Source organism: Physella acuta, unplaced genomic scaffold (genome assembly GCF_028476545.2).
Source record: "Physella acuta isolate Inbredline_101_S28 unplaced genomic scaffold, ASM2847654v3 ptg000258l, whole genome shotgun sequence".
NCBI classification, from domain to species: Eukaryota; Metazoa; Mollusca; class Gastropoda; family Physidae; genus Physella; species Physella acuta.
Window position 1 is genome coordinate 103,515 of NW_026731777.1, and position 72,089 is coordinate 175,603.

The following is a 72,089-nucleotide window of genomic DNA, read 5'->3' on the forward strand; positions in this document are numbered from 1 at the left end:
AAAAAGAAAAGCAGGTTGAAATCGGAGTCAATGGCCCCAATGGCGTATAACCAGTTGACACGTATCCTAAATTGTGTTTGAGGCGCGGTCGAGTCGGCAAAAAAGCTCATGGTTGAAACATTCGAAAAAAGTTCAAACCCTCTAGCAGATAAGGCTCGATCCATTCCAATACTAAACATTAAGAACGAAGAAGAAAAAGTAGACTTCCTTACACAACTGGTGTAGCATTGTTGAAATTTGGACTAGTTGAACTTTATTAGGTAGTTATTAAAAGCTTTGTTCATTATATAATTTTATCGGTAATTATTCACATTTAAATTATCGTTTAAGAGTTTAGCCACGATATTTTAAGTAGTTTCATTCAAGCAAATAATTTCTCTGTATTAAATTTCCAGTAAGTCAATGGATCACCTCCAATGATTGCTGAAATTACAATTAATTAACCTTGCATCGCTAGGTTTGATAATCGGTACTTTGGTTAATATAATTACTATTTCTATTTTCACAAATGGAAAATTATTATTTTTTTAACAAAAGACGACAATACAAAATGTATCGGTATTTAGTCTAAACGATTCCCGAGGATTCGAAGTCGATAACATATCGATAAAGTAATTGATATATTTTCCCGCCATTTGTAAGATGTGCAAAATGTACATAAATAAAAAACACTTTATTTTGATTAGAGTTCCATTAAATAAAACTTAAATTCAAGTTTATATATCAGTAATAAAATCTTCCATAGTGGTGTGTGCTGTCTGATGTCAAGTGGGGAGTTCAAAGGTCAGTCAATCTATCTTACATGTTGGTCTAAGAATGTATTTAACCATAATCTTCTAAATCTGACCCTCATGCTGAATTCTGTCTGCCAAATCATTGACCAGTGGCTATTGTTATGTAGTTTGTAAAGAAACACTGGTTGATGACTAGTCAAACTACCATATAAACTTCTTTCTTTATGTAAGCCCTGCAAGGGGGGGGGGGATACCTAAAATCTACCCTTCTAGGCTTATCTAACTAACTACTGTCCGGTCAGTGCAAGCCCGGATAAACCCAGACTGGTTAATAACCTAACCTTAGTCTAAATTAAAAACAACAAAACTTTTAACAATTTAATATAAAATTTATTTAACAAAATAATAAAATATGGAACCAAAAATTATTATAAAAAAACAGAATCTAGATCTGAACAAAACAAAACACTCAAGACATACAATACAAGCAGAACTCAACGAAACAAAACAAAACAAATGTATACTTCATGGAAAGAGGAACGCCTTCGCCCTCACCTCATAGCTTCAGTACGCACAAAAGACATTACGTAGAAAACAATATATACCAAACAGGTGCCTTATGATGTCTAGGATGGTCCAGGCCCTGACCCACAGAAACCTCCCTTCATCCATTCTCGACATCCAAAAGTCCACACCAAACAAAACACTACGTACAACTACTACGTACGATACATTACGTAGACAACCTTACGTACAAAACAATCTTTTTACACCAAACAAAACAATTCATATATAACAAAACACCCAGCCAAGTTGCCCAAGCAACCTCACTGGAAGGGGGGGGGGGAGAGAAAAAGAAAAGGAAAACATAAGAAAAAATGCATGGAAATATATACATCAATATATACATGTTTAAAATGCTACCTACTACTACTATCTAGCTAAAGCCTCGAGTAAAACTAATCCTTACTCTTACAATTCTAAAAGCAATTCTCAAAAACACAACTAACCACTGTCTAACCAAGAACTAGCAACTTAAAAATAACGTGTAAACAAATTCATTGTAGAACCAATCTTTCCTACACAAGGAAGCCCGAAGCCATTGGCCTACCTAAACAACATCTATATTGATAACATTAAGTTAACACACTCCGCTAAGGCCCCAATGAAGGCAGACACAAAGCAAGCGATACTCAACATGACGTTGCACGAAACAGCACACACATTAATTCTAAACAACCTAAAACTCGAGGCCACTAAAATATAGTAATCTAATTACTGTCTAAAACAACCGACTATTGACTAAGCCAATCCTAGTCATCGTGGGGAACCCACAATAACAACATCATAATAAAGTAAAAAGTAAATGCACACACGCATTCGCACAAGTTTAGGGAACATTCCTAAACACACTGACCTAAACCACGTGGTACGAAAACACACGCCAAGGGTTTAGAAAACATCAAAAATACATTTGCTGAAGCAAGTAAACACGTATTGATATTTACTCACGTAAGTATTCGGAATATTAACCATTTAATTTACGTATTTAAACAATAAAAAAGTTAATAAAAAGTCTAGTGACAATTTAAGCGCAATTTCCTTATGTTATCTAAAAATAGATAGTGATCACAAAGACGTATAATGCTGGGATGCGTTCAAGCTAGGAGAACGATCGGTTTATAGGTGTTTATGTAATTTTTTAAAAAAAATTGTGACCGAACGAAAGGACATTTTTGAAAACTTTCTTCGGCAATATTGTTCTAAATTATGGCAGAATTATGGTCTGGTTTCCGAGATATGGGCCAAAACTGCATTTTTTCGAGGTTTTTTGGCTTTTCCGGGAAATCCAGGAGTGAATTCCGGGTATTTTTTTAGCCCACAGTCATCCTTGGAACTTGCTTAACATATTTGCTTTTGAAACTAGTCCTCGATATTGCTTCGTTGAGGAGGAGATACGACTTTAAGCTGCGGACACACATCCATACATCCAGAAATTTCGAGGTTTTTTGGCTTTTCCGGGAAATCCAGGAAGGAATTCCGGGAATTGTTTTGGCCCACAATCATCCTCGAAACTTGCTTAACATATTTGCTTTTGGAACTAGTCCTCGATATTGCTTCGTTGAGGAGGAGATACGACTTAAAGCTGCGGTAAAGCTGCGGACACACATCCATTCATTCATCCATCCAGAAATAACGAATTAATAATCGCAATTCCAGTAAGGAAATTGCGCTAAAAAGGTAATATACATTGAATGAAAAGCGCGGCTGTATGTCGTTTAAAAACATCATTATATATTTAAGAGTATACAAAATAAAAATGCTTCAAAATTAACAAGATAATAACTTGAGATTATTTATAAGTGTGAAATCTCTAGACGCACCAAACAAGATTAATTACACCTTTGACGTGTTTGACTTTCCATAAAATATTTATTATTTACTAATGTCGTAAACGTAAGTTATTTCAAATGTCAAAGTCCAGATCGTGATGAAATAACATACGACGTACTTAAGCTGCAATTACGTCGAATATGTGTTTATGGTCTACGTCATATGTAAAATGACACGTAAGATGCATATGTTTACACTTAAAAACTGCCAATAAACTAAATAAAAAGCTGCTCAAATCCTTCAGTACAGAGATCTAATATGTTCACGTGATCTCCAATAAACAACTGTTGTTTGTTAAACGTCAGCAGACGTCCAAATATGGGCGAACATTGAGAAGTAACGTCTGCAGATGTCAATAAATATGGACAGATATCCCATAATGTTTTAAAGTTGTTTATGGTTAATCTTCCTCGATAACAGAAAATGTTTAATAAAACAATGAAGAACGGGTGTCCGAGTACACTGTGTCTGTGTAGATGTGTTTCTACAGGTGTCTATGTCAACATGTCTCCATATCTACAGGTGTTCATGTCTGCAGGTGTCCATGTTTACAATTGATCATGTCTAAAGGTGTCCGTGTCTACAGGTGTTCATGTCTGCAGGTGTTCATGTCTACATGTTTCCATGTCTACAGGTGTCTATGTCTACATGTGTCAATGTCTACCGGTGTCTATGTATACAGGTGTCCATGTCTACAGGTGTTCATGTCTGCAGGTGTCCATGTCTACATGTTTCCATGTCTACAGGTGTCTATGTCTACATGTGTCAATGTCTAAAGGTTTCTATGTCTACATGTGTCCATGTCTAGAGGTGTCCATGTATACAGGTGTCCATGTATACAGGTGTCCATGTCTACAGGTGTCCATGTCTATATGTGTGAATGTCTACAAGGTGTCCATGTCTATACGTGTCCGTGTCTATAGGTGTCCATGTCTACAGGTGTCCGTGTCTATAGGTGTCAATGTCTACAGATGTCTATGTCTACAGGTGTCCATGTCTACAGGTGTCCATGTCTACAGGTGTCCATGTCTACAGGTGTCCATGTCTACAGGTGTCCATGTCTACAGGTGTCCATGTCTACAGGTGTCCATGTCTACAGGTGTCCATGTCTATATGTGTGAATGTCTACAAGGTGTCCATGTCTATACGTGTCCGTGTCTATAGGTGTCCATGTCTACAGGTGTCCGTGTCTATAGGTGTCAATGTCTACAGATGTCTATGTCTACAGGTGTCCATGTCTACAGGTGTCCATGTCTACAGGTGTCCATGTCTACAGGTGTCCATGTCTACAGGTGTCCATGTCTACAGGTGTCCATGTCTACAGGTGTCCATGTCTACAGGTGTCCATGTCTATAGGTGTCCATTTCTACAGGTGTCCATGTCTACAGGTGTCCATGTCTACAGGTGTCCATGTCTACAGATGTCCATGTCTAAAGGTGTCCATTTCTACAGGTGTCCATGTCTACAGGTGTCCATGTCTATAGGTGTCCGTGTCTATAGGTGCCCATGTCTAAAGGTGTCCATGTCTACAGGTGTCCATGTCTACAGGTGTCCATGTCTACAGGTGTCCATGTCTATAGGTGTCCATGTCCACAGGTGTCCATGTCTATAGGTGTCCATGTCTACAGGTGTCCATGTCTATATGTGTGAATGTCTACAGGTTTCCATGTCTATAGGTGTCCGTGTCTATAGGTGCCCATGTCTACAGGTGTCCGTGTCTATAGGTGTCCATGTCTACAGGTGTCCGTGTCTATAGGGCTCCATGTCTATAGGTGTTCGTGTCTATAGGTGTCAATGTCTACAGGTGTCCATGTCTATAGGTGTCCGTGTCTATAGGTGTCCATGTCTACAGGTGTCCGTGTCTATAGGTGTCCATGTCTACAGGTGTCCATGTCTACAGGTGTCCATGTCTACAGGTGTCCATGTCTACAGGTGTCCATGTCTACAGGTGTCCATGTCTACAGGTGTCTATGTCTACAGGTGTCCATGTCTACAGGTGTCCATGTCTACAGGTGTCCATGTCTACAGGTGTCCATGTCTACAGGTGTCCATGTCTACAGCTGTCCATGTCTACAGGTGTCCATGTCTATAGGTGTCCATGTCTATATGTGTGAATGTCTACAGGTTTCCATGTCTATAGGTGTCCGTGTCTATAGGTGCCCATGTCTACAGGTGTCCGTTTCTATAGGTGTCCATGTCTACAGGTGTCCGTGTCTATAGGGCTCCATGTCTATAGGTGTCTGTGTCTATAGGTGTCAATGTCTACAGGTGTCCATGTCTATAGGTAGACTTGTCTATAGGTGTCCATGTCTACAGGTGTCCATGTCTACAGGTGTCCATGTCTACAGGTGTCCATGTCTACAGATGTCCATGTCTAAAGGTGTCCATTTCTACAGGTGTCCATGTCTACAGGTGTCCATGTCTACAGGTGTCCATGTCTACAGATGTCCATGTCTAAAGGTGTCCATGTCTACAGGTGTCCATGTCTACAGGTGTCCATGTCTACAGGTGTCCATGTCTAAAGGTGTCCATGTCCACAGGTGTCAATGTCTACAGGTGTCCATGTCTATAGGTGTCCGTGTCTATAGGTGTCCATGTCTACAGGTGTCCGTGTCTATAGGTGTCCATGTCTACAGGTGTCCATGTCTACAGGTGTCCATGTCTACAGGTGTCCATGTCTACAGGTGTCCATGTCTACAGGTGTCCATGTCTACAGGTGTCTATGTCTACAGGTGTCCATGTCTACAGGTGTCCATGTCTACAGGTGTCCATGTCTACAGGTGTCCATGTCTACAGGTGTCCATGTCTACAGCTGTCCATGTCTACAGGTGTCCATGTCTATAGGTGTCCATGTCTATATGTGTGAATGTCTACAGGTTTCCATGTCTATAGGTGTCCGTGTCTATAGGTGCCCATGTCTACAGGTGTCCGTTTCTATAGGTGTCCATGTCTACAGGTGTCCGTGTCTATAGGGCTCCATGTCTATAGGTGTCTGTGTCTATAGGTGTCAATGTCTACAGGTGTCCATGTCTATAGGTAGACTTGTCTATAGGTGTCCATTTCTACAGGTGTCCATGTCTACAGGTGTCCATGTCTACAGGTGTCCATGTCTACAGATGTCCATGTCTAAAGGTGTCCATTTCTACAGGTGTCCATGTCTACAGGTGTCCATGTCTACAGGTGTCCATGTCTACAGATGTCCATGTCTAAAGGTGTCCATGTCTACAGGTGTCCATGTCTACAGGTGTCCATGTCTACAGGTGTCCATGTCTAAAGGTGTCCATGTCCACAGGTGTCCATGTCTATAGGTGTCCATGTCTATAGGTTTTCGTGTCTATAGGTGTCAATGTCTACAGGTGTCCATGTCTATAGGTGTCCGTGTCTATAGGTGTCCATGTCTACAGGTGTCCGTGTCTATAGGTGTCCATGTCTACAGGTGTCCATGTCTACAGGTGTCCATGTCTACAGGTGTCCATGTCTACAGGTGTCCATGTCTATAGGTGTCCATGTCTACAGGTGTCCATGTCTACAGGTGTCCATGTCTACAGGTGTCCATGTCTACAGGTGTCCATGTCTACAGGTGTCCATGTCTACAGGTGTCCATGTCTACAGGTGTCCATGTCTACAGGTGTCCATGTCTACAGCTGTCCATGTCTACAGGTGTCCATGTCTACAGGTGTCCATGTCTACAGCTGTCCATGTCCACAGGTGTCCATGTTGATAGGTGTCCATGTCTACAGGTGTCCATGTCTATATGTGTGAATGTCTACAGGTTTCCATGTCTATAGGTGTCCGTGTCTATAGGTGCCCATGTCTACAGGTGTCCGTGTCTATAGGTGTCCATGTCTACAGGTGTCCGTGTCTATAGGGCTCCATGTCTATAGGTGTCTGTGTCTATAGGTGTCAATGTCTACAGGTGTCCATGTCTATAGGTGTCCGTGTCTATAGGTGTCCATGTTTACAGGTGTCCGTGTCTACAGGTGTCCATGTCTACAGGTGTCCATGTCTACAGGTGTCCATGTCTACATGTGTCTATGTCTACAGGTGTCCATGTCTACAGGTGTCCATGTCTAGAGGTGTCCATGTCTACAGGTGTCCATGTCTACAGGTGTCCATGTCTACAGCTGTCCATGTCTACAGGTGTCCGTGTCTATAGTGCTCCATGTCTATAGGTGTCCGTGTCTATAGGTCTCCATGTTTACAGGTGTCCGTGTCTATAGGTGTCCATGTCTATATGTGTGAATGTCTACAGGTTTCCATGTCTACAGGTGTCCGTGTCTATAGGTGTCCATGTCTATATGTGTGAATGTCTACAGGTTTCCATGTCTATAGGTGTCCGTGTCTATAGGTGCCCATGTCTACAGGTGTCCGTGTCTATAGGTGTCCATGTCTACAGGTGTCCATGTCTATAGGGCTCCATGTTTACAGGTGTCTGTGTCTATAGGTGTCAATGTCTACAGGTGTCCATGTCTATAGGTGTCCGTGTCTATAGGTGTCCATGTTTACAGGTGTCCGTGTCTATAGGTGTCCATGTCTACAGGTGTCCATGTCTACAGGTGTCCATGTCTACAGGTGTCCATGTCTACAGGTGTCCATGTCTACAGGTGTCCATGTCTACAGGTGTCCATGTCTACAGGTGTCCATGTCTACAGGTGTCCATGTCTACAGGTGTCCATGTCTACAGGTGTCCATGTCTACAGGTGTCCATGTCTACAGGTGTCCATGTCTACAGGTGTCCATGTCTACAGGTGTCCATGTCTAGAGGTGTCCATGTCTACAGGTGTCCATGTCTTCAGGTGTCCATGTCTACAGGTGTCCATGTCTACAGCTGTCCATGTCTACAGGTGTCAATGTCTACATGTGTCCATGTCTAGATTTGTCCACGTCTAGAGCCTACAGTAAAAAAAACCGTCTCTGGTATATAACTCAGGTTAATTCTTGTTGACGTCACATATAATTTCCTTACACATGGGACGGCGTGGTCGAGTCGGTAAAGCTAATGATTGCTAAACCGAAAAGTCTCTCTTCTAGTAGAGACAACTCCAAAATCAAACAACTGCTGCCTTGTAGTTTGTTCTTGGTTGGACAGGCTATGGAAGCAAATCCAAAAAGAAAAGCAGGTTGAAATCGGAGTCAATGGCCCCAATGGCGTATAACCAGTTGACACGTATCCTAAATTGTGTTTGAGGCGCGGTCGAGTCGGCAAAAAAGCTCATGGTTGAAACATTCGAAAAAAGTTCAAACCCTCTAGCAGATAAGGCTCGATCCATTCCAATACTAAACATTAAGAACGAAGAAGAAAAAGTAGACTTCCTTACACAACTGGTGTAGCATTGTTGAAATTTGGACTAGTTGAACTTTATTAGGTAGTTATTAAAAGCTTTGTTCATTATATAATTTTATCGGTAATTATTCACATTTAAATTATCGTTTAAGAGTTTAGCCACGATATTTTAAGTAGTTTCATTCAAGCAAATAATTTCTCTGTATTAAATTTCCAGTAAGTCAATGGATCACCTCCAATGATTGCTGAAATTACAATTAATTAACCTTGCATCGCTAGGTTTGATAATCGGTACTTTGGTTAATATAATTACTATTTCTATTTTCACAAATGGAAAATTATTATTTTTTTAACAAAAGACGACAATACAAAATGTATCGGTATTTAGTCTAAACGATTCCCGAGGATTCGAAGTCGATAACATATCGATAAAGTAATTGATATATTTTCCCGCCATTTGTAAGATGTGCAAAATGTACATAAATAAAAAACACTTTATTTTGATTAGAGTTCCATTAAATAAAACTTAAATTCAAGTTTATATATCAGTAATAAAATCTTCCATAGTGGTGTGTGCTGTCTGATGTCAAGTGGGGAGTTCAAAGGTCAGTCAATCTATCTTACATGTTGGTCTAAGAATGTATTTAACCATAATCTTCTAAATCTGACCCTCATGCTGAATTCTGTCTGCCAAATCATTGACCAGTGGCTATTGTTATGTAGTTTGTAAAGAAACACTGGTTGATGACTAGTCAAACTACCATATAAACTTCTTTCTTTATGTAAGCCCTGCAAGGGGGGGGGGGGGGGATACCTAAAATCTACCCTTCTAGGCTTATCTAACTAACTACTGTCCGGTCAGTGCAAGCCCGGATAAACCCAAACTGGTTAATAACCTAACCTTAGTCTAAATTAAAAACAACAAAACTTTTAACAATTTAATATAAAATTTATTTAACAAAATAATAAAATATGGAACCAAAAATTATTATAAAAAAACAGAATCTAGATCTGAACAAAACAAAACACTCAAGACATACAATACAAGCAGAACTCAACGAAACAAAACAAAACAAATGTATACTTCATGGAAAGAGGAACGCCTTCGCCCTCACCTCATAGCTTCAGTACGCACAAAAGACATTACGTAGAAAACAATATATACCAAACAGGTGCCTTATGATGTCTAGGATGGTCCAGGCCCTGACCCACAGAAACCTCCCTTCATCCATTCTCGACATCCAAAAGTCCACACCAAACAAAACACTACGTACAACTACTACGTACGATACATTACGTAGACAACCTTACGTACAAAACAATCTTTTTACACCAAACAAAACAATTCATATATAACAAAACACCCAGCCAAGTTGCCCAAGCAACCTCACTGGAAGGGGGGGGGGGAGAGAAAAAGAAAAGGAAAACATAAGAAAAAATGCATGGAAATATATACATCAATATATACATGTTTAAAATGCTACCTACTACTACTATCTAGCTAAAGCCTCGAGTAAAACTAATCCTTACTCTTACAATTCTAAAAGCAATTCTCAAAAACACAACTAACCACTGTCTAACCAAGAACTAGCAACTTAAAAATAACGTGTAAACAAATTCATTGTAGAACCAATCTTTCCTACACAAGGAAGCCCGAAGCCATTGGCCTACCTAAACAACATCTATATTGATAACATTAAGTTAACACACTCCGCTAAGGCCCCAATGAAGGCAGACACAAAGCAAGCGATACTCAACATGACGTTGCACGAAACAGCACACACATTAATTCTAAACAACCTAAAACTCGAGGCCACTAAAATATAGTAATCTAATTACTGTCTAAAACAACCGACTATTGACTAAGCCAATCCTAGTCATCGTGGGGAACCCACAATAACAACATCATAATAAAGTAAAAAGTAAATGCACACACGCATTCGCACAAGTTTAGGGAACATTCCTAAACACACTGACCTAAACCACGTGGTACGAAAACACACGCCAAGGGTTTAGAAAACATCAAAAATACATTTTAAATCTTTCAAAATAACACACCACGTGCATACCAGACATGCCGATGCTCACTATCTCGTTTTAGACGAGAAAGAAATAAAACGAGAACACATCGGCAGTCGCATTCATACAAATCACATAAAGATAAAGTATAAAAAAACAAATACCTCCACGCGCGCGGTGCGCCACGCAGAAACCTGACCCGACCTACATCTCGCCGTGGGTCAAAAAGGGAGAAAATTCAGCCGAGCGATCAATTTATACTGTCCGCTTCAGCCGGAAGGGGACTCCGTGTCTGATCCCCATAGGACCACCATGCACTCGCAGATTCGCAACAAATATATTAATACAAAATAAATAATCCATTCACCCGCTCACATTCACCCCTTTTTAAAATCTTACGACCCTGTAAGACAAAATGCATATAACCATCTTAAAATAAAACATGCACCCATCTCTTACATCAAGCCTATAAGCTTGAAAGCAAAAAAAGAAACAATGTACAATAACATTAATCTTGCGTCTCTGTGCTTCCAAAAAACTCAAGGCACCAAGATAGTGGTCCCTTCACTGAGTACTAGTCATGTCGGTCGTTCATCTGGAAGGGCAAGGGTCAGCCTAGACCCGCCCGCTACTAATGGCACACGTTGCCTGTCCATCCCGTCCACTACACAACACACCGTGTTCTAGTTCTGGCCTCAGCGTCAGACCACCGGTAAAATTGGTTCAGATACGACGCCACCGCCTTTCACCACTGGCTCTCCGACTGTTACCCGCCCCCAACGATCGTGCCTCCGCTTCGACACACCTGTGGGGCGGGTGTCCAGTAGCCCTCTTTGTGGGTTCAGGAATTGACGTCATAGGTAGGGAGCGTCCGCTTAGCTGGGCCAGGTGGTGACGCAACCGCCTTGCCCCACTGGCTCTCGTGCTGTTACCCGCCTCCAATGATCGTGTGCCCGACACGACACACCTGTGGGGCGGGTTTCCAGTAGCCCTCTTTGTGGGTCAAGGGGTTGACGTCATAGGCCTCTCGTTGTTCACCGGTCTGCCGTACACACCAGATCCGCGCCACGCCCGTGTGTGTTGTCCAGTCTAGACCACCAGTCTAGACACGCCAGGTCCAGCGCCACACACCGTGCCTTGTCCAGCCACGCACACTGAAGGCTCGCCGAGGCACGTCTCTCCGCAAACCTGACTGGGTGTTTAAACAACAAACAATTCCTACACTAAACATAAACTAAACACATATGGTTCCAAAAAGGGCCTATCAAGAAAAAAATTTAACTAAGCTACACTAGCCCTAACAGAAAAACAAAAATTTAACTAGACTAAAGCACTGACCCCACTCGTGCTACCAATTTGTAAGCCCTGCTAGGGGGGGGGGGATACCTAATATCTACCCTTCTAGGCTTATCTAACTAACTGTCCGGTCAGTGCAAGTCCGGATAAACCCAGACTGGTTAATAACCTAACCTTAGTCTAAATTAAAAACAAAAAAAGCTTTAACAATAATATAAAATTTATTTAGCAAAATATGGAACCAAAAGTTATTATAAAAAAACTAAAATCTAGATCTTGACAAAACAAAACACTCAAGACATACAAAACAAACAGAACTCAACGAAACAAAACAAATGTATACTTCATGGAAAGAGGAACGCCTTCGCCCTCACCTCATAGCTTCAGTACACACAAAAGACATTACGTAGAAAACAATATAGGGTAAAGGTGGGCGTTAAGAGCCACACTTTTTAGCACCTGTACATTTTTAAAGATTTCTACTAATCTAAGAATTTTTTAGAATTGAAAATGTGGCAAAATTATTCTAACATATCTTACACAATATAAAAATAATAACAAAGTCTATTAAATATACTTTAAATGGGTTTAATTGAACATTTATTGTCATACCCCCAAAATCAGCATTTGGGGTGAAAGGAGCCGGGCAATGGGGCAATAAGTATTATCTCCTAGTTTAGACTAACTCTGCAATAAAAATAATTAATTTCTAACCCCAAAATAGTTATTGCTGTGTACACACACTTTAACTGATACTAGCCATCACTAGGCCCCAATGGACCCAGTCTACAATTGATACAATTGCAGGTGTACATAGGGCCTACAGTCTAGTAGTTTACAGTAGGCACATTAGTGTGCCTAGTGTGTAGCTAGTATACTAGTGTGTAGCTGTCCAGAGTTAACATTCTTGTATGTAAAAAGGGTTGGTACTAACTAATCTGCCTTAATACTTTCCTCTGATAAGCCATGTGTGCTATACATTACATAATATGACATGGAGGTGAGAAATGTTGAGGGGAGAGCAGTGGTACTGGTTTCCCCTTTGTTCTCCTTGCTGGACCCTGAGGGCCATAAATTACATAAGGAGATGCTATCTCTGGTTGGCTGAGATCTAAGAACTAAGTCCATGTTACCTACAAAGAGATAAGTTTTATGGTGGGTTAGATACAGGTGAGGGCTGGGTATCATGGGGGTGAGAAATTGTGAGGGGAGAGCAGTGGTACTGGTTTCCCCTTTTTTCTCCTTGCTGGACCCTGAGGGCCATAAATTACATAAGGAGATGCTATCTCTGGTTGGCTGAGATCTAAGAACTTAGTCCATGTTACCAACAAAGAGATGAAGTTTTATGGTGGGTTAGATACAGGTGGGGTCTGGCTATCATGGAGGTGAGAAATTGTGAGGGGAGAGCAGTGGTACTGATTCCTCTTTGGTCTCCACCCTGCTAGACCATGAAGGTCATATATTACATAACATGCCACCCCAGATTGTCTGAGATCTGTAACTGTAATCCATGTTACCTACAAAGAGATGAAGTTTTATAGTGGGCCAGAAACTGGTGGGGGCTGGGTATCATGGGGTGTAAGAAATTGTAAGGGGGGAGCAGTGGTATTAATGTGTCTGTTTACTTCCCTGCTGGACCATGAGGGTCATAAATTACATAACATACCACCCCAGATTGGCTGAGACCTAAGAACATTTATTCCTGTTACCTACAAAGAGATTAGAAGTTTTATGGTTGGTTAGAAACAGGTGGGGGCTGAGTCGGCTGTATTGCCCCTTAGGGGTAATAAGTACCTGTACCATTTTAAAAATTACCTTGCTAACATCAGATGACTGAATTTTTACTGTTTAGCAGGTTAGAATAGTATTTCTATCATTTAGACACAAGTCTGTTTAACAATTAATACATTTTGTGTTAACTATTCCTATACCAGTGTCATATTCAGTGGTCTAATAAATGAGAAACTTGCACGTAGGGTTTCAAGAGCCACATAACAGTATCTGTTATAACTATTCTAAACAGGCCAGCTAGTGGACAAAATTAATGTATTCATGTAGATTTAGTTATTATCTAACAAATAAAATCATTATGGTGATGATCAGTCAAGTTTTACTCTGATAATGATAAAAACTTTATAGCATGGTAAAATGGGACAAATGTCGGCCATTTTGTTTTGGCACCAATAATCACTGTGCAAAAAAAATTCACCAAAATAAAACTATTCTAGCCATAGCTATAAAAATAGTGTTAAAATGTACAACAACCAATGCTCTAATACAGGAACAAAGAATGGGCTTGAAAAACTCATTTGGTTTATTACAAAGTAAAGTTTCCCAAGTTATGTCTATTTGGAAAAAAAGTTCACAAAATGGTTTTATGGAGATGACAAATTTTAGGGAAAGAGCAGTGGGATTAAATCCTGTCTCATCCTCTCCCTATTGGACCAAGTGGGTCATAAATTACATAAAATGAATCCTCTGCTTCTCTATTATCAAAGAACAGCAGTGGTTGTTACCTCAGAAGTAGATTAGCAGTGTTATTGGGGGTTTTGTGGGGGTGGGGTGTTGATTGGGGCTTAATACCACACGGCTCTTAACGCCCTCCTTTACCCTATACCAAACAGGTGCCTTATGATGTCTAGGATGGTCCAGGCCCTGACCCACAGAAACCTCCCTTCATCCATTCTCGACATCCAAAAGTCCACACCAAACAAAACACTACGTACAACTACTACGTACGATACATTACGTAGACAACCTTACGTACAAAACAATCTTTTTACACCAAACAAAACAATTCATATATAACAAAACACCCAGCCAAGTTGCCCAAGCAACCTCACTGGAAGGGGGGGGGGAGAGAAAAAGAAAAGGAAAACATAAGAAAAAATGCATGGAAATATATACATCAATATATACATGTTTAAAATGCTACCTACTACTACTATCTAGCTAAAGCCTCGAGTAAAACTAATCCTTACTCTTACAATTCTAAAAGCAATTCTCAAAAACACAACTAACCACTGTCTAACCAAGAACTAGCAACTTAAAAATAACGTGTAAACAAATTCATTGTAGAACCAATCTTTCCTACACAAGGAAGCCCGAAGCCATTGGCCTACCTAAACAACATCTATATTGATAACATTAAGTTAACACACTCCGCTAAGGCCCCAATGAAGGCAGACACAAAGCAAGCGATACTCAACATGACGTTGCACGAAACAGCACACACATTAATTCTAAACAACCTAAAACTCGAGGCCACTAAAATATAGTAATCTAATTACTGTCTAAAACAACCGACTATTGACTAAGCCAATCCTAGTCATCGTGGGGAACCCACAATAACAACATCATAATAAAGTAAAAAGTAAATGCACACACGCATTCGCACAAGTTTAGGGAACATTCCTAAACACACTGACCTAAACCACGTGGTACGAAAACACACGCCAAGGGTTTAGAAAACATCAAAAATACATTTTAAATCTTTCAAAATAACACACCACGTGCATACCAGACATGCCGATGCTCACTATCTCGTTTTAGACGAGAAAGAAATAAAACGAGAACACATCGGCAGTCGCATTCATACAAATCACATAAAGATAAAGTATAAAAAAACAAATACCTCCACGCGCGCGGTGCGCCACGCAGAAACCTGACCCGACCTACATCTCGCCGTGGGTCAAAAAGGGAGAAAATTCAGCCGAGCGATCAATTTATACTGTCCGCTTCAGCCGGAAGGGGACTCCGTGTCTGATCCCCATAGGACCACCATGCACTCGCAGATTCGCAACAAATATATTAATACAAAATAAATAATCCATTCACCCGCTCACATTTAAAAAGTCAATTTTTTTTAACTATACAGAGTGACTGACAGCTGCTGAATGTGATGTGAAGGTCAAGGTTATTTCAATCAAACAGTTGCCACAGATGACCATAAGACTACAGTAAAGGCCAGTAGAGATCTGTCACATCAAGTTACAGGTAAGTTTGTTAATTATCTTTTTACTTAATCAAGTGTACAGCCATGGTTTAGTGCTGATGTAGACAATGTGTCAAATCTTTGTGTTGTGGATTATTTTACAGGAATCAACTTGGATAGTCTAGATGACCACAACAGTATGGCCAGTGGAGAGGATAGTCTAGATGACCACAACAGTATGGCCAGTGGAGAGGACATCTCAACATATTTTACAGGTAATGTCTATTGGGAAAGACTTTAAAAAGGTATCTACCTGCATGCTTACTATGTTTTGTGCTGATGAAGTCCTTATGTTGGAACATTCTGTAGTTTGAAATGTTTACTGGATGAGTATCTTAAGATGGTGATGGTTGAGATGGTTGTGACAGTTGGAGGTTGTAGATAGTTTTCTTGTTTTATGTTTGTCAAAGTTTAACAGCTAATGAAATGTTTACAGTAATAAAATTGTTTTGTTTACCTGTACAGGTACACATGAAGTACAAGAATGTCTTGAAGGTCAAGGTGAGGTAGATCTACACACACACGTGAAAAAGTGCGAGAAAAATCCTGGCCATAACAAATTTATACCTGTAAATCAGTTAAGTCTTGAACATTTTCCTTCTGGTTACCATGACAACGATGTGTATGCCCTCACAAAAGCCCTGGCTGACCTAACTGTCAGGATAGCCGTTAAGTTGACCAGTCCAGACAGACCAGAGTTTGTACCAGGCACTAAAGATCCATATCCTTGCTACAACACCAGGGGACAGAACTCACTGCATACAGGGACTGGAAGGGTGGGGTGGGTGTACAAGTACACAGAGGGAGAGGATGGCATAACTTGTCCATGTCCTGAATATGACCACTCGGACACACCCAGCAAAGTGTGGTGGGAGGTTGGTGTGTTGACAGCCAATCATGTTGTTTATGATTCAAGTGAGGCGAGACAGTCCAGCTGTAGGTTGTGGTTTGATGATGATAAAAGTCCAGTGGTCAACATTTATGGGTGGGAGGTGGAATGGTCAGGCACTGAGGGAGACTGGTGTGAGTTGTGGTGTGTGACACATGACGTAGATGTAGGTGGTAAACTGGATGAGATGGTGAGGCGGTTTGATGGTCTATGGGGTAAAGTAAATGACAAATACGCGAGTCGTAGAGATGTGGACAAGCTGACCATTATAGTGTCACATCCTCATGGCTGTTCTAAGCAGGTCTCTGTAGGTCACTGGGTACACAGGCAGGAGGTGGTGGGTAGACGGACCAGGTACACGTACAAAACGTCCACCTGTCCAGGTAGCAGTGGGGCTCTGGTCTACAGACTGGGGTGTGACAGGTTGTCTGACCATCCCCACAGTGGAGCTAACTCTGGTGGATTAAATTATAGTGGGGTGTACTGGGACTTTAACTTGTAGTTGTCTTCTCTTGTATAGAATGTAAACAAACATGGCGCCTGTTGAATGTCTGTCTTTTCTAGAATGTAAACAAACATGGCGTCTGTTGGATGTCTGTCTTTTCTAGAATGTAAACAAACATGGCGCCTGTTGAATGTCTGTCTTTTCTAGAATGTAAACAAACATGGCGCCTGTTGGATGTCTGTTCTAAAAATATTTCTTGACATTATTGTAGAGCTTTATTAAGCTTTTAATTAATTATCTCGTTATTTTTATCAGAGAAAGAGTTGTTGATTGTTTGATTGGGAGTGGAGAAAAAAATGTCACAATTTTTGTTGTAAATATAAACGTAAATAAAGTTTTAAAGCAACTCGTTTTCTTTTTCATTTTTGTTTGTTTGAACTTTGGATGTAATGACTCTCAATATTGACGCTAAAGTTTGGATCTAGCGACTCTCAATATTGACGCTAAAGTTTCGATCTAGCGACTCTCAATATTGTCGCTAAAGTTTGGATCTAGCGACTCTCAATATTGTCGCTAAAGTTTGGATCTAGCGACCCTCAATATTGTCGCTAAAGTTTGGATCTAGCGACTCTCAATATTGACGCTAAAGTATGGATCTAGCGACTCTCAATATTGACGCTAAAGTTAGGATCTAGCGACTCTCAATATTGACGCTAAAGTTTGGATCTAGCGACTCTCAATATTGACGATAAAGTTAGGATCTAGCGACTCTTAATATTCACGCTAAAGTTAGGATCTAGCGACTCTCAATATTGACGCTAAAGTTAGGATCTAGCGACTCTCAATATTGACGCTAAAGTTAGGATCTAGCGACTCTCAATATTGACGCTAAAGTTAGGATCTAGCGACTCTCAATATTGACGCTAAAGTTTGGATCTAGCGACTCTTAATATTCACGCTAAAGTTAGGATCTAGCGACTCTCAATATTGACGCTAAAGTTAGGATCTAGCGACTCTCAATATTGACGCTAAAGTTAGGATCTAGCGACTATCAATATTGACGCTAAAGTTTGGATCTAGCGACTCTCAATATTGACGATAAAGTTTGGATCTAGCGACTCTCAATATTCACGCTAAAGTTAAGATCTAGCGACTCTCAATATTGACACTAAAGTTTGGATCTAGCGACTATCAATATTGACGTTAAAGTTTGGATCTAGTGACTCTCAATATTAACGCTAAAGTTTGGATCTTGCGACTCAATATTGACGCTAAAGTCTGGATCTAGCGACTCTCAATATTGACGCTAAAGTTTGGAACTTGCGACTCAATATTGACGCTAAAGTTTGGATCTTGCGACTATCAATATTGACGCTAAAGTTTGGATCTAGCGACTCTCAATATTGACGATAAAGTTTGGATCTAGCGACTCTCAATATTCACGCTAAAGTTAAGATCTAGCGACTCTCAATATTGACGCTAAAGTTTGGATCTAGCGACTATCAATATTGACGTTAAAGTTTGGATCTAGTGACTCTCAATATTAACGCTAAAGTTTGGATCTTGCGACTCAATATTGACGCTAAAGTCTGGATCTAGCGACTCTCAATATTGATGCTAAAGTTTGGAACTTGCGACTCAATATTGACGCTAAAGTTTGGATCTTGCGACTCAATATTGACGCTAAAGTTTGGATCTAGCGACTCTCAATATTGACGCTAAAGTTTGGATCCAGCGACACTCAATATTGTCGCTAAAGTATGGATCTAGCGACTCTCAATATTGACGCTAAAGTTTGGATCTAGCGACTCAATATTGACGCTAAAGTTTGGATCTTGCGACTCAATATTGACGCTAAAGTCTGGATCTAGCGACTCTCAATATTGACGCTAAAGTTTGGATCTAGCGACTCTCAATATTGACGCTAAAGTTAGGATCTAGCGACTATCAATATTGACGCTAAAGTAAGGATCTAGCGACTGTCAATATTGACGCTAAAGTTAGGATCTAGCGACTATCAATATTGACGCTAAAGTTTGGATCTAGCGAATCTCAATATTGACGCTAAAGTTTGGATCTAGTGACTCTCAATATTGAAGCTAAATTTGGGATCTAGCGACTCTCAATATTGACGCTAAAGTTTGGATCAAGCGACTCTCAATGTTGACGCTAAATTTGGGATCTAGCGACTCTCAGTATTGACGCTAAAGTTTTGATCTAGCGACTCTCAATATTGACGCTATAGTTTGGATCTAGCGACTCTCTATATTGACGCTAAAGTCTGGATCTAGCGACTCTCAATATCGACGCTAGAGTATGGATCTAGCGACTCTCAATATTGATGCTAAAGTTTTGATCTAGCGACTCTCAATATTGACGATAAAAGTTTGGATCTAGAGACTCTCAATATTGACGCTAAAGTTTGGATTTAGCGACTCTCAATATTGTCGCTAAAATTTGGATATAGCGAATCTCAATATTGTCGATAAAGTTTGGATCTAGTGACTCTCAATATTGACGCTAAAGTTTGGATCTATCGACTCTCAATATTGACGCTAAATTTGGGATCTAGCGACTCTCAATATTGACGCTAAAGTTTGGATCTAGCGACTCTCAATATTGACGCTAAAGTTGGGATCTAGCGACTATCAATATTGACGCTACAGTTTGGATCAAGCGACTCTCAATATTGTCGCTAAAGTTTGGATCTAGCGACTCTCAATATTGACGCTAAAGTTTGGATCTAGCGACTCACAATATTGACGCTAAAGTTGGGATCTAGCGACTCTCAATATTGACGCTAAAGTTTGGATCTAGCGACTCTCAATATTGACGCTAAAGTCTGGATCTAGCGACTCTCAATATTGTCGCAAAAGTTTGGATCTAGCGACTCTCAATATCGACGCTAAAGTATGGATCTAGCGACTCTCAATATTGATGCTAAAGTTTTGATCTAGCGACTCTCAATATTGACGATAAAAGTTTGGATCTAGCGACTTTCAATATTGACGCTAAAGTATGGATGTCGCGACTCAATATTGTCGCTAAAGTTTGGAACTAGCGACTCTCAATATTGACGCTAAATTTGGGATCTAGCGACTCTCAATATTGACGCTAAAGTTTGGATCTAGCGACTCTCAATATTGACGCTAAAGTTGAGATCCTGCGACTCTCAATATTGACGCTACAGTTTGGATCTAGCGACTCTTAATATTGACGCTAAAGTATGGATGTAGCGATTCAATATTGTCGCTAAAGTTTGGAACTAGCGACTCTCAATATTGACGCTAAATTTGGGATCTAGCGACTCTCAATATTGACGCTAAAGTTTGGATCTAGCGACTCTCAATATTGACGCTAAAGTTATGATCTAGCGACTCTCAATACTGACGCTAAAGTTTGGATCTAGCGACTCTCAATATTTACGCTAAAGTTTGGATCTAGCGACTCTCAATATTGACGCTAAAGTTGGGATCTAGCGACGCTCAATATTGATGCTAAAGTTTTGATCTAGCGACTCTCAATATTGTCGCTAAAGTTTGGATCTAGCGATTCTCAATATTGATGCTAAAGTTTGGATCTAGCGACTCTCAATATTGACGCTAAAGTTTGGATCTAGCGACTTTCAATATTGATGCTAAAGTTTTGATCTAGCGACTCTCAATATTGACGCTACAGTTTGGATCTAGCGACTCTCAATATTGACGCTAAAGTTTGGATCTAGCGACTCTCAATATTGACGCTAAAGTTGGGATCTAGCGACTCTCAATATTGACGCTAAAGTTTGGATCTAGCGACTCTCAATATTGTCGCTAAAGTTTGGATCTAGCGACTCTCAATATTCACGCTAAAGTTTGGATCTAGCGACTCTCAATATTGACGCTAAAGTTGGGATCTAGCGACTCTCAATATTGTCGCTAAAGTTGGGATCTAGCGACTCTCAATATTGATGCTAAAGTTTTGATGTACCGACTCTCAATATTGTCGCTAAAGTTAGGATCTAGCGACTCTTAATATTCACGCCAAAGTTAGGATCTAGCGACTCTCAATATTGTCGCTAAAGTTACGATCTAGCGACTCTCAATATTCACGCTAAAGTTAGGATCTAGCGACTCTCAATATTGACGCTAAAGTTAGAATCTAGCAACTCTCAATATTGTCGCTAAAGTTTGGATCTAGCGACTCTCAATATTGACGCTAAAGTTTGGATCTAGCGACTCTCAATATTGACGCTAAAGTTAGAATCTAGCAACTCTCAATATTGTCGCTAAAGTTTGGATCTAGCGACTCTCAATATTCACGCTAAAGTTAGGATCTAGCGACTCTCAATATTGACGCTAAAGTTAGAATCTAGCAACTCTCAATATTGTCGCTAAAGTTTGGATCTAGCGACTCTCAATATTGACGCTAAAGTTTGGATCTAGCGACTCTCAATATTGATGCTAAAAATTTGATCTAGCGACTCTCAATATTGACGCTACAGTTTGGATCTAGCCTCTCTCAATATTGACGCTAAAGTTTGGATCTAGCGAATCTCAATATTGACGCTAAAGTTTGGATCTAGTGACTCTCAATATTAAAGCTAAATTTGGGATCTAGCGACTCTCAATATTGACGCTAAAGTTTGGATCTAGCGACTCTCAATGTTGACGCTAAATTTGGGATCTAGCGACTCTTAGTATTGACGCATAAGTTTTGATCTAGCGACTCTCAATATTGACGCTAAAGTATGGATGTCGCGACTCAATATTGTCGCTAAAGTTTGGAACTAGCGACTCTCAATATTGACGCTAAATTTGGGATCTAGCGACTCTCAATATTGACGCTAAAGTTTGGATCTAGCGACTCTCAATATTGACGCTAAAGTTGGGATCTAGCGACTCTCAATATTGACGCTAAAGTTTGGATCTAGCGACTCTCAATATTGACGCTAAAGTATAGATGTAGCGACTCAATATTGTCGCTAAAGTTTGGAACTAGCGACTCTCAATATTGACGCTAAATTTGGGATCTAGCGACTCTCAATATTGACGCTAAAGTTTGGATCTAGCGACTCTCAATATTGACGCTAATGTTATGATCTAGAGACTCTCAATACTGACGCTACAGTTTAGATCTAGCGACTCTCAATATTGTCGCCTAAGTTTGGATCTAGCGACTCTCAATATTGACGCTAAAGCTTGGATCTAGCGACTCTCAATATTGACGCTAAAGTTTGGATCTAGCGACTCTCAATATTGACGCTAAAGTTAGGATCTAGCGACTCTCAATATTCACGCTAAAGTTTGGATCTAGCGACTCTCAATATTGACGCTAAAGTTGGGATCTAGCGACGCTCAATATTGATGCTAAAGTTTTGATCTAGCGACTCTCAATATTGTCGATAAAGTTTGGATCTAGCGATTCTCAATATTGATGCTAAAGTTTGGATCTAGTGACTCTCAATATTGACGCTAAAGTTTGGATCTATCTACTCTCAATATTGACGCTAAAGTTTGGATCTAGCGACTCTCAATATTGACGCTAAAGTTTTGATCTAGCGATTCTCAATATTGACGCTAACGTTTGGATCTAGCGACTCTCAATATTGACGCTAAAGTTTTGATCTAGCGATTCTCAATATTGACGCTAACGTTTGGATCTAGCGACTATCAATATTGACGCTAAAGTTTGGATCTAGCGACTCTCAATATTGATGCTAAAGTTTAGATCTAGCGATTCTCAATATTGACGCTAACATTTGGATCTAGCGACTCTCAATATTGACGCTTAAGTTTCGATTTAGGGACCTTCTTGAATTTTCATTAATCAGAAACTCTACTTCATCTGCCATATGGATCGTTAGAACAAGGATTCTTTGCTGTGCTTTACCTGACAATTTAGCACTTCAAGTCATGACAAGTCATGATCTACACCTTGATATGACTGTAGGCCTACTTGACTTGACAGTTTACCACTTAAGTCATATGGCTTTATTTGAAATCTTGAAATTTGCTACGAGTAGTCGAGAGAAACCAATGTGATTTACGGTCTAAGGGAAGTAACAATGAAAATAGAAAGGTACTTTAAGAATTATTAGTTATGTACCTTTAAACAATTTTTTGATATTTTGTATCCAGGTAATATCTACTTTGTTTAGACATCTGTATTCGTGTTTTATTTTTCTGTCTGATTTTAATTGTAATGTAAAATATGCAGCACATGTATTATTTGTAAATAAAATCACCATTGTTTAAATTAAATTTGTATTTTTTGTGTATGTGAAATAAAAAAATTAGAATTGGATATTATTATATTAAGAAGCTGAAGAAAAAACTGAAGACATGAAATGCGCTATACTTAATGTTGTATCAAATGAAAAATAGTAAATAGTAAAGCGTTCGGTTTATTTAACTATATTTTTAAAAATGTACATTTTTACTAGCACATATATATATATATATATATATATATATATATATATATATATATATATATATATATATATATATATATATATATATATATGTATAATTATAAAAAAATATAATGTACACTGTCAGCTTTCCAATTGCAATTTAAAATCAAATCAATGCAACACCATATTATATTATTTTTCTTTATTTGTGTTTAAATTTTGATGTAAAAAATTGTTTTATTTAAAAACTATAATTGCTTCTATAAAAATATAGGATTATATTGAAGCGAATAGTGCAATATCTGTCTTTACACGAAGAGTAATGTTATGTTTATCTTTCAGTTTATACCTTTGTAATATAACCCAATCCAATAGTACAATTTAACATTTCACTTCTTTAAGAATATAATGATCACAAACGGAGTCATAAAATTAAATATCAAACCAATCTATATTTTATTTGTTTGGAAAAATACTAATTGACAAGACATTGACATATCTATATTCTAATATTTAATTGTATTTGTTTAAAAGTATCTGTACACATAATTGAGATACGATTTAAAATAGTGATTCAATATATTATAAATTGCAAGGAAAAATATATGAAGTATGTTTTTAAATGCTTAAAAACACACATAACAAAGTAAAATTTACAAAATACAAGTATTAATATAGACGAGATACTGATTTTTTGTTTTGTTTTAATAGTAATTTAATAATTTGTCGTTGTCTACAAAATTTATTTTAAAAATACATTGTCTCAGTTTTTTTTTCTTCTTAGCTATATTTTTAATTATCATTTTAATGTTTGATATTTATACTAGCGTTTAAAGGACATATTGATAAAATTTAACAGTCATTAAATCTACCTAAAACGTTCAACTATAAAACGTTGTATGATGCTAATGTATAAGAACAATTTTTGAAAATCATATTTAAAAAATCTCGCTCCTTCAAGATTATACTGTATATATCATTTCAGTAGTAGAATAAGGTAAAGCACAGCTGTAGTTTTCCTTTTGAAATTTTGCAATGGACGGTCCATTGTTTAAATCGGCTGGGTGGATGTTTTGATATGCTGTGGATACATAATATAGATTATCTTTTACCACACAATAAACATTGTTATATCATTTTTTCTAAAATAAACCGGGAGTGATCTCCCCTAAATTTTCTCGAATATTCTTATATGAAACAACAGGGGTGGCAACTCGGGATTCCCATTCCATCGCACACCTCCCCCACACCTCCCCACACTTCCCCCACCCCTCCCCCACCCCTGGACAGTGCGTTAAGATCCAATGAGAAATAGATTACGTATGGTTATTCAACCGTGAATAACACATCTGTGTAGATAGGGTCAAGCACTATGTTTACGTACAATAAATGCTTATCAGCTGTCCTATCTAGTATTTACATTAGTTGCTAGTAAACCCTATACAGAGCGAAGGGCATACACATTTACACATGTGTCGGTTACAGAACGATGTAAATTTTGATTAACGCGTTTAAGCCTATCACACCAAGCTGTAACAAGATTATACACTGGTCGTGGTTGAATGGCGAGGAGGGGATGGGGGGGGGATGAAGCGGATGGCTTTAGTACATTCTTCAAACTGACTGACATGTCCATGACGCATTGTTTCAGCTTAGTATAAAGCGTACGAAACAGTGTTTAATAGTGTTCCAATGACAATCAACAGTACACTTCTTGGCTAAATTTCAATTATTAACCTAAATGTTGTTGTATAATTAAACAAACAAAGATAATCCAATTGTTTTGTTTATCTAGAAATAAGATGGCTGCCTAGCACACCTGGTTAGTTGCAACCTATCGTGAATTATATTTAGATACTGTACTATAATATTATTGAATCTTTTCCCATTCATTTGTTACGCGCATGCCCTTATATGGAGTTTGACATCAAATTTTACTTTGTAGAAAACCACGTTTACCCCACTTATTTTTAGAACAAAAGAAAAGGTCACTACACCAGTGTGTACACGAGTGCTTGGCCCTTAGATTGCTGTAGAGTTTATGGCGCCCCGCAATAAATGATGTAATACCCGCTCGAAGATAGCCGCTGTCCGCTTAGTAGTGTGAAAATATGACAAGGGTTACCATGTTTCACATCCAAATAAAAGGATGACCGTAGGCTGTAAAAGTCCGAAATGTTCAGGTTAGATAGATAAAAGGTATTAGTACCCAATTAAGAAATAAACATTTTGAAGAGCAATATTTTAAAATCGAAAATATGTGTATCTTGTATCCTTAATACTTCCAAATATGATGCATCTATATTTGGTTGTTTCCCATGTCGGATTCTATGTCACAGGTTTTATCGACGTTCTTGTTTCTTTCGGGTACTGCTCCCCTTTCATAGGTTTTTATTACTTTCGGTAAATAAATTGTGTAACGTCTTTATTCTTAAATATGGTTGCTGGCTTTATATTCAATACCCAACCTGGAGGACTGCTGGCTATTTTACAAACCCTTCCTGCACATATCTTACTAGCTTGGTCGAGCCTATTAGGAGTTTGGACACCCGCTAGTTAAGCTCTTAGTGTTGTCTAGATATACAGTACACAAGCTTACGGAGGGGTGGGTTACAACCAGGGTGGTATTAATATAGTTTTAGTTTCCTTAAACGTTTTTTAAAAATCGTATGAATTTTCTTATAGTATGCGCATAGTGTGTATTTATATTTAGGTTAAGTAGAGTGTGTAAGTAAAGATTCCTCTTTAGAGCTAGTGATCCATTGGGCTGATGAAGTAGAGTTCATACGGTTCCTTGAACTCGGCATATGAGGGGATGATATGGTCATCACTATGCCAGGCCACCTTTACTTTCCTCAAATTAAGTCAGGTACCCTTTAGAGCTGGGTGGACTCATGGACGTCCTACAGTCTCCTAGATCACAACTTGAGACTTTCGAGATAGACGCATAAAGGTTTACTATTTGCAGTCCCAGGGATCGTGTGTAGTTGTTTTCAATTTTCATTTTGAGTCGTTTTTTATTTTAAAAAATTATCTCGTCCTTTAAAATGTTACGATAAAACTAAAGTTAACATCTAAATATTGATCTGGATACTTTTGGCTTGAGCAAAGCCTAGCCAATAACGGCTTGTATAAAATAAAATGCATTCGGCAGTATTCGTGTCATGCGTGTCAAACTAATTTTATAATATCTATCGTTGTAGATATTGGACAATATATATATATATATATATATATATATATATATATATATATATATATATGTATATATATATACATATATATGAATGGATGTATAATATATACGTGTCTTGGTGTTTGTTATCAAATAAAACGAATGAATGTAACATAATATAACATTTACAAAAAGCTAAAGACACTTTTTCCTTAACTATAAGATACAATGTTACAAAGCTTACAGAAATAAGTTTCTAGAGTTTCTGAAATTTACAAACCTGTTTATTCTTTCCTTCCGTTACGTCCAAAAAATCAACAATGTGTCGCACACTATAGCTTTGCGATTGTTTAATTCCTCTTTCAGTAGCTTAATCGACTCATTGGTTAAATTATAACATTTGCTTTGTTTCTTCCAAATGTATGTTGTTGATTTTTCTTGTGCAACTTCAGCGATTTTTAGAGTAAAATACATACATTTTCCCTCGAATTTACTGTCTTTACTTTCGCCCGTCATAATTATTTCAATTTCACCGTTACATGAAAACTGTATGTTGACATGCAGACTGTAGGACTTACTGCACATTAAGTCTACAATGATTGAACCTGTTTTTGACATTTCTTCCATTCTGATCTTTAAATCAGTGATACGATAATTGTTGAACAATAAACAGGGTGAGTCCTTTTTAATATTTTCAACCATGGAATCTGCTAAAAAAGTGATTTAGTGAAATTAGATCCACCTGCATTGTTAACTTACATTTGTATAAAATATAAAGTATATTTAGTCTTAGTATACGTACATTTATTGTACAAGTATAAGCTTAACAATATTAAAAATGTAAAATTAATAATTATTAATCTCGTTTTCCCCCACTAAAAAAAAGTTTAAATTAAGTATTTTAAGATGGCAGTATAGTACGATAAAGTGTTTTTTTTCTATCCCTTCAGAAATTATCTATATGCAGTAAGCTAATAAAAATTAAACTCGTTTTCCTTTAATTTATAATTGTTTCCTTGCTGACCAATCCACGCTAATTATGTAATTATGTTTTTTTCCCAACACAAAAATAAAAGAATAAAAAGTAAGTTCCTTTGGGGGCCGAACGTAGTCGCCATAGCGCTCACCGGAAAGACCAGGGCGCCAAATAGAATCCTGCCAGAGGAGGGGGGGGGTCGCCCATGCAAAATTAAGGCTTTTGAATAATTTTAAGTATAAAAATTACTATTATGCACATTTTATTTGGCGCTCACTTGTGTGCAATTCTTTTTCCTACGAGGTTTTATTTTATTTTAATACGTTTAAGTATTTAAAATGGATTAAAAAATCATGTCTATATCCCAAGTTACCATCTTTATTTTTCTTTTAATGTCTTAAAAATATATTGTGACAAAGTTATGGCAACACTTACAACATAAAAGGTGATGTTACATGCACTTCATCCAATAATTAGTGTGTCTTTTTTTAGCTAGCTAGCAAAATATGGCTATAATTACATCATTGCTCTGGATCCGGCTTACATATTCATATTCTATAATTTTGTTTAAACCGTTACATTAATATCCTGTCAACGGAGATTAAGGTAAAGATTTCAATTGTTTAAATAATTCGTTTTTTCTATTCGTCCTTTCACACACTGACACAAACAACACTAGAGTTTCATACTATCACAAAAATAGAAACCAGAGTTTTGCCAGTGAAAACAATATAATCCTAGGGATAAGGTTTGTGTAGGTGGGATTTGAGTGATGTACAAAGGGCTTTTTCCAGGTAATACCCCCCCCCCCCCCAATAAAATAGTTAAAATCAAATTCCCCATTTCAGACCTAACAATCCGTGAGGTAGATGAAAGAGGATTCATATATATTATCTTGTCCTCAGGAAATAATGAAATTGTGGGATCAGCACTTTTTCCAACCGCATTACTTTCCCTAACGTGGGTCAGTTACCCTTCAAAGCTGGGTGGACATTTTACGGACATAGGCCAGGGACCCAAATTCATGTTTTTTGGGGTTAGTTGTCGCACGGTTTACCATACGATTAGGCTGTCTCGATCCCCGCCTCTTGTTCATAAGTTACAGTCTGTCTAAAAATCTACTATGTAAACTCAAATGACATGTATCTTTATTTTTTTGTAACAAGTTATAATACAGAATGAAATAAATTTAGTAGAATATAATAAATTGACCTTTTCTGTTATTTTCTTTAATTATTAATCTATATAAAATCTATTTTCATGAAATAACTGACTGACTAATGTCAAAGTTAAGAAAAATTTCTTGGTCGACATCCTATTACAGCTGTAACGATGACAGTACAAAATATCCCAGACAAAATCAGTTTTTCATCCAGGCATCTTTTCGGCCTCCCCCCCCCCCCCCCCCGAAGAAAGTCTATCGCCCCCGCACCCCCCCCCCCCCCCCGGAACGAAATGGAATTGATATAGAAATTATATACCGTTAACCGTGTCCGTGCCCCTCTCCCGAAAATATTGAGTGCCCCCCCCCTCTTAGGAGGTGAGATAGCTGAAGGTGAGACGATCTTACCACTTCAAGTGTAACCAAGTGTAACATAGCTAGAAATGCCTGATACTACACTCGGTTAAAAATTAACGGTCTACTGAACATATGTAGTGATTTATGTCTTAGTTTCAAGGTACACATTCACGTCACAGCCAACACAGTTACATTGCAGCAGGTATTGATTTTCTCGACTGAGTTGCCTGTAGACTCAGGACTGTGAGACGTAAAGTATTCATTCGTTATATTTGCAATGGCACTCGACGCATCTAAAAGACTGGTATGGTACATTTTTCGTGTTCATGGTTTCTAATTCATACGAAGTTTTGGCTTATTTTAACTTTATCAAATTTTAAGATATAAGCCTATATGGTATTTTTTTTTGATAAACAGAGGTTGTCATTTTCAAAAAAGTTCCAAAACCTTCGTCATTATGTTATCTTGTGAAAATGTAAAATTAATGTAACTATTTCCAGGAACATAAATATGGACCCGGTAGTCATTACGGAATAATTATTGCATGCGTTAAGAAAATGTAGCGTTTAGGATCATTTTATTTAAGTTATACGTAGTTCTTCGCAATGGGTGTTTAACGCACATGCTGTAAATCATGTATGCTATTAACAATAATTTATGAGCTGTGCATTTTGCATATTTAAAACACAACTCTCTTTTGTTTTTTAAACTGTAATTTAATTAGTAAAATATAAATTTCTTTTAATTTCATGGGAAGTATAAGAAGTTATGTTCTAAAAATAATAAATATAATATAATTATATCTATAGAACTTTTATATAAATCAAATTTACCCACATTAAAAATTCATGCACCAAATTGTATACGTGTTATTGTTCCTGTTTTATAAGAACACATTTTCTTTCTTTAGATATGATAGTAAGAATATGTTATAAGATGATATAATATCCAAATAACATAGAAAAAAACAAATGTTTAAAAAGTCAATTTTGAGAAAATATATTAGTGTGTCTGACCGATTTAATTAGTTTTTGTATTTGTATCTTGTTTGTACGCCAAAATATGTATTGCTGGATATGACATAGTAACATACTTTTTCTAACCTTACTGTTAATGTAGCAAGTGAAGTAAAGTTTACATTTTTCATTAACCACTAATTAATTTGTTCAATAATCATGTATTACTTTATCTGATTTTAGACATAGTTAACACTAAACTTAAAAGCAGCATTCCTGATAGTATAAATAGTATTGATAGACGTTATTTATATAGTTTTAACCCTGTTGCTCAACACTACTGCAGTATATTTTTCAATACATTAGTATGTTTCAAGTTTCCTGCCATTATACATTCTAAGCCAGAATGTTACAATATCTTTTTCACTTTCACATTTTCTAAGCAAAACATATTGACATTTGCTGATCTGTTAAGTGTGTAAAATGTTCCATTACACACATGCCTGTCTTTTAAACCAAGATTTCACCATTCTATATACATGGTGTGTCATAGTTGTCAACTATTTCTGTGTACACGCTATTGGCTTCTGTGGCTCTGGGATAGCTACTCGCGTCAGAACTAGAAGGGTAGTCGATTACATCAATATAGGAAGTTGTTTCCACTTGGTCACCGCATTGTTCAATGTTTATGGCCTCTTCATAGTAGTCAACTACTTCAATATACGAATCTGCGTTAGCAGAAACGTTTGTAGTGTGTATGTGAACATTTGCAGGCACACACCGACCTGTTAAATATACATTGGTTTCTTTATTTATTTTTTACATTATTTACATTATTTACGTGTAACTCTAAAAAAAAAAGTCCGAAAATGTTCATGTTTTACGGATATTTTTAAATTAGACTTCATGTGTTTTAGTTGAAATTTATATTTCTTAAAACAAAAATAAGACTGTACATATTCAAATGCATAACATTAAAACTAAACTTAGCCTATATTATCTCCGCCAGTTACATATTGCATTAAAATTGAGTTAATAGGCTTGAAAAACTGGTTCCAAATGTTACAAGATAGACTCTAGCATATTTTTAACCACAATTGACTATTTTATAACAGTTGTGTAACAAGTACAAAATTACTTCCTGTTTTACTAAGGCTAGAAATAATCAATCAATTACTAGTAATATAATAAAAATTTAGCTAAAGACATTTATTTTTAAGGGGGAAGGCTCCGGTAAAAAAAAAAACTTTTTTAATACTCGTTAGAAAACAGTTATTTCTTTACAGCTTTATTAAGATACTTCGCATATGCATTTCCACTTAAAAAAATGAAAAAATCTTGGTAACTATAACAACGGCGGCCATCTTGAAAAATTAACCCCTTCGTAGAATTTCTACCTATTAATTTTTTTTTTTACCGGAGCCTTCCCCCTTAATTTGCTTTAGTAGATTTAGCGTGTTAGAGTGATAGGAAATATTATATTATTAAGTATAAATAAACTTAAAGGCTATTCTCCATTGACTACTATTGTGTACTTATCCAGGAAAAACAAATGTTGTGATTTTCATTGTTTTACTTTCCCTGGCCACTCCGGTTGACTTCAAGGAGGTGTTAAGGGCGTTTTTTGTATTAAGTATTTGAATAAATACAATAATTTTAAACGACTTTTCAACGGACTGTATTTAATACAAAAATATGAAGAGGAGTGTAATCAATGGATCACAAACGGCTTTAATTTTGTTTAAATTTTTAAGATATAACTAAAATTTTATAGCTTGCCATATTTTATTAGAGATTTAAAAAAAACAAATTGGTATGATTACACAGAATTTTCAAGCCTATTACATTCTGCATTCAATTATAAGCTAGAAAGTAAAAATTAAAAATGTATGGCCTACACAGATCGGTGAATAATATTACAAGCTTATAGCTGAATTATGGCTACTTTACTAAAATGTGTGACAAAGACATTTGTTTTTAAACGAATTTGTGTAATCATTTTCTAAACAAACAAAAAATGATTTTACTTTTTCTCTTGGCAACCAAAGCTGTGATAATGATGGTCATCAAAACAAAGACCAGCCCCACTGGAAGCCAAAGTCTCATGTCAAACATTGTACTGTCATGTCGAGTTCGTATATCTAAACACATTAAAAATCATACATTTAAAAGGAATGCTAATACAGAGCATTCGAAAAAAGCTGATTTTATTACTTAAATGAAATATGAAAATGGCGTTTTTTCATAAGGTATATTAGTTTATTACTTACAGTTGTTGTATGTTATGGTATAATCTGAAAGATAATCGAATATTTTTGCGAATGTTTTTTTAATGGAAGCTACAAGCCATATTATTGCTATATTTTGTTATTGAATATAGGAATAAAACGTTGTGATAACACACTAATTGTAATAGCTATTAGAGCGTTTATAAATGTGTATATTGAACTGAAATTAATAAATTGCATGTTTATATCATACAGGAATTTTTGCAGCCTTAAGTAGTAAAAAAAAAGTTAAACAACAGACATTTGAAAATGTAACATTTATTATACTCACTTAGTGATGCAGCTGTAGATCTAATTAAAGTAGTTCTGCTTATCGGATCTAAATTGTAAAAAAAAGCTCTTGCTAAGAATTAATTATCAAAAAACTGCAAAAACATTGTTTCAAAGAAAAAAAAATAATTAAAAATATACGTGTGTAATACGTAAGGATTGCTTACAATGTTAACGTATACATGATAGTGCTGATCTAAAAATAATTAGAGTATATCGATACAGTAAATCGATGTAATGTGTCCACTAAGCTTTTTAATTTCACATTAAGCATCTGGACATTTTATCAGTCAGTCAGTCAGTCAGTCAGTCAGTCAGTCAGTCAGTCAGTCAGTCAGTCAGTCAGTCAGTCAGTCAGTCAGTCAGTCAGTCAGTCAGTCAGTCAGTCAGTCAGTCAGTCAGTCAGTCAGTCAGTCAGTCAGTAAGTCAGTCAGTTAGTCAGTCAGTCAGTCAGTCAGTCAGTCAGTCAGTCAGTCAGTCAGTCAGTCAGTCAGTCAGTCAGTCAGTCAGTCATTAAGTCAGTCAGTCAGTCAGTCAGTCAGTCAGTCAGTCAGTCAGTCCGTCCGTCCGTCTGTCCGTTCGTCCGTCCGTCCGTCCGTCCGTCCGTCAGTCAGTCAGTCAGTCAGTCAGTCAGTCAGTCAGTCAGTCAGTCAGTCAGTCAGTCCACAGTCAGTCTGTCCGTCTGTCAGTCCATCAGTCAGTCCACAGTCAGTCCGTCCGTCTGTCAGTCCACAGTCAGTCAGTCCGTCCGTCAGTCCGTCCGTCCGTCCGTCAGTCAGTCAGTCAGTCAGTCAGTCAGTCAGTCAGTCAGTCAGTCAGTCAGTCCACAGTCAGTCTGTCCGTCTGTCAGTCAGTCAGTCAGTCAGTCAGTTCACAGTCAGTCCGTCCGTCTTTCAGTCTGTCTGTATATCTGCCTGCCTGTCTGTGTGTTTGTGTGCCTGTCTGACTGTCTGTCTTTTTTCTCTGTCTCTGTCTGTATGTCTCTGTTTCTGCTTCAGTCTCTGTATTTTTGTATGTCTTAAATTAATAACTTACCACACACTTTTAATGCAATACTGTTTGAATTTAACGTTGTATGTAACACAGTGTTGTCGTTTATCGGAGTTGACTTGATTGTAAATCTCAAAATATATTTTTCTATTTTACTGCACGTGCACGTAGGATGCTTGATTACACAACTTCCGTTGATAATACGGAACTGACAAATCTGAATTAAACAAAACTACGCCTAAAAAAACTAAAATTTATTTACGAAAAAAAGAAGATAATTAATGCACCTTATTTAAAGAAGTATTTATGAAAGCTCAGGTCATACATTTAATTTTAGTAAATACTAGACTACCCGTCATCCTCGGATAACTCGGTTTCGGGGGTCAACCATAGTTGACATTACATTTGCTTGACGATTTTTATGTTTCCCCTCCCCAATTTAAAACAATAAGCCAGAATCCATTTTTTGCTGAGCGTGGGTGTGAACAAACTATCCCTTTATATACTGAGGTCACAGAAACACGGAAAGTCTACTTCACCTGCCTAGTATCGCGCCAACTCCCGAAAGGCAACTTTATAATTCACATCTATAAAGAAGTTATACCTCTATTAGCATCTTTTGTCTTTTAAAAACAAAGATTAATATCTATAATATTTCTGATCTCGAACCTCATTTGAATAACAAAAGAATAAATTATTAAAGCTAGCATCAAACTATTAATACTAATTTAAAACCAATCACGCGTGTTGTTATTTCAAAGTGTGCATTTACAATTAGGGGATTCTTAAAAAATGTTACATTGACATAATGTGTTTTAAATCCGTACCGTCCGCATAGTAACGATTACATTAGCATCTTGGCAAGCTGGATACACATCGTGAGTGAAAATTGATTTAATTATATTTTACTTAGAGACGCGTAGTCCTCATTAAAGTAAATCTTGGTTAAATTTTAAAGACTTAATCCATCACCTATTTAAGTAAGATGTTATGTCACAACACATTGTCTTCGAGTGAAACGTTTAAAATAAATAGTAGAAGAGTTAAAAATTTCGGATTTTGACGGACGATTGACAGGGGAAACAGCTTAAATACAAATTCTTAAGTGTTTTTCGTGGAATCTAAAAAATCGGAAAGTACTACTTCCGGCCAACGACAATTAGTAAAATTTTGACAAAAAATATATTTGAAAAGTATTTGAAATTTTGTCTAGCTGAAACAGTAGTGAAGTTATAGGCTGTTAAAAAAATCCGTCTTTCTAACTTAAACAGTAATCAAGTTAAAGTAATCACATAGAATTAGATAAATTATCACCTCCTAATGAGGAAATAATTCTAGTACAAAAGAAAATTCAACTTAATATATGTATATATACATATATATATATATATATATATATATATATATATATATATATATATATATATATATATATATATATACTTATATATATTTATTTATTTATTTATATATATAAATTTATATATATATATATATAAATATAAATATTTATGTATATAAATTTATATATATAAATATAAAATAATCAGCCCACCGACCTTTAGCGATACTCAAGTTACTACCTTTAAAGAAGATGAAGTTACTTTCTTTGAGAAAACAAAGGTAGAGAAATACCACTTCCTGTTTTCGGAACTAACTTAACAGTTGACAGAAACTACAATTTTGATCTAATAGTGATACGTGAAATTTTCGCGACATAACTTAAATTATTGTTACATTTTCGTAATCACAAACATATAAAGAGAGACATAAAGTAAATTTGCATTACTAAGTTTTTCCGAAACGTCGGGTTTTATGAAAATATCGATTAAGAATGTTGACACTATAACATTTCATCCTCTATACGCCGAAAACTGTCACAATTTTTTTACTGCAGTATAACACAAATTTCTTCATGCTCTGTGTTTAGATACAAAACAATTATCAATGCATGCCTGCCTAATTGTAAAACAAAATATTAAAAAAACCTACGTTTACAACAAGAATTTGGAAATCGTATCTGGAGAAGTGAATCTCGTTTAAATTCTCTGACATGTGTGTTGTATTCACTACGACGTTTATGTCGTGTGTTGTAGATTTCTCATACGGAATGTTATTTAGGATTTTGACATTTGGAAGACTTAGTGCTGCATGTAAAACAGAAGTCTTAGTACAGTTCATTATATATATATATATATATATATATATATATATATATATATATATATATATATATATATATATACGTACACGCATTACATATTCACATTGTAATATGAGTTAAAATAACGGCATTTAATAAAAATGGGGCAAAAGTATATATATATATATATATATATATATATATATATATATATATATGTAGTAAGAAGCACATTTTTAATAATACTTGCCAAAATGAAGTTGAATTATGAAAGTGGCATAAAAGCTATTACTGTTTTGTAACATCTTGAGTAAGGCGAGCAAGATTCTTAACGGTTTGCTTAATATACAAAATACTGAACCAACCTATGAGTCAGTGACTCTTATGAAAATTTGTGAAGAAACCAGGAAGTAACGACTCGAACTTCAATCCATAGTTCACTATATTATCTATTGAATCACTTCACTAAAATTTTAGAAACGGCCAACTCTTTACACGTATATAAATAGTAGTGTAAAATAATTATTTTAAGAAAACCATTTATTTTCTTCTTTCTATCTGTATATATAAAAGACAAATCTTGTCGCGCACGTTCTTTCGGCCTTATGTAATTATGATTTATTGTTCGATATAGAAATCTAAACGCGTGAATCGATTCGATTCGTTTTTGCCACACTTGAGAATCTTAACTAAATTAAGGTCTTCGCGCTATTTCTGGCCAAATTGTTAATTTTGGTCACACACTATAGTAACAGAAACTAAAAAGTGTCTAGTACTTTATTTCATTAGCATTTTTTTTAATAATTTGTTAATACAACAAAAATGTTGTTTTCGTTTTTGCGATAATTATCTACTTTCTCGTATGCTTATGATAGATGGATTTTAATATCTGCAAAAAAATGAAACCAAGCTGTTAACACTTTCGGACGTTTGAATACCCCTGAGCACAAAGAACGCAGTTTTTCAATATAGCCTATTGTCTCTGTGTGTCTGTGTGTCTGTCTGTATGCGAACACGATACATTGAGAATCGTATTAGTTAAACAAAATTTCAAGTACTATATAAAATGTGTAGTTTACCATCACCTTTGAGAGATTTTCGGTAACAGGTAATGTTACAAATTTACTTCTGCTTTCTCAAAAGTCTATAATTTAAGTATTGTTTATGTTAATGTAAGAAATTTCACATATAAATGTAAAGTTATAAGTGCATATTTAAATTTAGTTGTAAAATAACATTATATTTATATTTTTCAGATATTAGTCACAACAATAATAGCTGCAATTGAATGTATGACATCAGTTTCATATCTTATCTAGGGCCTATATATATATATATATATATATATATATATATATATATATATATATATATATAAGTATACATATATATACATATTTACATATATATATATATATATATATATATATATATATATATATATATATATATATATATACATAATATATATATATATCTGTGTGTGTTTGTATGTCTGTGTGTTTGTGTGTGTGAGTGAATGCGTGTGTATGTGTGTGTGTGTGTTTAAAGTATTATACTATTTATCTTGTTTTATTTTTATTGTTTGCTTTTTTTAAATTTTACAGGCCAATCATGTAATCCATGTATCAAATATACACAATGTAAACAACAATTTACAATGAAGTTACATTCAAGCGAATTTGCTTTGGTTTGGAAGATTGATGGAGTTAATGTTGCTACATGCGACCAATATAACAAATCTTGCTTAGTTTACCCAAATTTTAAAGACAGTGTCCATGCGGCAATCTATTTAGCTTCTCAATCAGCCACCACAAACATAGTGTTTAAGAACTTCTCCGGCTTCGTTCAAATCCTGGAACTTTATGCTTCATACGAAGGTCAAATTGAAGAATCTCAGATGAAATGTTCACTCAATGTTTATGGTAACATTTTATATTGAATGTATACACTAAGTAAATAATATAAGAACTTATATGTAGTTTTACTACAAATTAACATTTTAATATGTATTTGTGTGTGTGTGTTTGTGTTTGTGTGTGTGTGTGTGTGTGAGCACAATAACTTGAATACCCTTACAGCTAGGTTGATGAAATTGCATATATATGTATTATACCAAATTGTAATTCCGTATAAACTTTTCAGTGAAACTTATACTACTTTTAATTTTTCAATAGAAATTGAAAATCCAGTTAGTTTTCTATTGGAGAAATAATTAACAGCTCCAAAAGGGCCGCAAGTCTTTTCTGACTACAAAGTAGTGGGATTTACTCTAACAGGCATTGTTGCATGGTTATGCAAGCCATTGAGATAATTAGCATATAAATAAAACTTAAAAATTAGACTTGTTTGTGAGATCGTTATCCAGCACCCGTAAATTTACATGCATCGCTACAAACCTAACTGGGAAATTCCCTACCCCATCCCACAGACCTGAAAATCTCTCCCAACTGTATGCCCTCCGTGAATTTCTTTCTTACTAAACATGCATGATAACAACTGAGCCATTTTTTTAAAAAATCATGGAAAGTCCATTCCCAATCAGCTGACTCCAACATGTGTCAATGTTTTTCTTTACCCTTAAAATGTCATTTCATTTGTTGATCTAATTAATCTTTAATCAATATGGCGCTACTAATACTATAAGTTTTTGATTTTCATCCAATCGCCAAGAAATTTTGGAAAGTCGTTAAGAAAACTCCAAAGGAAGTGTGTTTTTTTTTCAAGACATTTTTTTCTGAAAAGGTACCTGAAATAAACTTGGTCGTTTGGGAAGGTTTCTGCAATTAAATTTCTATTTTATTTCTGATGGCGTATCCACCCAGAGATTCCCAGCCGTTAACTTTGCACCTGGGGTCCTTTGATTGGCTGTCCGGCGCAGCGGGTCAGCGTTTGTACTTGATTCAGTGGTCAAAGTGCACGGGCGCATCAGCCGGCATCCCGGAGATTGTGTAATCAGGTGCGCCACCAAACCAGGTATTGCATCAGGCTACGGTTGTGCAACTAGTCACTTCCGCCATGCCCCTGACACCTGTGCAGTCGCCGAAAGGCATTCAACCTCACTATTATGGTGGGTGATTAACGTACACTCGGTGCTTTCACACAGCATGTACAACGGCTTCTGAACATATTGTAGACATCCGCAACAAAGATAAAAAAAATAGCAACGGCGTTATTTACATTTTAACAAGACCTATCTCAGTTTTAGAAAACAAGGCAACACGACTAAAAATACACGAATTGTTTTGTTACCCTGGAATGTAAGACTAGATCTCAACAACACGGATGGGTACGCTAGTAGGTATAAACATTCTTCGACATCCCACGGTGATTGGGAAGGAGATTTTGATGTTTGTTATGGAGCTCTCAAATTTTAATATTTGCTCCCTATGATGACGTTATTTGTTATGAAACAAATTTTAGATATGTCCATTAGGTCAGTAGATTGGCCATCCTAAGAAGCGAACATACAGAAGCAGTAGAAGTAGCTATCGATAAACATAATAATCATTTTGCAAAATTAAAAGCATGAGCAAAACAGATCTAAAAAACATCACGAGCTTTTTTATTTAAAAATATGTTTGGTTAGTGGCGTCATAAGGTCGGGTGTTACCCTATGTGTTTACTAAAGGTGTCGCACCATAGTCTCCAACGAATTTGGATTTTCGGTGGGGTTTCAACCCTCCCTCGCTAAGTTTTTATTATTTCAGCTGGATACAACTTAGTTTCGACAGTAAATTTTACAAAGTTTTGTCATGTTGTCACACATAAATGTTTTCATTCGATGCGGACCGCACCTCTGCCCGTGCCATGTGACGCTAATGTGTCTGTTTACTTTTTGTGTTGATCTAGTCTTGATATAGAATATCTAGATCTAGAATCCAAATAGATAAAGTAAATTTTGTGAGTTAAGGCCGGGAAAATCGTATTGTATACATTTCTTAGCGTACGTAGCTCTAAATCATATTTGAATGAAATAGTTCATTTTTTTATTTTATTTTAAACTCGGAAGATGACGTCATTAGTTTCGTGCTCTTTCCTTAGTGTAAACATTAAGTGACGTCATTGTTAAATGCGTTCTTGTCCCATCTATAAACACTTTTCCGGTTTCATAATTAAAATTGTTTTTCTACATTCGAATACACCTTTATTTTTTTATTTTCCCTTTTTAAATAAAATTGTGTTTATACATTTTAAACATCTACCATATTATTTTCAACAAAAGTCCGTATCAAGTTCTCCGAATATCGCTGAAGATTCTGATGTGATATCCTGCGAAAATATTTTGCGGACAGAGAGAGAGAGAGAGAGAGAGAGAGAGAGAGAGAAAGAGAGAGAGAGAGAGAGAGAGAGAGAGAGAGAAGAGATAGCGAGAAGTGCGCACATGGGCTTTTATATACTAGGATGGTACAATGCATATAGTTGTTTTATATAAACAAGAACATATTTGTATGTTGCTTTCTACTATAATCAAATAATGATATTGTTTTAGCTATAAAAATTGAAATCAGGGTCCTACTTAATCTCGTTTCTGCATGATGGATTTATTGCTTCTATTAACATGTGATAGCAAAAAAAAAAGTTCTTCTAAATGTCAAATTCCTTTAAAAATAGTTTTTTTTTTAACTTTTTTTTCTTATTTTCAAGTTTTTGTTATATAAATATATATTTATAATATTTATTACAGGGTATAACAAAACATCACAATGGGATTTTGATGGACCGGAAGCCATTGCTGGTATGTAAATTTACATTTTAAATCATTAAAAGATGTGTAGACCTATCAACCAAGTAGCATCTTCAAATTCGGAATAGCTCACTTCAATGGACAAGAGCGATTTGACGAGAATCCTTCCATCATGTTGTTGACAAGGAATAAAAAACGAGCTTTTTTAGATTAAAACCGTTAAAAAATTAAAAAAAATAAAAACTTAAGCCTAAAATTAATTTAGAAATATTATATTTTTAGAATAAATGTTATACAAGTTACAATTCCTGAGAACTTGAAAATAATTTGCTGAATTTAAGGCTACCTTTCTATTTATTTTCATCAAGCGTAAGTTATAACCTTATGTTTCACTTTCGTAAGACAAACATTGATTGGCTGTACAGGAACTCCGTGATCGATAATTATTTGTTTACAAAACTTTGCAGATCAAGTTTTTAAATAACAATGCAAATTTAAACCCCATGACCTAGGTTTTCTTTTTTTAGCTTACAATGTGTACAATAAAATTTATGGGGGCCTGTCGAATAGCAGGATGCCATCGTTTATGTCGCCATTACTCCTGAAAACCAAATTGTTTTTGCTTTTTTTTTATTATTTTCTTTTAGTTACCGAAAATATTAAAAACATCAAATACATCCAATCTTTAGTAAAGTCCGAAAAAAACCAGACAGACAGGATTTTATAACCATATTAATTGTAACTACGCCGTGCATGATTTTTAAATTAATTTATGGGCCTCTCAGATACCTTTGAGACTTTTCTCGCTCGCGTCCATTCACACACGCTAAATGCTGTCAGCTGAAATTTCACTTGAGTACTAAACAGATCACGTTCATCTATTATAAAAATGAAATTTTTAAAAAAAGGAATATAATAAACATAATACATATTGCAGTATATATATAATAACATATTTTTGTATAGCCCACTATACGCAATTAATAACTAAATTAATAAGAAAACCTTAGCGTGAAATACTAACAATAAATTAAAACACAATACATTTATTTTTGTTTGACATAATAGTAATTGCTTTGGTTTTGCTGAAAATGTGGTAATTATATTTAAGGAACATACGCATACTTGATTAAAAAATGTCGAGAAAAATGTATATTTATGTACAATCTTTTTTAAAGCCCAAAAACGTTTGTTATTATAGAGATAATTGTCAAATTGTATGCTACTTAATATTTCGTTGAAATTGTAAAAAAAAGTTAATTCATATTGATATTTTAGAAATCAATTATTGCATTTTTTTTTGGTACTGCAATATACATGCGCAATTAAAATATGTTTCTGTAAGTCTCGAAAGTAGCACGCTATAAATGTATACACACTGATTAATTATGGCAGTCACTTTGGCAATAAGTATGATCGAAATTATAAAAACTGTTGACAATACATCATAAATAATATTTTGCTATATGAAATAAAATAACACCGAAATATTTATATTTTTCGTTACAGTGTTAGGCCTATGTGTATTCTTATGTGTTTTGTTAATGTCAATCTACCAAAGACGGAGAATATGCTTTAGGGAGACTCTAAGGTAAATTTAAGTTATATATATATATATATATATATATATATATATATATATATATATATATATATATATATATATATATATATTTATATATATAAACAAAAATACATATAAATATATGTAAATATAACCTATTACTTTCACAATTACTTGTAAACATTTTTTTTTCAGAGTGAAATTCTAACTTCTTCCATAGTATTTAATAATGTCACCCTTTTTTTTTCCTAATCCTCTTCAATTCATTTCTTCGGCTTTGTTTATATTATGTTGTGTTAAGTATAATTATTAACATATGTTTCTACTTTAAAGCACCAAGTATATTGAAAATATGCAGTCAAAAATTTTAAAAATTATCTGTGTTTGTAATTCAGTTGGATTGAGGCCATGAAAATAAAATTTATTTTTATAACATATATAACATTGAGGTTGATCGTTTTGATCATTTTCGGTAAGTACCTTTGGGTCGTTGAGTAAGCTATGTAGAAAATTAAAACGACGAAATATCATTTTCGCTGACGAAGAACATATTTTATATCATCAGAACCGAAGAAAATATTGCTCTTCTGGAAACAGAAGGTAAGGTCATATCCCATGATTGCTGTGGGTAATACGCTTATATGACACTAATAGTACACATATGTAAAGAAAGCTACTGGTAAGTTATTTTTTCTATCTTGAGAGTTTTAATAATGACAGAGTATTTTTACATGCAATGCCTTTGCCAATGTCCAATATCGGTATAATGGGAATTTGATAATTCTAATGCATTTTCTTTGTAAGTAATATATTTTACAGCTGGTGTTTGTAATATAATTATCTATGAAAAGGACAGACAGACCAAGAGGCTGACATACCATAAGGCTGTCAAAGAAAACAATTGCAAACCATTGTTAGTTTCAAAATTTGCGGTACCACTGTATGTGCTAGACTCTTCTATAAGAGAATCAAGAAATAAATAAATTAAAGGCAGTCGGAAAGTACACAAACTTTGCCGCGGCGAATGCTACAACTCAAAGAAAAATAGGGTCAAAGTGAATGTATGTGTGTCTATATGAGAATACAGAAAAAAAATCAGTTATGTGCATTGTTAAAGAAAACTATACTAAGCACATTGTTAGCAAATGCTATTAGCTGGTGGGATAAGAGGGTAATATTCTCTACCTGTATTGCCTATTTGAAGGAAAATGAAGTGTTGCATATTTCTCGTTGTAATTTTAGGTGGAGTTGTAGGTGCACAAGTAAATAAAAGTATTGAATTAGGTCTTCAGTACGTTGGATGCTTTTATGGAGGTTTGTAATGTTTTTTTACAAAGATAAACCAATTTAATTGTATCATTTTCTACTCCAAATCAGGAGCGTAGGCAGTGGGGTTAGAGTGGGGGTCATAACCCCCCCCCCCCATAGTTTGAGAGGGGGGTGCAAATCGAAAGTTTGAGGGGGGGGGGGGTGAAAATCGAAAGTTTGAGAGGGGGGTGCAAATCAAAAGTTTGATGGGGGGATGCAAATCGAAAGTTTGAAGGGGGGGGGGGGTGCAAATCGAAAGTTTGAGGGGGGGGGGGTGAAAATCGAAAGTTTGTCCCCGGGTAAAAATTGGACCCCCCCCCCCCCCTTGAGACGATTCTGGCTACGCCACTGCTCCAAATTACTTATTTTATATAAATATTTGTTGCAAAGGATTGTTTATTCGTAAAATAGATGTGTTCTCGAGCTGGTAGTCAGTTTTACCCTTACAGGATATTAGAGGATTTGAAAATAATAAAAACTTTAAAAACTGATCAGCGATTTTTTTTCATTAACAAGCATACATTAACAAGCATACAAGACATTTTTAAAAGTCATACACTTATTTTATAGCTAACAATACATATTCTCTAGAAGGGATTCAAATATACTTTTAACATGCCGGGAAATATTTAGTAATTCACTTATGTAATGTGAATGTTTACACTTGTTATCACCAGTAACATTTTGAAAATGCCGAGCTGCAACCTTTTAGAAAATAAAATAATTTACAAACACATTTCAACTATTTTCAGATGGAAAAAAAGAGCCGACAAACTGGAAACTTGGTCCAAGAATAGCCCATGGTGTGTCACTTGTCGATGATTTTAACACACTTGACACAAAAAAGTGTGTGGTAAAACAAGCAGACGTTGCTGACGTAATGACTCGGGTAAGTGACAAGGTGATATACGCTTTTTGGTAAAAGAAACAATTGAAAACGTGTGTTATATGGTAGACAATTGTACTGTTTGCTAAATACTGGCTGTTAATTGAAATAGTACCATACTATACCACGGGAGTGGGACGTTTTCTCGAAAGACACTAGCCCGATTGTCGTTTGCCCGAAGGCCGATTTCCCGAATGGACACTTGCCCGAATGCGGAAAATGCCCGAATGGACACATGCCCGAATTGGAAAAATGCCTGAATGGACACTTGCCCGAATGGGATAAATGCTCCAAAGCCACTTGCCGACGGCCGTTTGCCAAAAAAAATAATATTACCAAATAGACATTCTCTACCAATTCAAATTAGATATAGTGATAATCAACGCAATTCTGAGCGTTAAAAATAATTGTGTATCTGTTTTTAAAATTTAGCTTTTTTTATTTTTAACATGAAATAGGCCTATAGCTGCAAAAAAATACTCTATTCTGTAATAAACGTAATGTGATGTTAGTGGCGGTTGTCTTTACATTTTTGTGATGTAAGCTTTGAAAACCCTGTTTAGCTGACTTGTTGCGGTGGTTGTTTTGTGTTTATGACACGGTGTAGGCGGCGCGGCGTCTCGCAACATTGAAAGGAGGCGCGTTTGTTTGATTTATCTACTTATGCTTTAACTTCTGAGGCGATCATTTCACAAAAAGAATGAGGCAGGGTCAAGGCGGTGAAGTTATAAACTAAAGACAGTCTATTTTTATTTTCTCCATTTAATGCACCTTGTTTAGAGAAAGTGTTAAAGCGATAGCTTAATGAAGAAACTAAGAATCATTTTTTTTTAAAATATGAGATGAAAGGAAATGGTTTTTTGGTCTTGTTTCTTAGAAAAGAAAATATATTTGTGCACATTTTATTCAGCAAATCCAAATTAATTAAGAATGTCTGGGTGTTAATGTATACACTACTTCTATAACCTTTATTTTTGTTAAAATTTTAAATTTAAATTGATTACGAATGACTGTTTGATATATATATATATATATATATATATATATATATATATATATATATATATATATATATATATATATATATAACGTTAACATTTCTTCGGGCAAACGGCCTTCGGGCTAGTGGCATTCGGGCATTTGTCGCATCCTGGCAAGTTTCTTTCGGGAATTTGTCGTAGACCCCCATACCACGTCAATTAAACTTGAGCAAAATGTACATAGAAAATTGTTCTTGTTGAGAATTTTCAATAACTTATACGACAGTCTACTACCGTCTATCATTTCTGAAATGATTAATTGGCTAATTAATGTTTATGTTAAAAACTAGGCAAATTCTAATGGCAAGAAAACGGAAGAATAAAACCGTACCACAGCGCATGCGTATGCTTACAAAAATGCGCTACAGCGACATAGTTTTGTTTTTGGTCATTTTTTTTCATGCCTATGTATTGGCTTGACGGGACAGTGATAAACACGCTGCAAACATAACTATGTTTTAAAAGACTATTAAAATAAAATTTTAACCATGTTATGCTTTACTTACAGAATATATCTCTTTCGTTTATATAGTAGATCTATATAACTATTAAGTTACTTGTTTAGTAAATATAAAATGTAGACATACATTAAATCTCTTATCAATAACTAACTATATCATTTAGTATTATGCCTATTTTTTCTGAATTTCTTGGGTCACACGCATTCAATAATTATCAGACTATCTATTTGAGATATGAAAAGCTCATTAGAACTTTTACACAATTAAGTGACCAATGTCTTTTTTTAAAAATAAAGCTAATTCTTTTTTTCAGTGCAGTTAAAAGCTTGCTATTATTAATGTTTTTATACATTTTAGAAACGTACCACTTTTTGTATCATTTGTTTAAAACAACTAAAAATATTTGCGTTAAAACACCACTACAGGCCCACTTTACCATCTGGTGCTAAATCCTTGTGTAAACTCCTGGCATGACCCCCAGAGCTATACCAGCGGGAGTGTAAACTCCAAATAGATTCAACCAAGCTGAGAAGATCTGCGCGGGTAGGGATCAGACCAAAGCTAACACCCTGGTCCTCTAGGTTTGGGGTTCAACATAACACCAGGGACCTTATTTCGTAAAAATAAACGCATACTGACACCAAAACAGGAAACAATGCAACTTTTAAAAAAGTGAAAGGACAATTGTTCCTTAAAAATATGACGAAAAAAAAGCATTTATAAAGTTTTGCAAGAATTCTAAAACAATGGAAAAACATCAGGTGAATGGAAAACTGGTCTAATAATCAAACTGAAAAATGGAAATTTAAAAAATGGAATGAAAAGTGTCAAGGCATCAACAGGCAAATAATTTACAGCCCCATGCTAAGAAGGATCTCCAGAGCTGCAGATGAAAATATGCGGAAATAACAAGCTGGGTTTAGGAAAGGTTAATCGTGCACAAACTATATATTTACCTTGCGACAAATACTAGAACAAAACGATGAATGGAAATTATTTTTGAGGGGCTATGTGATAGCCTAGACAGGAACAAGCTCTGGAAAATCTTACTAGGGCTTGTTTTTCCATAAAAAAAATCATAATTTCATCACAATCATATATGAAAGTTCCAATGTAAAGCTGTATGTGTTAGACATATCACTGACCTATTTTTCGTTCATACTGGAGTCAAACAAGGGTGTGTTAAGTCCCCACTGCTTTTAACCTAATAATTGATTGGCTGATGTCAGAAACTATAGACAAATCAATGGGCATCAGATGGACACTAACAACCAGCTTGGAAGACCTTTGGATTTTGACTTAGTCCTCTTTGCTCCTTATGGAACATAGGGCCTCCACCATTTCCTTCCATTTCTTCCGATCCCCGGCTATTAATTTTGTCATCTCCCAAGACATCCAGGTCTTTCTTGGGCGCCCTCTCTTCCGCTTTCCCTGGGTTTCCACTCAAGCGCGTACCAAGATTTTGCAGACGTCAAAATTCTACAAACCAGCAGTCAAAAATATGTGCAAGAAAAACTTAAAGGACCTCATTGTTTTGCAAATGGAGTTGTTCTCAAACTACTAAACACTAACAAAACAAAAGTTATGAAAAAATAAAACTAGTCAATAACGTATTAAAATAAACAAGCAAGATGGATGGGGCACGTCCTAAGAATGAATTCAGAAGACATTGCAAGTATTACGTTAAACCAGACGCCTCGAGGGAAAAGAAAGCAAGAAATCCAAGAAAGACGTGGAGGCGCACGGCAGGAAAGCAGCTGACAGAAACAGCACTATCTTGTGGGATTGCTAAGACAATTGACGGTGACCGACAAACGTGCGGGTAGCTTTTTGTGGCGGTCCCATTGCGAAAGTACATAAACGTGTCTTCTTCCGACTAGTCAATTCATCAAGTTAATGCAATACAATCTGAAAGGAAACGGTGATATCATTAGGCGTGTAATAGTTTTATCCAGGGGTTAAGGGAAGTGGGTATAGCCATACATGTTACAGAGAAAGAACTTTAAAAAGAGTACCGGATTTGTGTGGGTTAACAAAAATGGATTTGAAACATGTAAACATAACAATTATCGTCAATGCTATATAACTTTTAGTGAGAAAAAAAATAGAAACAAGAAAAGAACAACAATCACTGGAGGACTATTTTATATTGATCAGGAGAAACATATCAATGTATATTTTGCAGATGCCATATGTACACCTATCGAGCGAACATCTTGTTTTTTTTATTCTGGTTGACAAATTTAATTGCATTATCTAAGAATGCTTGAAATTATGTTCGGCTCAATTTGAAATTACAATACAGTGTTATTTATTGTGTGTGTGTGATCACATTATTATTTACTTTGTAATTTTTAAGTTCATATTTCAGATACAAATTGCAGAGGAGATGAAGATGCTTTTGACGGTCAAACATGATAGAATACTTAATTACATTGGCTACAGTATAAATGATAGAATTTTCTCCATATTTTCACCCTTTATGGAAATGGTAATGTTGGCTTAACATAGACAATTATTATGTAGATGAATTTGAGAGTATCACGTCATTGTATTGACTTTTCAAACAACTTTTTTTTCACCCTAATATTTAAATAAAAACACAAAAATATCGCAGGGATCGCTGGAAACTTACATAAAATCTCAAGACGGTGGACATCTAACAGAAGAAAAGACAGCGTTGTTCACATTACAAATACTTGAAGGTCTCGGCTATCTACACACGCTGCACATTATACATAGAAACATTCAAGGTTTATTTTTTAAATACCAATATAAATTAACTCAAGTACCTATTTCAACATGACGGTTTATCGGGTAGGTGTAGAAGGGTTCAACTGTTTATGTATCATCGGGATATGAAAGGGTAGTGTACTCAGAACTGTGCACGGCAGCCCTCACTTTCACTAAAGTGGACTGCGTGGACTCGAGGACGTCCTAAGCACTCGAGGGATCCAAACTCGAGAATTTCGGATTAGCAGTCGTGAGCTCTATCATTGGACTGCACCGTCCCCTATATTTTGGCTTGTGGTCGTTTAATATATTTATTCTGAAAACAAACTACTATTTCTATTTTAACGAAATCATTTGTTATAAACCTACATTTGACAACTAAAGAGTGTGTTTAAATCCATAGCTTCCAACATATTGATGAAAAACGAATATCAAGTAAAAATATCAGATTTTGGAATATCAAATATTATGAACAGAAAATCAAAACAACATACTCATGAAGGACGATCAACGTATTGGATGGCACCGGAATTCATTCGGAGCGTTGGATATAACAACAAAGTTGATATATGGTGAAGTATTCTCGCATCTATATACCACTTGTTAAAAATAATAATATAATTTATAATAGACATATATTTTTAAATGTATACATTTCTTTCAACAGGAGTCTCGGCTGTACGGTCTATCAGATGATTACAGGGAACATTCCGTTTAGTGAATTGACAGAGCAACAAATAATAGCAAGAGCAGAAGAAAATCAGCTTCAGTTGTCTGCTCCTGAACATTCATCCACAAACCTAAAAGACTTTCTTCTTCTAACGTGCAGAGAAGATCCAACAGAAAGACCGACTGCATCAGAGTTAATGATACACAGCTTTATCATGAAAGGTAAATAATGTATTTAAAACACAAGCTTATAGACCTGCTTTTAAATACTAATCACTATAACCTCTACCGGTAAATAAAATACTAAATGTAACAGAAAAAGTGTCTTGAGTTAGCAAAAAAATGTACTATTAACAAAATTCGGGCATTTCAAACAGTCCAATTTGTTTTAACTTCAACCCGCTGACAATGCACCATGACATCAAATTGACTTAAATGATTGACTAATTAATTCTTTAATAAATTAATTATAGTGTTCTGAAATTATTAGTATTATGGTGTCTTTACTACTACGCAAAACTATTTTAAGCGCATTATCATGTCTCTTTAGTCCTGCAACTCTTTTGTCTTAAAAAAAAAAAATTCTAAAAAAAATCTATATATAAAACGTTTTAATAACAAGCTTTTATATAATAACTAGACATACTGCCTAGCTTCACTTGGGTTTTCAAAAACATTTGAGAATTTGAATGCTTAATTAATTAGAAATTTGCTGATATGTGGAGTGCTTAAGTTTAAGTTTAGTGTAATTGATGGGATGTTAGCTATATTTTAATAGAAAGGTAATTAGAACTACAGAGGTTCCCTTTTTCTTTCTTCTTCTTTTTTCTTAATTTTGTATATGATGGCGATTTAAACAACAAGCCCAACTTTGTGTATGAACTGGACTGTGGTCTCCCGATCAGCGGGTGCCCCATATAGTTTTTCAGTTTTTCCTTGAGTGGGGTGTGTAGGGGCCAATGTTTGGATCGCGACCGGCTATATAATGAACATTCTTGAAGGACGTGCTCCGTATTCTCCGGGGCCTTGCCACGAGTGCATATTTCGTCAGTTTATTTATGCATGTGCTGTTTTAGTCTGTTGTGGCCTGTTCTGAGTATAAAGATTATGTATTGTTGGTTTCGTGTCAAGTTGTAATATCCATCGTCTTTTATTGTAGTCCTAATAGCCTTGCGTGTAATAACTTTGAGAATAATCTATCAATGTTTCTTTTGAATAAAACTACTGTTTAAACCTAAGCACATAACAATTACTATTTTAAATGTTTAAACTAAAAAAACTGTTTTGGGACTGCTATAGATATAGGTGTTTGAAAAGGAAGAATGTTTGATTGGATGTGTCTCATTGTAATAACTTAACTTTCTCCAGTTGCTTAAAGTTTGCATCATTTTAATTCTCTGTAGTCCAAAATTTATTTCAGCTCTACTTAAAAACCCATTTCCCCCCTCCCCCTCAGCCCACTACGCCGATTAAAAAAATTCCATGAATCATTATTTACTAATTACACCTTTGCATTTCCAGGGTTTTTATTTTTATATTTAGACTTTTTGTATTAGATCTATGTATAAGTTAACCATCTTAAATGAATGAAAGTAGGCTACACGTAAGAAAGAAGTATTACTATTGTAAATCTGTATCACTTCTCACAAGCCGATGATGAAAACTAATACTAAAGCGAACATGCAAGGCAAACTGACGCTGTAGATTACATGTTTGAGGCGAAAAAAAAACAACAGCCAATCATGTGTTAGGACTGCTATAGATATATGTAAGCCCTGCTAGGGGGGGGGGGGGGAGGGGATAACTAATTTCTACTTCCCTAGGCGTATCTAAATAAACTGTCTGGTCAACGCAACCGTGGTAAAAACCACAGTGGTTAAATTTTAACATTGGACTTGATAAGAAACACTAAAAAAAACATTAACAATTTAATACAATTTATTTTACAAAAAATGGAAGCAATGCCTGGACAACAAAGAGAAAATAATACTTAAATATACTATTTAGAGGTAAATCGTAGTTCATCCATAAGATGATTGCGGAGGTAGGCCCCCATATTTATTTCATTTTTTTGCACTCCTATTAATCCATTTTATGATGTGTTATGCCCACTTCACCTCATTTGGCTATTTCAGTGAGTGTGATGCTCCCCATATGCGCATATTTTAAGTAGGGCAAAAAGTTATGTAAGTAGTTTGAACGCTTACCGATCTTTCACACTAGAGTTGGTGTAAAGTTATAAAATATTTTTTACGCATTATAAAAGGTGAATGACTGTAGAATAATCAACGACCTAGTTGATCTATATGTTTTAACAAATTCCGTAGCATCACACTACAACAAAAATATATTTTTTCTTTGTCCTTCTTCTTTCTTATTGTTCGTTCTTACTTTTAGTGTTGGAAGGGATCTCGTTTACGTGTCTAATGGTCATGCACAATCAGAGACGTAGCGTCCCTTCCCGGCGCCTGGGGATTAACTTTCAGTTTGGTGCCCCCCCCCCCCCGTCGGGAGCAAATTTTCAAATTTCAATTTGCACCCCCTCCTTCAAACTTTCGATTTGCACTCCCACCCCCCCACCCCCCACACACACACTCAAACTATTTATAATGCAAAAATGCAGCTGAAATCACATTTTAATTTGTTTTTACAATCCATTTTGGCGCCCCTTAAGGTCGGCGCCAGGGGACATATGTACCCCCTCCCCCCCCCCTCCCCCATCGCTACGCTTCTGTGCGCCATTGACCCCGATTTCAGCCTGCTTTTCGTTTTTGATTTGCTTCCATAGCCTTTGTCCAACCAAGAACAAACTACAAGGCAGCAGTTGTTTGATTTTAAAGTTGTCTCTCTTAGAAGAGTGGCTGTTCACAGCTGACGAGCCTCATCTGTCCAATTTTAGCCCCTTAAGATTTTATACTATATTATTGGTTGATCTTTTATCTATATTTAATAACAAAAGCTGTTGTCGGTTATAGCTATATAAAATGCTGACACTGTTTAGACGAAACCAAAGCATGTTTGTGGTCCGTGCTATTACAACGAAATACGAGGGAAAAAAAAAAAACTTTTGTTCAGCGTTCCAAGCCTAACCTGTTAAATCAACAAATGATTGTACTGCCGATGTATTCTGATGTGATTGATTACAATAGTGGGATCGTGTTTGAAAATGGTGCGCCTGCCGGCGTCCGCAGGGTGCGATTTTGCGCCATGGCTATCCTGGGAGCAGTACGGAGCATACGTTTATTCAAGCTGTGCAATAGACTATGAATAAGATAGATAATTGAGTCGTTCACTAAATCGATTCAGGCGCTTCTTCCGGCGCCCTGGCAGTGTGCGATTTGGCGCCCCGAGCTATCTTTTTGGCACAGTGGCACATTATTTGTCGATTAGACCAAGTTGTCCGTGGCACCACTGCCATAGTGAGATAGTGTAACTGGGGGCTCTCGAGATCTCCCTGATACGTGGTTGGTCGCCCGAAGAGTGTTCTACGTTTTACGGAGAATAATTAACGTACTCACAGGGCTTTTATACAGCATGCCCTGGGGTGTGATGGAGCGTAGTGTAGGCAAACCCGTGCCCGGATAAATGCGCTACAAGAAATACAGCAAAGGCATTGTTTACATTTAAATAACTCAGTCTAAGAAAAGTAATGCATCTAAGAATATAGTTTTGGTAGCGCACAGAGTTTCTTCCAGGCATCTCTTAGGGAGGGGGGAGGGCTTTGTCCTCCCCCCGAAGAAAGTCTACCGCCCCCGAACAAAATGGAATTTATATAGAAAATATAAACTTTTGATAGTGGCGTCGTCCCCCCCCCTCTTCGAAATTGTTGTCCGCCCCCTACCCCCCCCCCCCCCCCCCCTCAAAAAAAATAAATTTCAGGTGCAACCCCGGAGAAAAAAGTCTGAAAGAAACACTGGTAACACATTAATGAAACCCTCTTCAAACATTGCATCAAACTTTCTTCTTAAATCGCGGGGGGACGGGTACGCTAATCCTGGATGGTATTAGATTGATTTTGACTGTCTGTAACTTGAAAATGTTTTTTTAATAGCTGTTAGTTTAGAATTACAAGGTTTCAAAGATACAAATATATTAAATATGTTCCTACAATTTTAAATTTTGATCTTTGATTTTACACTCAACAACAATTTTCAAATCGGCATAATTATTGTAAATATCCTGATATGTGGATATGTAATATGTAAACAACATTAAGTTAGATCGATTAAAGCGAAATAACCCACACGCTTAGTTGCAGAGTTTTTTTTCTTCGTTTTTTTTATTATACTTAAAGTAAATAAATAGTTTTCTCCCTTTTATTGCATTATTACATAAAAGTTTGTTATTAAAACGTTTTTATACAGATTTTTTCAGATTTTGTTTTCAGAATGTTATAATTTTTAATACAATAGAGTTGCAGTACTAAAAATAGTGTGGAATAATAGTAAAAATCACCCTATTACTTCTAATTTCAGAACATTGTAATCAATTCATTAATCAATTAATTAGTCATTAAATTATGTCAATTTAATGTCAGGGTGCATTGTCATCGGGTCTTGACAAGCTGGCTGTAAAAGTTCCCTTAAAAAACTTGACGATCTATGGGGCAAATGAAGTAGAGTTCACTTGTTTCTGTGACCTCGGCATATGAAGAGATAATGTGGTCAGCACTACGCATAGCCGCCTTTACTTTCCCTAACGTGAGTTAGGTACCCATCAGAGTTGGTTGGACTCAGGGACGGTCTACTAACTTGAACCCGGATTCGAACTCGAGACTTATGGGTAATGGGCTCTCTACCACTATACCACTCCATCCCTAACATACGGGCTGAGTTTAAGATATGTTCAACTGTTAGAAATGCCCGAAATTTTGTTCGTCCGTTTCGATCAATAAAGACAGAGAAAAGGGCTGATAGGCATCGGCGTAAAACTTTGGGAAGTTGAGAATATTTCTGGGGAGGTTTTTCGTTAAAAAAATATTCAGATTCGCAGGGGTGGCACCCCGGAAGGGCGCGATTTGTTTGTTCTTTATATATGGTATAAAAAAATAAAAGTCGCTTGCAGTTTCACACCATTCATCCAATCGATATCAAACTTTGGGGAGTTGATTCGAACACTCCAGGGAAGGGTTCTGCAAAATAACGTTTTTAATTTCGCAAGGCGCCACGTGACGGTGCGATTTTTCTCTATATACAGTATATATATATATATATATATATATATATATATATATATATATATATATATATATATATATATATATATATATATGAATAACAAAAGTGAATTGCAGTGACACCGTTTACTCGATCGCCATGAAACTTTTAAAGATGTTGAGAATACTCCTGGGGAGGTTTCTGCTTAAAAACATTTTCAAATTCGCAGGGATGGCGCCTGGCCGGGGACTGTTTTTTTTTTTTTTTTTTTTTTTTGCTTTAAAACTGTATATAAAAATAAAAGTCGTTTGCGGTTTCACATCGTTCATCCGATAGACATCAAACTTTGGGGAGTTCATTAGAACACTCCGGGGAAGGGTTCTACAAAAAAATCTTTTTAATTTTGCAAGGTCGGCGCCGCTGGAGGGTGCGATTTTTCTGTATATACGGTCTATTAAAATAAAAGTCGATTGCGGTTTGACACCGTTCATCCGATCGCCATAAAAGTTTAGGGAGTTAATGAATACTCTCGAGAATGTTTCTGGGGGGAGGGGGGATTAATTTCGCACGGGTGTGCCCCCCCCCCCGACAGGGTGCGATTTGGCGCCTTGGTCTTTCCCGTAAGCTCTATGGCGACTACGTTGCTCTAAACAGTGTGATAGACAATTGATAAGATAGGGCGCTTACTAAATTGAATAAGGCCTGTCCAACAGCGGCCTGGTAGGGTGTGATTTGGCTGCGAACAAAAATTTCAGTTTCGGCCCCCAAAGGCTCTTTTTAGTATCTTTTTTTTTAAAATAATCAGAACAATTAACCAAGGTTAGATTATTAACTGGGTTATTTCTTTTTATCCGTAAAAAAGTCCAAACAGTTTCGTCACTTTGCGAATGACGCAATTAATATCTATTTTAGACGATCCAATCAGAAATTAAGATTTAGCTTTTAAAATACACCATTAGTAATGCTAACAAATTGCATCAGTCACACTGATGTTTATAACACGTCAAATATCTTATTTTCTACATGTTCAAGAAAAAATCCTGTTGGTTTGTGTAACCTTAGCTAATGACGCAATATGTATCATTGTTTTAGGATGATATATGGCGCTCTGTTTTATCATGTGAGCACTATGGCGCCTATGTTAGTTTTAAGGAACCTGGGGCCGTACGCGGCGCCTCTGCGGTAGTGTAATCGGGGGCTCCAGAGAGCGCCCCTATACGTCACTGACACATCGGTGGTCAGCGAAGTGTGTTGTACCTCATTATTTCTGTAAGTGACTAACGTTTTCCTGCGGTATTGTAGGTAAACCTGTGTCCTGATATTTATGATTCAAGCGCAGGCATTGTTTACATTTAAAAAACTCACTTTTACAAAACAAGATCAGAAGTCTAAGAATATATGGTTGGTAACGCATTGATGAAACCATTCTTATATATTTCGACAGACTTACTTCTATTGCCACGGTAACGCGCGGGGACGGGTACGTTAGTGTTTATATATATATATATATATATATATATATATATATATATATATATATATATATATATATATATATATATACATATATAAGTAACCAAGGGGTATTAGCGGCCAGCAGCATGTGTGACGTTCTTTGTTAGGTCTTGTGCGACCCCATCCAGACGGCACCCAAATGCGACAGAGGATTGTACAACCTCCTGTCTGTAGGTAATCGTCAACGGCTTAGGAAATCCCACCGGGGACAAACTTTCAACTTGGCGCCCCCCTCGGGAGCAAATTTTCAATGTGCGACCCCCCCCTTAACTTTTTGATTTGCACCCCCCCCCCCTCTAAAACTTTCGATTTGCTTTCCCCCACCCCCCTCCCTCAATCTGCAAAAATGCAGCGAAAATGACATTTTAATTTGTTTTTACACCCCATTTTGGCGCCCCTAAGGTCGGCGCCAGGGGACATATGTCCCCCCCCCCCTGCCCCCCCACCCCCCCATCGCTACGCCTCTGCTCTAGGCCGAGGACACCTCATTTGGTACCGATCCACCCACCTGATATAAAGAAACACACACTGCCCGCAGGTTCAATATTACTTCACTTTATTTCTTCTTGAATAATTACAGTTCAGATAATTAGGTGAATCTCAACAGACCTCCACTGTCAAAGGCCCACAAACTGTATCACTCCGTACCTCAATCTACTAACACTTGTATCTCACATCTTCTGTCTTTCAGCTCACATCTTCGATCTCTACGTTTCTGCATACATCTGTCTCGCTCTACATCTTCTGTCTGGCTCCCCTCATAGGGGTCGTCCATAAATGACGTCACACTCGTAGGGGGGAGAGGGGGTCCGTAATTTTGTGCCGTTGTGTGATGAGGGGGAGGGGGGGGGGGTTCAGATGGTGTGATGTCACTATTTTGCATTATAAAAAAAGCAATGTTAGAAAATGAGTTAGCGGTTATTTCGTGTTATAGAAAACGGTTTTAATAAATTGTAATATGAATTGATCAAAATACTTTATGTTGACAGAGTTCTGACAAGATTTTGGAAAAATATAGATGTTTTAAGAAAAATTCAACAGCAATTTTGAGGGAGGTTGTAAGCTGAGGTGTGACGTCATTTTAGGGGGGGGGGGGGGTCTGGCTTTTTGTGACGACGTGTGACGGAGGGGATAGGAGGGGGAGGTAAAGATAGTTTTTAAAAAGCGTGACGTCATTTATGGATGACCCCATACCCAAAACTATCGCTCTTATATACACACACAGTCCCACGCAGATGTACATCCGGTGTTGCCAACAATGTCAAACCATTCCATTTCGATACCAACTATTGCATCGTTTCAATTAATAGCTTGTCCATTTGTCTTCAAGTTTACAAGTAAAATTCTATATTAGTCATATAATCTACGTCACAACAGTTTTATAATGACTATAAATAACTCAGTTCAGTCTTGGCCTTGACCTCTATGACAACCAAATAAGTTGTATTTGTAACAACACTAGTTACATATATATATATATATATATATATATATATATATATATATATATATATATATATATATATATATATATATATATTTATATATATAATTCAATTATAATACATAATTTTGCCGAGCGTAAAAAGAACTGCTTACCACATGTATGTCGATAAGCCAACTAATTTATTTGACTTTACATTAAGCTATATTATGACTCAAAAAACGATTATTATTTTAAAATGAACTGAAAAGAATATATTTACGATTACTATAAGTGTCCGTTTTTTCTCTCCTGAACACACTTTTGATTAACAATTGAGGAGTTGCCTTATGTACAAAAACACGAATAAAGCACTTTTATTGCGGACAACACATAAGTACCCTAAAAGTATTTTAAAATGTCGCCTCTTTTTTACTTTCTCGTATATACGAATTATAGAAAAAGTATTGTAATCGTGCAAAAAAAAAATCGAGATTTTTACAAATCTCGACGTTTTACATCTCACTGATACGGAAAAACATAATTTTGCAATCTTGTCCGAATGTCTGTGTGTCTGTGTGTGTGTGTGTGTGTGTGTGTGTGTGTGTGTAAACACGATAACTTGAGTACCGTTACAGCTAGGTTGATGAAATTTCATATATAAGTATTTTATCAAAATCGTAGATCCTGATCAACTTTTGGGCGAATTTGCGATAACCGGAAGTGGTACTTTTTTTAATTGAATTTTTTAAAAGCCTATAACTTTAGTACTATTTCAGATAGATAAAGGAAATTTCACATGTAAGTTAAAGATTTAATTCTCTACCTTCTGTCAAATTTTGAATAATTTCCGTTTAAATGAAGTACTAATTTACGCTATTTCCAATTTCTCAAAAAAAAAAACGCATGTAAATTTATAAGGTACTAATAATATTGCGCACTATTATGAACATCTTTATTTGGCGTTCACTTGGTGTGCAATTCTTTTTTCTACCAGATTTTATTCTATTTTTAAAAGTGTACGCATTTTAAATGGATTAAAAGTCGTGCCTATATCCCGAGTTGCCATCCCCTGTTGTTTCATGTAAGAATAATCGAGAAAGTTTAGGGGAGATCACTCCAGGTTCATTTATATATAAAGGAAATACGACCTCACGTGAATTTTAACAGTTTTTCAATCTTTCCTTGAACGAAAACCTTGTTTGTTTTTAAATACCCTTTGTGATCGGACTACGACCATGAAGAGCAGCATACTGGTCGTCGATGTTTATGCTAAAATAAGGAGAGCATCATTCGTGGTAAATTTTTAGCCCTCGGTGAGGACATTGAATTTGACCTATAGCTTTCAAATGTGGCCGAGTGAGTTAAAATGTTTAAAATATTCTGTTAGGAAATCAGTTATAATCAGAGAGACATTTGTTGAAATAAGACATTTTATTTTTTAAATTTATTTTTTAGATATTTTCAATATTTAAAGTTAACGTAGTATTTAAACAATGTCTTAAAGGTCAAGGTGAGGTAGATCTACACACAGACTTGGCGAAATGCAAGAAAAATCCTGGCCATACAAAGTTTGTACCTGTAAAACAGTTAAGTCTTGGACATTTTCCTTCTAGTTACCATGACAACGATGTGTTTGACCTCACAAAAGCCCTAGCTGACCTAACTGTCAGGATAGCCGTTAAGTTGACCAGTCCAGACAGCCCAGAGTTTGTACCAGGCACTAAAGATCCATATCCTTGCTACAACACCAGGGGACAGAACTCACTGAAGACAGGGACTGGGAGGGTGTGGAGGGTGACCAAGTACACAGAGGGGATGTGGTGGGGCGACTACAGAACTTGTCCATGTCCTGAATGTGACCGCTCGGACACACCCAGCAAAGTGTGGTGTAAGGTTGAGGTTTTGACAGCCAGACATGTGGTTTTTGATTCAAGTGAGGCGAGACAGTCCAGCTGTAGGTTGTGGTTTGATGATGATAAAAGTCCAGTGGTCAAGATTTATGGGTGGAAGGTGGATGGGTCAAACATTAAGGCAGACTTTTGTGAGTTGTATTGTGTGACACATGACGTAGATGTAGCTGGTAAACTGGTGGAGATGGTGAGGCGGTTTGATGGTCTATGTGGTAAAGTAAGGGACAAATACAAGAGTCGTAGAGATGTGGACAAGCTGACCATTATAGTGTCACATCCTCATGGCTGTTCTAAGCAGGTCTCTGTAGGTCACTGGGTGGACAGGCAGCAGGTGGTGGGGGGTAGTGGGACCAGTTACACGTACACAACTTCTACCTGTCCAGGTAGCGCTGGGGCTACTGTCTACAGACTGGGGTGGGGCAGGTCTTACCATATTCACATTGGATATAACTCAGATGGATTAAATTATAGTGGGGTGGCATTTGAACAATTATTGTAATTTAGAATTTCAACAAAAAATTACGTCTGTTTCTTGTTATCATGAACAAATCTTAGACACATATTTTTACGGTGATAAGATGTTTTCCGTCTCAGCTGTATACGAAGTTTGGTCAACTGTCTGCTTAATTGTTTAACTTCGTCCCATCATATTTGCACCTTAATTGTTACATGAAATAATATTTTATCAATTATTGTATTATTTTAATGTGTGTATGAATTAACATTTGGGTGTAACGACTCTTAAGACGATAAAAGATAGTTTTCATACTAATTGTTTGTTCTATTTTTGCATGTGCGCAAACCTCCCGAAAATAATAAGAGTACACAATGCAAAAAAAATCCCGCCTAGTCCATATAAATCATTTCATCGCCAGCTAACCGATCACACTTGATGTCTACTTCTAATTTCGTATCTCCAACAAAATATACCTTTAGAAAATTGTGCGTGTCTTAAGTTTCCGGCAATAGACTACTTAGATGATATACTGCCCCTGCAGTTTAAATATTGACACAAAATTGCCCTTGAATACAATATTAGCGCAAATTGTAACATAGGTAGTCAACCAAGTTGGACGTGAATAAATGGCTACACAACGGAAAGACGATGAATGCAACTTTTAGAGTAACAAACCTTTTTGAGGACACCAGAGAATCTGATCCTGACGAATAATTCGGACATTTTGGTCCTATTTCGAGGCTATATTTGGAAAAAAAAATTACAAGAATATTACCGAGTAGATTTACATAACCAAAGTGCAGACATCATTTTTGAGAAACATTACTTTTCATAACCATTATGTATATAACTTTGTAATAAACATCACTTTACACCACCAAAGTACATCCCACACATGCTGTATTTGTCTCTGTGTGTACGATCAAAGTTATTCAGTAATTATTTAGGTTTGGGTTTATTGCTTAATTTAAAACAATATGTAAGACGTAACGATGTTTTATATCTAAAATATATATTTACATTTTGTAAATTATTATGGCTGAATTTGTTATTAAATAATTTTGAAAATAGTAAGTCCAATCACTAATCTCTACTCTGTACATTTGATGTCATCTTACCGAGCAATATGACGATATAAGATTGAAAAGTGTAAATGTGCTAGGGACGGGGTAGAGGCATCTTATTGTCACATAGCTGTGTCCATGTTGTTGATTCTGATGGGTCATGAAGCATTAATGCTCTAGTAAGAAGGACTAGAAAAATGTTTAATAGCAGCAACAATTAGCATAAAATAATTACATATACAAAATAATGCAACTAAAACCAATCAATGCACATTTTGAACATTATTGAAGATAAATATGGCGCCAAACTAAATGTATTTTCTATTACTTCTGTGAATACAATACACCTTAAACAGTTTTTGAAAAATTCACATTAATACTTATTAGAATGCAAGACTTTATCAAAACATGACCATGATGTATTATGTTTGTATCTGGGAAAAAAACAGTTTATCAAAGGGGATACTGTGGATTGTTGTGATTGATAAAGCTTTAATAACTTGGAGAGATTTGCCTGTTCTTATAGATCCTACACTGAGAAGTGCGATAAATTTTGCGCGATAAACGCTGCTATGAGAAATGTCCCTGTCGTTGTGGTGTATCTGAGACGACAGAACACCGTAATGTCGACAACGATGATTTATTGAACACAATAAACCTGTCGAATCGATTGAACAATAATTTATTGAACACAATATACCTGACATAAAACAATCACCCAATTAAAACTACCAGGCCCCACCTTACCCCACCCCTGTGTAAACAGTTAAAACGTATCTGGTTACCAACAGGGTGTAACTTGGATGGGATTCTCTATAAATATATCTATACATCTTTAAACTTTCTCTTTAAACTCTTTGTCTTTAAATTTTACTAGACGGTCATGATATAGCCACAAGGAGGCTATTATACTTTTTTCCGCGAGAAAGAAACAATTTAACAGTTATATAGAACCATTATTTTTTATTAGGGTAAGTGTAGTTTTACCCCCTTGTAAAATAGTCATATATTGTTGTTATATTAAAGCCAAAACCATAACGTGCATAACACTCACGTACTGTAAACATGAAGAAAAAATTAAGCTCTTTTGTTCAAGTATGTACTGATTAAAACTGTCTATCTCTTTTCTAGAATGTAAACAAACATGGCGCCTGTTGGATGTCTATCTTTTCTAGAATGTAAACAAACATGGCGCCTGTTGGATGTCTATCTTTTCTAGAATGTAAAGAAACATGGCGCCTGTTGGATGTCTATCTTTTCTAGAATGTAAACAAACATGGCGCCTGTTGGATGTCTATCTTTTCTAGAATGTAAACAAACATGGCGCCTGTTGGATGTCTATCTTTTCTAGAATGTAAACAAACATGGCGCCTGTTGGATGTCTATCTTTTCTAGAATGTAAACAAACATGGCGCCTGTTGAATGTCTGTCTTTTCTAGAATGTAAACAAACATGGCGTCTGTTGGATGTCTATCTTTTCTAGAATGTAAACAAACATGGCGCCTGTTGAATGTCTGTCTTTTCTAGAATGTAAATAAACATGGCGCCTGTTGGATGTCTGTCTTTTCTAGAATGTAAACTAACATGGCCCCTGTTGCATGGCTGCTCTTAAATTATTTCTTGACAATATTGTAGAGCTTTATTAAACTTTTAATTATTTATCTCGTTATTTTTATCAGAGAAAAAGTTGTTGATTGTTTGATTGGGAGTGAAGAAAAAAAATGTCACAATTTTTGTTGTAAATATAAACGTAAATAAAATCTAAATCAACTCGTTTTCTTTTTCGTTTTTGTTTGTGCGTGAATTTTGGATCTAGCGACTCTCAATATTGACGCTAAAGTTTGAATCTAGTGACTTTCAATATTGACTCTAAATTTTGGATCTAGTGAGGCTCAATATTGACGCTAAAGTTTGAATCTAGCGACTCTTAATATTGACGCTAAAGTTTGAATCAAGTGACTCGCAATATTGACGCTAAAGTTTGGATCTAGTGTCTCTCAATATTGACGCTAAAGTTTGGATCTAGCAACTCAAAATATTGACGCTAAAGTATGGATCTATAAATTGTATTAGTGAATAGAATATGAGTTAATTTTCACATCTTTTAATTGTTTCAACCTGAACTTCTTGAAACATGTTTCTGCTATTTTATTCTATAAAGAAAATTATATCAACATACGGATATTTTATAAACCATCGAACAAATTAAACAAAAGCATTTTTTATGTCGTGCCTTTTACAAAACAGACATGAAAGCTTGAACCAACGAGTAGGTGGGATAAACCAATGCTGTTAGCGGTCAAAGGGAAGTAACAATTAAAATAGAAAATATCTTTAAGAAACATGAATAATGTACCTTTAAATAATTTAAAATAGTATCCATGTAATTTTGTTTTCTTACACACAAAGTCAAATATCTAATTATTATGACATAAAGTCAGATATCTAATTATTATCACATAAAGTCATATATCTAATTATTATCACATAAAGTCAGATATCTAATTATTATCACATAAAGTCATATATCTAATTATTATCACATAAAGTCAGATATCTAATTATTATCACATAAAGTCAGATATCTAATTATTATAAAATAAAGTCATATATCTAATTATTATCACATAAAGTCAGATATCTAAGTGTTACCACACAACAGAGGCGCCGCGAGGCGGGAGTGCGGACCGCACAGGCTGACACCAAGACAAAAACTTAGCAAAATATACAGACGAAAAATGATTAATTAGAATTATTTGGAAGTTATTGTTTGGTTAATTAAAGCTAAAAGTTAACACCAAATTGTCTTTATTGATGTCGCTGTGATGTTGTCAACTACCAATAGTTTGTAAATTCTAGCAAGATAACTCTTACTGTTTGTTGTTTTATTAAGTGTTTTTTGTTGAGTGAAGTTCGTGCTTAAATATTTTTAGAAACAATAAATTCTATATTCCTGTGAGTAATTACATGGAGTTGTGAATTTTGACAATATATATGGAACAGTGAGTATGGCAATTTTATATTGTATATATTATCAATTATGTAATCGAATCTCCTGTTAGAAGGCGATATAACAGGAAGGACAAAAAGATTACATAATTGTTGTGACGACAAGTATGATGAAATAAAAATTGTCTTGTGTTTGTCTTGCTTTTAAAATATGTTTAGTAGTAACCATGGCCTCGGCGTGTTTTATTTAATTGTTGGCTTAATTGGAATCTGTAAGCTAAAGATGAAATGAACCGTGTTGGTGAGTTTGTAATTTGTTTGTGGAAGACTTGCATATATTAAAAGAACGGTACAAACTGATTTGATCAATAAACCTAGTTGTTAAACAAACTGATTTGATCAATAAACCTAGTTGTTAAACAAACTGATTTGATCAATAAACCTAGTTGTTAAACAAACTGATTTGATCAATAAACCTAGTTGTTAAACAAACTGATTTGGTCAATAAACCTAGTTGTTAAACAAACTGATTTGATCAATAAACCTAGTTGTTAAACACATCAAAAATGGCAGGCAGATCAATTGATTGATTGGAAAAGCTAGGGCTGAGAAGTTTATTTAAAACCAAAGATAAACAAGGAACACAAATGTCACGAGCATCACAGAATACTTCACCAACCAGACAGATTACATACAAGACACTTCACCAAACAGACAGATTACATACAAGACACTTCACCAAACAGACAGAATACATACAAGACACTTCACCAAACAGACAGATTACATACAAGACACTTCACTAAACAGACAGAATAAATACAAGACACTTCACCAACCAGACAGATTACATACAAGACACTTCACCAAACAGACAGATTACATACAAGACACTTCACCAACCAGAAATATTACATACAAGACACTTCACCAAACAGACAGAATACATACAAGACACTTCACCAAACAGACAGATTACATACAAGACACTTCACCAAGCAGACAGAATACATACAAGACACTTCACCAAACAGACAGATTACATACAAGACACTTCACCAACCAGACATATTACATACAAGACACTTCACCAACCAGATATATTACATACAAGACACTTCACCAACCAGACAAATTACATACAAGACAGTTAACCAACCAGACAAATTACATACAAGACACTTCACCAACCAGACAGATTACATACAAGACACTTCACCAAACAGAAAGAATACATACAAGACACTTCACCAACCAGACAGAATACATACAAGACACTTCACCAACCAGACATATTAAATACAAGACACTTCACCAACCACACAAATTACATACAAGACACTTCACCAACCAGACATATTACATACAAGACACTTCACCAACCACACAAATTACATACAAGACACTTCAACAACCAGACATATTACATACAAGACACTTCACCAACCAGACAGAATACATACAAGACACTTCACAAACCAGACATATTACATAAAAGACACTTCACCAACCAGACAGAATACATACAAGACACTTCACCAACCAGACATATTACATAAAAGACACTTCACTAACCAGACATATTACATACAAGACACTTCACCAACCACACAAATTACATACAAGACACTTCACCAACCAGACATATTACATACAAGACACTTCACCAACCAGACAGAATACATACAAGACACTTCACCAACCAGACATATTACATACAAGACACTTCACCAACCACACAAATTACATACAAGACACTTCACCAACCAGACATATTACATACAAGACACTTCACCAACCAGACATATTAAATACAAGACACTTCACCAACCACACAAATTACATACAAGACACTTCACCAACCAGACATATTACATACAAGACACTTCACAAACCACACAAATTACATACAAGACACTTCACCAACCAGACATATTACATACAAGACACTTCACCAACCAGACAGAATACATACAAGACACTTCACCAACCAGACATATTACATACAAGACACTTCACCAACCAGACAGAATACATACAAGACACTTCACCAACCAGACATATTACATACAAGACACTTCACCAACCACACAAATTACATACAAGACACTTCACCAACCACACAAATTACATCAAGACACTTCACCAACCAGACATATTACATACAAGACACTTTACCAACCAGACATATTAAATACAAGACACTTCACAAACCACACAAATTACATACAAGACACTTCACCAACCAGACATATTACATACAAGACACTTCACCAACCAGAGAGAATACATACAAGACACTTCACCAACCAGACATATTACATACAAGACACTTCACCAACCAGACAGAATACATACAAGACACTTCACCAACCAGACATATTAAATACAAGACACTTCACAAACCACACAAATTACATACAAGACACTTCACCAACCAGACATATTACATACAAGACACTTCACCAACCAGACAGAATACATACAAGACACTTCACCAACCAGACATATTACATACAAGACACTTCACCAACCACACAAATTACATACAAGACACTTCACCAACCAGACATATTACATACAAGACACTTCACCAACCAGACATATTAAATACAAGACACTTCACCAACCACACAAATTACATACAAGACACTTCACCAACCAGACAGATTACATACAAGACACTTAACAAACCACACAAATTACATACAAGACACTTCACCAACCAGACATATTACATACAAGACACTTCACCAACCAGACAGAATACATACAAGACACTTCACCAACCAGACATATTACATACAAGACACTTCACCAACCAGACAGAATACATACAAGACACTTCACAAACCACACAAATTACATACAAGACACTTCACCAACTAGACAAATTACATGCAAGACACTTCACCAACCAGACAGAATACATACAAGACACTTCACAAACCACACAAATTACATACAAGACTCTTCACCAACCAGACATATTACATACAAGACACTTCACCAACCACACAAATTACATACAAGACACTTCACCAACCAGACATATTTCATACAAGACACTTCACCAACCAGACAGAATACATACAAGACACTTCACCAACCAGACATATTACATACAAGACACTTCACCAACCAGACAGAATACATACAAGACACTTCACCAACCAGACATATTACATACAAGACGCTTCACCAACCACACAAATTACATACAAGACACTTCACCAACCAGACATATTACATACAAGACACTTTACCAACCAGATATATTACATACAAGACACTTCACCAACCAGACAAATTACATACAAGACAGTTCACCAACCAGACAAATTACATACAAGAAACTTCACCAACCAGACAGATTACATACAAGACACTTCACCAACCAGACATATTACATACAAGACACTTCACCAACCAGACATATTACATACAAGAAACTTCACCAACCAGACAAATTACATACAAGACAGTTCACCAACCAGACAAATTACATACAAGACACTTCACCAACCAGACAGGTTACATACAAGACACTTCACCAACCAGACAAATTACATACAAATATTATTAATGTTCTCCAATAGGTACTAAAGTGACCCAATCTTTTCTTTATAGTTAATTAAATAGTATGTATAGGCCTAATTTATTTGCTACTTTTTAGTGCATTATTACATAAAAGCTTGTTATTAAAACGTTTATTTATGAATTTTTAAATTAAGTTAGCTGGAGTTTCCACCAATGAATATATCAATACATTAATTAACGTCTTTAAGTAAATTTTCAAGTACATCTGCATTATTTTTATTTGTGAAACTTGTTATATGTCGCATAATTTGTGTTCCATTTATATTTAAAATAAATATCTATGAGGTCTAGCACCAGCCTTTATGTGGAGACTAAAATATCGTTCTTGAGTATGTTAGTACATGTTAATTTTATCTATAGTGGGTAGGCCTATATACAAACTAATTTTTGTAAAAATTGTATTTAACATGTTTTAGTTATGTCCCTTAGATGATTAGAATTCGCTAGACTACACAGGGATGAATAAAGGCTCCAGTTTTTGCGTACACGTACAAGCACACATACACGCACACCTACACCCGCATCCACACCCAAAACAACACATACAACTACAAATATGCGTGCAAGAAAATTAATAGAACGTATGAAAAGCGCTGACTAATAATCTATATATAAAGGTACCAATTGATACTACAATGAGGTCAAGTACTAAAAATCTTGATAAGCAGTGAAACAATAGGTCGATAAATATGCGTTTATAGCAACACTATTGATCTAAATATAGATTTATCAGTTGATATCTACACGAGTTTGTGAAATGTACATTGTGTTTTTTAATTAGTCAGCTTATTTTACGATATCGCTATATGATTTATCTTAATTGTCCATTAGTACGTACCATGGTCTTGGATATATTCTGTTATATTAGTAGATCCTGCTACACTGAACTAGAAGATTGGTAGATCGTGCTACACTGAACTAGAAGATTGGTAGATCGTGCTACACTGAACTAGAAGATTGGTAGATCGTGCTACACTGAACTAGAAGATTGGTAGATCGTGCTACACTGAACTAGAAGATTGGTAGATCGTGCTACACTGAACTAGAAGATTGTCTATTTGTTGTGCGTGCTTGTGTGCATCATAAGTCAATACTTTTAATAAGTTTATACTTTGTGTCTTTAATACAAACAGCAGGTACGTATAAATTGTGTTATGGTATAGATTTATTACATATTTTACTTATAATTTCGGGTAACAATTATTTCATGATTGCACATCTACTTGATTTATTTGTGTTTTTTTAACTTTAATTCTTAACTTTGTCTTGGAGGTCAGTACAATGTGTTGCATATGTTTATGGTTTAAATTTTTTTTTAAATAATTCGACATGTTGGAGTTTAATCAGCATTCCCATGTTTCAGATGGTGCAGTTCAACTATCTGCTACCCCAAGTGTGATAGACCTGGGTCTGACGTCATTGACCGTTAGGTATGACGTCAACCAGACCAGCCAGCAGAACATGTCCGCCATCTTGTCCATCATCATATCACGTGCTGCCAACAGTTCCAGCCCCTACACAGAGCTGGCCTCAGTGGTCACGTTTCTAGGTCAACGGGTCAATGTCCTGTCATCTGAAGGTCTCACCTCCAACGATTCCATTCAACCCACTGGTCACTCTTTTCTGGAACTACACTGGGACCATCCAAGAGATTTGCAGACTGGACACTACTTGTGTACAGTGCAAGGTCCAGATGTTGTTGGACAAAAATCGACTGGATGGCTGAAACTGACGTCACAACTAGACATCCTGCCAACGACGTGCTACTGGACAAGATACAGCAACTAGATCAGGACTTGAAGCTGTCCAATGAAAAACTCAGGACTTGAAGCTGGCCAATGAAAAACTCAGGACTTGAAGCTGACCAATGAAAAACTCAGGACTTGAAGCTGTCCAATGAAAAACTCAGGACTTGAAGCTGTCCAGTGAAAAACTCAGGACTTGAAGCTGTCCAATGAAAAACTCAGGACTTGAAGCTGTCCAATGAAAAACTCAGGCAGTTTAATGTTTCCTTCACAAATCTTGGCCAAGACATCGCTAACGTGAGCCAGACATAGTGACATGAGATCCGGGGCATACAACAGAACCATACGGTCTGCGCGAGATATGAACAATTTAATGTTTAGGCAAGATAGAGAGACATGTTGCTAGAAACTTTAGGCAAGATAGAGAGAGACATATTGCTAGAAACTTTAGGCAAGATAGAGAGAGACATATTGCTAGAAACTTGATGTTTAGGCAAGATAGAGAGAGACATATTGCTAGAAACTTTAGGCAAGATAGAGAGAGACATATTGCTAGAAACTTTAGGCAAGATAGAGAGAGACATATTGCTAGAAACTTTAGGCAAGATAGAGAGAGACATATTGCTAGAAACTTTAGGCAAGATAGAGAGAGACATATTGCTAGAAACTTGATGTTTAGGCAAGATAGAGAGAGACATATTGCTAGAAACTTTAGGCAAGATAGAGAGAGACATATTGCTAGAAACTTTAGGCAAGATAGAGAGAGACATATTGCTAGAAACTTGATGTTTAGGCAAGATAGAGAGAGACATATTGCTAGAAACTTTAGGCAAGATAGAGAGAGACATATTGCTAGAAACTTTAGACAAGATAGAGAGAGACATATTGCTAGAAACTTTAGGCAAGATAGAGAGAGACATATTGCTAGAAACTTGATGTTTAGGCAAGATAGAGAGAGACTTATTGCTAGAAACTTTAGGCAAGATAGAGAGAGACATTTTGCTAGAAACTTGATGTTTAGGCAAGATAGAGAGAGACATATTGCTAGAAACTTGATGTTTAGGAAAGATAGAGAGAGACATATTGCTAGAAACTTTAGGCAAGATAGAGAGAGACATATTGCTAGAAACTTTAGGCAAGATAGAGAGAGACATATTGCTAAAAAACTTGATGTTTAGGCAAGATAGAGAGAGACATATTGCTAGAAACTTGATGTTTAGGCAAGATAGAGAGAGACATATTGCTAGAAACTTTAGGCAAGATAGAGAGAGACATATTGCTAGAAACTTGATGTTTAGGCAAGATAGAGAGAGACATATTGCTAGAAACTTGATGTTTAGGCAAGATAGATAGAGACATATTGCTAGAAACTTGATGTTTAGGCAAGATAGAGACAGACATATAGCTAGAAACTTTAGGCAAGATAGAGAGAGAGACATATTGCTAGAAACTTTAGACAAGATAGAGAGAGACATATTGCTAGAAACTTGATGTTTAGGCAAGATAGAGAGAGACATATTGCTAGAAACTTGATGTTTAGGCAAGATAGAGAGAGACATATTGCTAGAAACTTTAGGCAAGATAGAGAGAGACATTTTGCTAGAAACTTGATGTTTAGGCAAGATAGAGAGAGACATATTGCTAGAAACTTGATGTTTAGGCAAGATAGAGAGAGACATATTGCTAGAAACTTTAGGCAAGATAGAGAAAGACATATTACTAGAAACATTAAGCAAGATAGAGAGAGACATATTGCTAGAAACTTTAGGCAAGATAGAGAGAGACATATTGCTAGAAACTTGATGTTTAGGCAAGATAGAGAGAGACATATTGCTAGAAACTTGATGTTTAGGCAAGATAGAGAGAGACATATTGCTAGAAACTTTAGGCAAGATAGAGAGAGAGACATATTGCTAGAAACTTTAGGCAAGATAGAGAGAGACATATTGCTAGAAACTTTAGGCAAGATAGAGAGAGACATATTGCTAGAAACTTTAGGCAAGATAGAGAGAGACATATTGCTAGAAACTTGATGTTTAGGCAAGATAGATAGAGACATATTGCTAGAAACTTGATGTTTAGGCAAGATAGAGAGAGACACATTGCTAGAAACTTGATGTTTAGGCAAGATAGATAGAGACATATTGCTAGAAACTTTAGACAAGATAGAGAGAGACATATTGCTAGAAACTTGATGTTTAGGCAAGATAGAGAGAGACATATTGCTAGAAACTTTAGGCAAGATAGAGAGAGAGACATATTGCTAGAAACTTTAGGCAAGATAGAGAGAGACATATTGCTAGAAACTTTAGGCAAGATAGAGAGAGACATATTGCTAGAAACTTTAGGCAAGATAGAGAGAGACATATTGCTAGAAACTTGATGTTTAGGCAAGATAGATAGAGACATATTGCTAGAAACTTGATGTTTAGGCAAGATAGAGAGAGACACATTGCTAGAAACTTGATGTTTAGGCAAGATAGATAGAGACATATTGCTAGAAACTTTAGACAAGATAGAGAGAGACATATTGCTAGAAACTTGATGTTTAGGCAAGATAGAGAGAGACATATTGCTAGAAACTTGATGTTTAGGCAAGATAGAGAGAGACATATTGCTAGAAACTTTAGGCAAGATAGAGAGAGACATATTGCTAGAAACTTGATGTTTAGGCAAGATAGAGAGAGACATATTGCTAGAAACTTGATGTTTAGGCAAGATAGAGAGAGACATATTGCTAGAAACTTTAGGCAAGATAGAGAAAGACATATTACTAGAAACTTTAGGCAAGATAGAGAGAGACATATTGCTAGAAACTTTAGGCAAGATAGAGAGAGACATAATGCTAGAAACTTGATGTTTAGGCAAGATAGAGAGAGACATATTGCTAGAAACTTTAGGCAAGATAGAGAGAGACATATTGCTAGAAACTTTAGGCAAGATAGAGAGAGACATATTGCTAGAAACTTTAGGCAAGATAGAGAGAGACATATTGCTAGAAACTTTAGGCTAGATAGAGAGAGACATATTGCTAGAAACTTTAGGCAAGATAGAGAGAGACATATTGCTAGAAACTTGATGTTTAGTCAAGATAGATAGAGACATATTGCTAGAAACTTGATGTTTAGGCAAGATAGAGAGAGACATATT

At 36.0% G+C, this 72,089-nt stretch overlaps 1 protein-coding gene across 2 annotated transcripts; it reads left to right on the top strand.

Moving 5' to 3' along the window:
• Positions 1 to 2,209: 2,209 nt before the first annotated feature.
• Positions 2,210 to 17,459, top strand: LOC131938838 (uncharacterized). 2 transcript variants are annotated; one of them, XM_059297060.1, is made up of 5 exons: positions 2,210 to 2,246; positions 8,980 to 9,017; positions 15,605 to 15,723; positions 15,826 to 15,936; positions 16,187 to 17,459. In XM_059297060.1, the coding sequence occupies exons 4-5, from the start codon at positions 15,861 to 15,863 to the stop codon at positions 17,110 to 17,112; spliced, it is 1,002 nt and encodes a 333-aa protein (XP_059153043.1). In that variant the 5' UTR covers positions 2,210 to 2,246; positions 8,980 to 9,017; positions 15,605 to 15,723; positions 15,826 to 15,860; the 3' UTR covers positions 17,113 to 17,459. The 2 variants fall into 2 exon arrangements, with proteins under 2 accessions (XP_059153043.1, XP_059153044.1); XM_059297061.1 differs by lacking the exon at positions 2,210 to 2,246 and having other exon boundaries at positions 9,013 to 9,038.
• Positions 17,460 to 72,089: the final 54,630 nt, after the last annotated feature.

What these genes read in the sequence shown, in the direction of transcription:
- LOC131938838 (XM_059297060.1), top strand. Translation starts at nt 15,861, where the DNA reads ATGGCCAGTGGAGAGGATAGTCTAGATGACCACAACAGTATGGCCAGT. An exon ending in CATCTCAACATATTTTACAG is followed by an intron (nt 15,937 to 16,186) that starts GTAATGTCTATT and finishes TTACCTGTACAG; the next exon opens with GTACACATGAAGTACAAGAA.